The sequence below is a fragment of the Saimiri boliviensis genome, chromosome 5 (genome assembly GCF_048565385.1).
Source record: "Saimiri boliviensis isolate mSaiBol1 chromosome 5, mSaiBol1.pri, whole genome shotgun sequence".
In the NCBI taxonomy this organism is placed as follows: Eukaryota; Metazoa; Chordata; class Mammalia; order Primates; family Cebidae; genus Saimiri; species Saimiri boliviensis.
Genome location: NC_133453.1, coordinates 105,548,302 through 105,620,390, shown reverse-complemented (window position 1 = coordinate 105,620,390; position 72,089 = coordinate 105,548,302). Strand labels below are relative to the sequence as shown.

The window sequence follows — 72,089 nt, the reverse complement described above, 5'->3', positions numbered from 1 at the left end:
CCATTAAGACAGGCATCCCCAAACTTTTTGAATAGGGGGCCAGTTCCCTGTCCCTCAGACCGTTGGAGGGCTGCCACATACTGTGCTCCTCTCACTGACCACCAATGAAAGAGGTGCCCCTTCGTGAAGTGCAGCGGGGGACCAGATAAATGGCCTCAGGGGGCCACATGCTGCCCGTGGGCCAGGCCATAGTTTGGGGACGCCTGCAGTAAGTGATCAGGGACTTTGTTTTGCTCGTTGCTGTTTCCCTAGAGCCTCGAACCCTGCCGGGTATATGACAACCATGCAGTAGTTATTTATAGAATAAATGAATATTAAAATAAATGGCCAGGTGCTGTGGCTCATCTCAGCACTTTGGGAGGCCGAGGTGGGCGGATTGCTTGAGGTCAAGAGTTCGAGACCTGCCTGGACAACATGGTGAAACCCCATCTCTAATAAAAATAAAAAAGTAGGCTAGGAATGGTGATGCATGCCTGTAATCCCAGCTACTCAGGAGGCTGAGGCAGGAGAATTGCCTGCACCCGGGAGGTGGAGGTTGCAGTGAGTCGAGATCATGTCACTGCACTGCAGTTTGGCAGAAAGAGAGAGACTATCTCAGAAATAAATAAAAATAATTTACAAAAAGAATGAATGAAAGACAAGACGGCCTAGACAGAAGGAATAAGTTACAGTAATCGATAGTACACAAGGGAAATTACAGTGAATGAGAATTTATTTGAATATTTCAAGATAGATAGAAGAGAAGGATTTTCATGTTCCCAAAACACCAGAAAAATATTTGAGGTGATGACTGTCTCAGTTACCCTGATTTGATCATTATATATTGTCTACAGCTGGAGTCCCCAACCCTGCTGGCCATGGATCAGTACCAGTCTGTAGCCTGTTTTGTTTTTGTTTTTGTTTTTGTTTTGAGACAGGGTCTCAGTGTGTGCAGCGGTGCAATCTCAGGTAAATCTAGCCTAAACCTCCGAGGTTCAAGCAATTCTCCTGCCTCAGCCTCCTGAGTAGCTGGGATTACAGGCATGTACCGCCACACCTGGCTAATTTTTGTATTTTTAGTAGAGACAGGGTTTCACCATGTTGACCAGGCTGGTCCCAAACTCCTTATTTCGGGTGATTCACCCTCATGATTCTCCCAAAGTGCTGGGATTACAAGTGTGAGCCATTGTACCTGGCCTTTTTTTTTTTTTTTTTTTGATATGGAGTTTTGCTCTTGTTGCCCAGGCTGGAATGCAATGGCGTGATCTTGGCTCTCTGCAACCTCTGTCTCCCAGATTCAAGCGACTTTCCTTCCTCAGACTCCCAAGTAGCTGGGGTTACAGGTATGAGCCACCATGCCAGGCTAATTTTTGTATTTCTAGTAGGGACAGGGTATCTCTATGTTGGTCAGGTTGGTCTCGAACTTCCGACCTCAGGTCATCCACCTGCCTCAGTCTCCCAAAGTTCTGGGATTACAGGCATGAGCCATTGTGCCCGGCTCACCTTTTAGGAACTGGGCAGGCAGCACAGCAGGTGAGCAGCGGGTGTGTGAGGGAGGTTTCATCTGTGTTCACAGTCACTCCTTATTGCTGGCATCACCACCTGAGCTCCACCTCCAGTCAGATCGGTGGCGTTGTTAGAGTCTCATAAGAGCGCAAACCCTACTGTAAACAGCACATTAGAAGGAGCTGGACTGCGTGCTCCTTATGAGAATCCAATGCCTGTTGATCTGTCACTGTCTCCCATCACCCCCAGAAGGGACCATCTAGTTTCAGAAAAGCAAGCTCAGGGCTCCCACTGATTCTACGTTACGGTGAGTTGTGTAAGTATTTCATTATATATTACAATGTAATAATAATAGAAGTAGGCCGGGCACAGTGGTTCATGCCTGTTATCCTAACACTTTGAGAGGCTGAGGCAGGTGGATCACCTGTGGTCGGGAGCGCAAGACCAGCCTGGCCAACATGGTGAAACACCATCTCTACTAAAGGTACAAAAACTGGCCAGACATGGTTGCAGGACATGTAATCCCAGCTACTTGGGAGGTTGAGGCAGGAGAATTGCTTGAACCCAGGAGCTAGACGCTGCAGTGAGCCACGATCGTAGCATTTTGGGAGGCTGAAGTGGGCGAATCACCTGAAGTCAGCAGTTTGAGACCAGCCTGGCCCACTGGTGAAGCCCTGCCTGTAATATAAATACAAACATTAGCTGGGTGTAGTGGTAGGAGCCTATAAGCTGAGCTACTCGGGAGGCTGAGGCAAAAGAATTGCTTGAACCCAGGAGGTGGAGGTTGCAGTGAGCTGAGATCATGTCCGCACACTCCAGGCTGAGCAATAGAGCAAGATTCTGTCTTTAAAAAAAAAAAAAAAAAAAAAAAAAAAAAAAAAAAAAAAAGGCAAGCCAGTTACAATGGCTTATACCTATAATCCCAGAGCTCTTTGGGAGGCCAAGGTGGAAAGATCACTTGAGGCTAGGAGTTCCAGGTGTAAACCTGGGCAACATAGCAAGACCCCATCTCTACAAAACATTTTTTAAAAATTAGGCACAGTGGCATGTGCCTGTAGTCTCAGCTACTCAGGAGGCTGAGGCAAGAGGATTGCTACAGCCCAGAAGGTGGAGCCTGCAGTGAGCCGTGCCTGTGCTGCTGCACTCCGGCCTGGGTGACAGAGTGAGACCCTGTCTCTCAAAAAAAAGAATTCAGAGTAGAGAAAAGTATAAATTGTAAGTTCGGATATTGGCCTGAAGTTTTCTTTTCTTGCTGAGTCTCTGCCGGGTTTTGGTATCAGGATGATGTTTGTCTCATAAAATGATTTGGGAAAAATTCCCTCTTTTTGGATTGTCTGGAATAGTTTCAGAAGGAATGGTAGCAGCTCCTCTTTGTATGTCTGGTATAATTCGGCTGTGAACCCATCTGGACCTGGGCTTTTTTTTGGGTGGTAGGCTCTTAATTGCTGCCTCGACTTCAGACCTTGTTATTGGTCTATTCAGGGTTTCGGCTTCTTCCGGGTTTAGGCTTGGGAGGATGCAGGTGTCCAGGAATTTATCCATTTCTTCCAGGTTTACTAGGTTATGTGCATAGAGTTGTTTGTAATAATCTCTGATGATGGTTTGGATTTCTGTGGAATCTGTGGTGATATCCCCTTTATCGTTTTTTATTGCATCAATTTGGTTATTCTTACTTTTCTTTTTTATTAATCTGGCTAGTGGTCTGTCTATTTTGTTGATCTTTTTGAAAAACCAGCTCCTGGATTTATTGATTTTTTGAAGAGTTTTTTGTGTCTCTATTTCCTTCAGTTCTGCTCTGATCATGGTTACTTCATATGGAACCAAAAGAGAGCCCGCATAGCCAAGTCAATTCTAAACAAAAAGAACAAAGCAGGAGGCATCACACTACCGGACTTCAAACTATACTACAAGACTACAGTAATCAAAACAGCATGGTACTGGTACCAAAACAGAGATATAGACCAATGGAACAGAACAGAGGCCTCGGAGGCAACACCACACATCTACAACCATCTGATCTTTGACAAACTTGACAAAAACAAGCAATGAAGAAAGGATTTCCTCTTTAATAAATGGTGTTGGGAAAACTGGCTAGCCATGTGCAGAAAGCAGAAACAGGACCCTTTCCTGACACCTTACACCAAAATTAACTCCAGATGGATTAAAGACTTAAACATCAGACCTAACATCATAAAAACCCTAGAAGAAAATCTAGGCAAAACCATTCAGGACATAGGCATAGGCAAGGACTTCATGACCAAAATGCCAAAAGCAACGGCAACAAAAGCCAAAATAGACAAATGGGACCTAATCAAACTCCACAGCTTCTGCATGGCAAAATAAACAGTAGAGTGAAATGGCAACCAACAGAATGGGAAAAAATTTTTGCGGTCTACCCATCTGACAAAGGGCTATCGAGAATTTACAAAGAACTAAAACAGATCTACAAGAAAAAAACAAACAAGCCCATTCAAAAATGGGCGAAGGATATGAACAGACACTTTACAAAAGAAGACATTTATGCAGCCAACAAACATATGAAAAAATGCTCATCATCACTGGTCATTAGAGAAATACAAATCAAAACCACATTGAGATACCATCTCACACCAGTTAGAATGGCGATCATTAAAAAAGTCTGGAGACAACAGATGCTGGAGAGGATGTGGACAAATAGGAACACTTTTACACTGTTGGTGGGAGTGTAAATTAATTCAACCATTGTGGAAGACAGTGTGGTGATTCCTCAAGGACCTAAAAATAGAAATCCCATTTGACCCAGCAATCCCATTACTGGGTATATATCCAAAGGATTATAAATCATTCTACTATAAGGACACATGCACACGAATGTTCATTGCAGCACTGCTTACAATAGCAAAGACCTGGAACCAACCCAAATGCCCATCGACGATAGACTGGATAGGGAAAATGTGGTACATATACACCATGGAATATTATGCAGCCATCAAAAACTATGAGTTTGCATCCTTTGTAGGGACATGGATGAACCTGGAAACCATCATTCCCAGCAAACTGACAAAGGAGCAGAAAATCAAACACCGCATGTTCTCACTCATAGGTGGGTGTTGAACAATGAGAACACATGGACACAGTGAGGGGAGCACTACATGCTGGGGTCCATTGTCGGGAAATGGGGGAGGGATGGGGAGGTGGGGAGGTGGGAAGAGGTAGCATGGGGAGAAATGACAGATACAGGTGAGGGGAAGGAAGGCAGCAAACCACCCTGCCATGTGTGTACCCATGCAACAATCTTGCATGTTCTTCAAATGTACTCCCAAACCTAAAATGCAATAAAAAAAGAATATAAATAAAAATGACATGCTTAATAAGCTGCAGATATGTAACTGGCAGCAATCAATCCATTGCATAGGAATTTATGAACAAATTATGTGTGTCTATTTTTTCCTTGTGTACATAATTTTAATATCATCAGTACTACAAACTAGGTAATTGTAAGCGGGTATGAAAAACTTGGTGAGGCATAAGCATATGTTAATAAATTTGCACCTCTCGAGGTCATTTATTGATTTTTTTAAAAAAAGACTGCGTTTTAAACACAGAAAAAACGTTTCTCTCAAATTGCTCTGCTGTGAGTTCGTTCACCTTAGGAAGCTGCATCTATGTTTAGATTCAGTGAGTTAGTAACACGTTTCTTCTAAAAGCTGCATTTGGATATTCCAGAGGGAATGGGACTATAGGCTTTAATGAGAAATATCTGGCTCTAAAACAAAAACGGAGCTATCTAGCAGATTGGTTGTCAAAATGTACATTCAACTTACAGAGCTAAACTGATGTGTGTATGAAGCATTTCAGAAACCCTTTCTTTGGAGAATCAAGAAATAGAAGTTTCCAGCCATATACTGCCATATGAGAATTAGCAGTAAGACTGCGTTTTAAATACAGAAGAAACGTTTCCCTCAAATTGCTCTCCTGTGAGTTCATTCACCTTAGGAAGCTGCATCTATGTTTAGATTCAGTGAGTTAGTAACATGTTTCTTCTAAAAGCTGCATTTGGATATTCCAGAGTGAATGGGACTATAGGCTGTAATGAGAAATATCTGGCTCTAAAACAATAATGGAGCTACCTAGCAGATTGGTTGTCAAAATGTATATTCAACTTACAGAGCTAAACTGATGTGTGTATGAAGCGTTTCAGAAACCCATCTTTGGAGAATCTAGATAAAGAAGTTTCCAGCCATATACTGCCATATGAGAATTAGCAGTAAGACTGCATTTTAAACACAGAGGAAACGTTTCTCTCAAATTGCTCTCCTGTGAGTTCGTTCACCTTAGGAAGCTGCATCTATGTTTAGATTCAGCGAGTTAGATACATGTTTCTTCTAAAAGCTGCGTTTGGACATTCCAGAGTGAATGGGACTATAGGCTGTAATGAGAAATATCTGGCTCTAAAACAAAAACGGAGCTATCTAGCAGATTGGTTGTCAAAGTGTACATTCAACTTACAGAGTTAAACTGATGTGTGTTTGCAGCAGTTCAGAAACCCTTTCTTTGGAGAGTCTAGAAGTAGATGTTTCCAGCCGTATACTGCCATATCAGAATCAGCAGTAAGACTGCGTTTTAGTGAATGCTGGGAAGATGGCCGCCTAAAAACAGCTCAGGACTTCAGCTCCCAGTGAAAGTGCAGAGGGTGAGTGGACGCCACATTTCCAGATGAATTTTTATTGCCCACAGACCAGGAGATACCCAGGCAGAGGGGTCGCAAAAAGCGCCACTGTTCCGGCCGGTGTTGCTGTTTTGGCCCCCGTGGGGCTAATTCGGCCCGCACGGCTGCTGTGTCCATGCCCTGTCGCGGCGGTTCTCCGAACAAAAGCCACTGGTCTGGGAGCCCTCTTAGCTGGCGATCGAGCCCTGAGATGGCAGAGTTGCCCATTCACCTGAAATAATGAGCCAGGCCAGGGGATTCCTAGGCAAAAAATATGCCAGAAGCCGGCTCCGCTGTTTGCACCGACTCAGTGAGTCGCAGCACGGGAGATCTCGGTGATTTTTCAACAAGCGACTGGAAAGCTGGGTCGTTCAAGTTAAAAAATGTAAAAGAATCTGAGTCAGGGAGCCAGGTGATCAGGCTCGGTTGGTCCCACCCCCACCCCCACAACAAGGAAAACAAAAACAGTGATTGAAAATGCCCTGTGTTGAGTGTTTCACAGCAAGTACAGCTGAACCCGGGATGATCTGGCTCAGTGGGGGAGGTGCGTCCCCCATTACTGAGACTCTCCACCTCTACTGAGGCTGGCCACTGTCACCGAGGAAACCTGCCACAACAGAGAGAGTCCGCCATAACAGAGGTGGGGCCACCATTGCCAAGGCAAGTTCTGACTACGCCCATATAAACAGGACTGCAAGGAAGAGCACAGGGCAGCTGGGCAGAGCCCACAGCAGCCCAGCAAAGCCTCTGCAGGCAGACAGTGGCCAGGTGGGCTGATAACTGGGCGGGGCAGACCTGAAATTGAAAACAAAGGCAGCAGCACAACAGAAACTCATAAAGCCCTAACTTCCCGGGACAGAGCACCTGGGAATAAAAAGTGGTTTATGAATTCAGCTGCAGCAGACATAAACATACCTGCCGAGCAGCTCTGAATGAACAACGGAGCTCACAGCTCAGGAGTTAAGCTCCAATAAAAGATAGACTGTCTCCTCAAGTAGCTCCCTGACCCCCATAGATCCAAAGACTCACCTCATAAAGGAGAGAATGGACTGACAGTAGGCGAGCATCCTTCTGGGACAAATATAGCAGAAGAGGAAATTGGTAGCAACCCTTACAGTTCTGCAGCTGCTGCAGGTGATCCCCAGGCAAGCAGGGCCCAGAGAGGACCTCAGCAGTCCTACCGCAAAGGGGCCAGACTGTTAGAAGAAAAGCTTAAAAAAAAAAAAAAAAAAAAAGAAGTAACTTCAGCATCCATGAACTGGAAGCTCACTCAGAGGCCCAATCTGAAAGACAGTAACTACAAAGACAATAGGTGGATAAACCCACAAAAATGGGAAGAAACCAGTGCAAAAAGGATGAAAACTCCCAGAATCAGAACACCTCTCCTCCTAAAAGGGATCACAACACCTCACCAGCAAGGGAACCAGACCAGATGGAGAAGGAGGGTGATGAAATGACAGAATCAGACTTCAGAAGGTGGGTAGTAAGAAACTACAGTGAGCTAAAAGAACATGTTCTAACCCAACGCAAAGAAACTAGGAACCTTGAAAAAAGATTGGACGAAATGCTAACGAGAATGGACAGCATAGAGAGGAATATAAGTGAATTGATGGAGCTGAAAAACACAACACGAGAACTTCGTGAAGTATGCACAAGCTTCAACAGCCGAATTGACCAAGCAGAAGAAAGGATATCAGAGGTCGAAGATCAACTCAATGAAATAAAAAGAGAAGGCAAGAATAGGGAAAAAAGCGCAAAAAGGAATGAACAAAATCTTCAAGAAATGTGGGACTATGTGAAAAGACCTAATCTATGTCTGATAGGTGTACCTGAATGTGATGAAGAGAATGAATCCAAGCTGGAAAACACTCTTCAGGATATTATCCAGGAAAACTTCCCAAACCTAGCAAGGCAGGCCAATATTCAAATCCAGGAAATACAGAGAACACCATAAAGATATTCCTCAAGAAGAGCAACCCCAAGGCACATAATCGTCAGATTCGCTAGGGTTGAAATGAAAGAGAAAATGCTAAGGGCAGCCAGAGAGAAAGGTCGGGTTACCCACAAACGGAAGCCCATTAGACTCACAGCAGATTTCTCAGCAGAAACCCTACAAGCCAGAAGAGATTGGGGGCCAATATTCAATATCTTTAAAGAAAAGAACTTTCAACCCAGAATCTCCTATCCAGTCAAACTCAGCTTCATAAGTGAAGGAAAAATAAAATCCTTTGTGAACAAGCAAGTACTCAGAGATTTCATCACCACCAAACCTGCTCTACAAGAACTCCTGAAAGAGGCTCTACACATATAAAGGAACAACCAGTACCAGCCACCCCAAAAACATACCAAATGGTAAAAGAGCATCAACACAATCAAGAATCTGCATCAACTAACCAACAAAACAGCCAGGTAGCATCAAAATGATGGTATCAAATTCACACATAACAATACTATCCCTAAATGAAAATGGACTAAATGCCCCAATCAAAAGACACAGACTGGCAAATTGGATAAAAAGCCAAAACCCATCAGTGTGCTGTATCCAGGAAACTCATCTTACATGCAAGGATACACAAAGGCTCAAAATAAAGGGATGGAGGAAGATCTACCAAGCAAATGGAGAGCAAAAAAAAAGAGGAGTTGCAATTTTTATCTCTGAAAAAATAGACTTTAAAGCAACAAAGATTAAAAGAGACAAAGAAGGACATTACATAATGGTAAAAGGATCACTGCAACAAGAAGAGCTAACGATCCTAAATATATATGCACCCAATACAGGAGCACTCAGATACATAAGGCAAGTTCTTAATGACTTACAAAGAGACTTAGACTCCCACCCAATAATAGTGGAGACTTTAACACCCCATTGTCAATATTATACAGATCAACCAGACAGAAACTCAACAAGGATATCCAGGACCTGAACTCAGACCTGGAACAAGCAACCTAATAGACATTTACAGAACTCTCCACCCCAAATCCACAGAATATACATTCTTCTCAGCACCACATCACACCTACTCTAAAATCGACCACATAATTGGCAATAAATCACTCCCCAGCAAATGCAAAAGAACGGAAATCATAAGTCTCTCAGACCACAGTGCAATCGAGTTAGAACTCAGAATGCAGAAACTAACTCAGAACCACACAGCTTCATGGAAACTGAACAACTTGCTCTTGAACAATGAAATGAAGGCAGAAATAAAGATGTTCTTCGAAACCAACGAGAATGAAGACACAACATACCAGAATCTCTGGGACACATTTAAAGCAGTCTCTAGAGGAAAATATATAGCAATGAGTGCCCACATGAGAAGAAAGGAGACATCTAAAATTGACACCCTATCATCAAAATTGAAAGAGCTAGAGGAGCAAGATCAAAAAAACTCAAAACCTAGCAGAAGACAGGAAATAACCAAGATCAGAGCAGAACTGAAGGAAATAGAGACACAAAAAAACTCTTCAAAAAATCAATAAATCCAGGAGCTGATTTTTCAAAAAGATCAACAAAATAGACAGACCACTAGCCAGATTAATAAAAAAGAAAAGTGAGAATAACCAAATTGATGCAATAAAAAACTATTAAGGGGATATCACCACAGATTCCGCAGAAATCCAAACCATCATCAGAGATTATTACAAACAACTCTATGCACATAACCTAGTAAACCTGGAAGAAATGGATAAATTCCTGGACACCTGCCTCCTCCCAAGCCTAAACTCGGAAGAAGCCGAAACCCTGAATAGACCAATAACAAGGTCTGAAGTCGAGGCAGCAATTAAGAGCCTACCACCCAAAAAAAGCCCAGGTCCAGATGGGTTCACAGCCGAATTATACCAGACATACAAAGAGGAGCTGCTACCATTCCTTCTGAAACTATTCCAGACAATCCAAAAAGAGGGAATCCTTCCCAAATCATTTTATGAGACAAACATCATCCTGATACCAAAACCCGGCAGAGATTCAACAAGAAAAGAAAACTTCAGGCCAATATCCATGATGAACATAGGTACAAAAATCTTCAATAAAATAGTGGCAAGCCAATTGCAACAGCATGTCAAAAAGCTCATCCACCATGATCAAGTAGGATTCATCCAAGGGATGCAAGGCTGGTTCAACATACACAAGTCCATAAACGTAATTCACCACATAAACCGAACCAAAGACAAAAACCACATGATTATCTCAATTGATGCAGAGAATGCCTTTGACAAAATTCAACAGCCCTTTATGCTAAAAACCCTTAATAAACTAGGTATTGACGGAATGTATCTCAAAATAATAAAAGCTATTTATGACAAGCCAACAGCCAATATCATACTGAATGGGCAAAAACTGGAAGCATTCCCTTTGAAATCTGGCACTAGACAAGGATGCCCTCTCTCACCACTCCTATTCAATATAGTACTGGAAGTTCTAGCCAAAGCAATCAGGCAAGAAAAAGAAATGAAGGGTCTTCAATCAGAAAAGGAGAAATTCAAATTGTCTGTATTTGCAGACGACATCATTGTATATCTAGAAGACCCCATCGTCTCAGCCCAAAGTCTCCCGAAACTGATAAGCAACTTCAGCAAAGTCTCAGGATACAAAATCAACGTGCAAAAATCACAAGCATTCCTATAAACCAATAATAGACTTAAAGAGAGCCAAATCGAGAATGAACTGCCATTCACAATTGCTACAAAGAGAAATAAAATACCTAGGAATACAACTAACAAGGAACACAAAAGACCTCTTCAAGGAGAACTACAAGCCACTGCTCAACGAAATAAGAGAGGACACAAACAGATGGAGAAACATTCCATGTTCATGGTTAGGAAGAATCAATATTGTGAAAATGGCCATACTGCCCAAAGTAATTTACAGATTCAATGCTATCCCCATCAAGCTACCAATGACCTTCTTCACAGAACTGGGAAAAACACCTTAATCTTTATATGGAGCCAAAAGAGAGCTCTCATAGCCAAGTCAATTCTAAGCAAAAAGAACAAAGCAGGAGGCATCACACTACCGGACTTCAAACTATACTACAAGGCTACAGTAATCAAAACAGCATGGTACTGGTACCAAAACAGAGATATAGACTAATGGAACAGAAAAGAGGCCTTGGAGGCAACAAGACATATCTACAACCATCTGATCTTTGACAAATCAGACAAAAATAAGCAATGGGGAAAGGATTCCCTGTTTAATAAATGGTGTTGGGAAAACTGGCTAGCCATGTGCAGAAAACAGAAACTGGACACCTTCCTGACACCTTACACCAAAATTAACTCCAGATGGATTAAAGACTTAAATATAAGACCTAACACTGTGAAAACCCTAGAAGAAAAACTAGGCAACACCATTCAGGACATAGGCGTAGGCAAGGACTTCATGACCCAAACACCAAAAGCATTGGCAACAAAAGCCAAAATAGACAAATGAGACCTAATCAAACTCCACAGCTTCTGCACGGCAAAAGAAACAGTCATTAGAGTGAATTGGCAACCAACTGAACGGAAAAAATTTTTTTGCAGTTTACCCATCTGACAAAGGGCTGATATCCAGAATTTACAAAGAACTAAAAGAGATTTACAAGAGAAAAAACAAACCCATTGAAAAGCCATCAAAAACGATGAATTCGTGTCCTTGGTAGGAATATCGATGAACCTGGAAAGCATCATTCTCAGCAAACTGACACAAAAGCGCTCTGTGCATCCCAAGAAGCGTGGTCCTGCGAGTGGACCGGGGTGTGTATCCACATTAAGGTAGGGCCTTTCCTGGTCTTTGCACTGACCTACCTCAGAAAAGGACCCACAGGTGAGCCCACAACCCGCTCTCTGAGACTGACTCATTTGGGAGGGTGGATTTGGTTACTGAATACTCCATGTCCAGCAACCAAAGAGGAGCTGAGGGCTGAACTGCAGCCACAGCCTCCTGCCCAGCCAACCAGGCTCTTCATGCACTTTTCACCCCACGGCCCTTCCTGCATCAGGCCATGGTCCAGCTCTGGATGGACACCTGCATCAGAGGCTGCCTGGTAGTGCAGTTGTTAGAGTGTCCCCTTCCCCATTTTATTTTCTAGTCTTCCCCAGCTCCTCAGGAGGTGTCAGAGCAACCCGCCAGCCCAGCCTCTCCCCTCAACAGCCACCAGAGCTTCTGTGTACCAGAGGTGCCTACCGTGTCCCAGGGCCTGCTCAAGCTCTTCCAGATAAATTCATTCATGGAGGATCTTGGAGCCAGTCCTGGCCCTGTGCCTTCCCTCAGGACCCTGGGCTCACCACTGTGCAGTGCCCACCGTGCCCCAGCAGTGTGGGATAGAGCAGGCACTCTCTGGGGGGGCTCCACTGCCCTGCTCAGTGGTGCTTTTTCCCATGGGCTCTCAGCTTCTGAAGGGAAGGGCCCTCCTGCTGAGGAGCTGGTCTCATGAGCCTTGGAAAGTGTGACTCAGCACAGGCTGGTCTTTCCCGGGAATCGTGAGGGAGAACACACTTGTTCGCCAGCACTGTCTGGGGTATTCACAAGGCTTTTGGCATGGCCTGAGACTCAACACTCAGATGTGCTTCAGCCCCCCAGGCTCCCTGATTTGCTTTTCCCTCAGGCTAAAGAGAAGATGAAAGAGGAATCGTGGCGCATCCACTTCTTCGAGTATGGGTGGCATGTGTGCATGTACTGCACAGCCAAGACACGAGCACTGGTACTGAAGGGCATCCCTGAGAGCCTCTGGGGAGAGCTGTGGCTCCTCTTCTCTGGTGAGTGGGATGTACCCCCACTGCCCCTCCACCTCAGTTCAGCCAGTCACAGCCCCCCAAGCTCTCCCCATGTCAGCTTGTCTGGTCCTGAGCCAGCCTGGAGTTGGCCAGGCAGGAGCTCCCAACTCTTTCACACAGCGGGGAGCTGGAATCTGGGCTGTGGGCAGGGGCCTAACCAGGAGGAGCATGAGGGACAGAGGCGGGAGCCGGGCACTCTGCTGGCCGGGTGGTGCCCTCCCACTCACAGTGGGAGGGAAAAATGTCTTTAGAGATCTCCTTTCCTTGGGACAGACTCTGACATCATTCACACCCATGGTCCCTGAGAGAGACAAGTCAGCCAGCTGAACTTTTGGGTAGAGCAACCTCCCCAGGAGCACGAGGGAAACCTTGCCTTGCAACTTGTGCTTGACCCCAAGTCCTACCTCTGTGGGGCACTGGTGTCTCCACCTTGCCCTGTTACTGCCCCCAGAGTACCAGAAGGAGAGAGACAGCTGGTAGCCATGTCTCACCAGGGGCCTGGAATGAGATGGAGACTCACCCTGGCTGCTACACTGAGCTGGTGGAGAAGTCCACTGGGAAGTACAGCCTCACCATGGAGGAGATCAAGTGAGACCTACACTGTTACATGCCTGAGCACCGTGCCTTCCAGAATGGGCTCGGGATTGCCATCCTCCAGTGGGTGCTGACCACCTGTGCCTTCTGAAAGCCCACCATCAGCTACTGCCAGCTAAGGGGCCTGGCAAGGGCCCAGAGACAGCATCTGCCCCCAGAGGTTCACAGGAGCAGGTCCCTGTGGTCCCAGGTCTGTGCCGTGACCCTGCCTCATGTCTCGAGGAAGGAGCCCAGCTGCAGAAAAAGATAGAATTTAAAAACAGTGTTAATTGCTCATCTCATCCCCATGCCACATGATTCTAATGCAAGATATTTTTTTCTTTTTTATAGTGTGAAGCAGTATTGTGGAAAGTTTTTCTAAGACTAGTGAAGAACTGAAGGAGTCCTGCATCTTTTTTTTTTTATCTGCTTCTGTTTAAAAAGCCAACATCCCTCTGCTTCATAGGTGTTCTGCATTTGAGGTGTAGTGAAATCTTTGCTGTTCATCAGATGTAATGTTTTAGTTCCTTACAAACAGGGTTGAGGGGGAAGGGCGTGCAAAAACTAACATTTAAATTTTGAAACAGCAGCAGAGTGAGTGGATTTTATATTTTGTTATTGTTGGTGGTTTTAAAAAAAATTCCTGCATGTAATTATTGTGAACACCTTGCTTTGTGGTCACTGTAACATTTGGGGGGAGGGACAGGGAGGAAAAGTAACAATAGTCCACATGTCTCTGGCATCTGTTCAAAGCGGTGTGCAGAATGTAATGCTCTTTTGTAAGAAACGTTTTATGATTTTTAAAATAAATTTAGTGAACCTATTTTTGATGGTCATTTTTTTTAAGACAGTCATTTTAAAATGGTGGCTGAATTTCCCAACCGACCCCCAAACTAAACACTAAATTCGATTTTCAGCTCCTCTGTTGGATATATAAGTGGATCTCTTCTTGGGCATAGGCAAAATAACTTGGCAAACTTAGTTCTGGTGATTTCTTGATGGTTTGAAAGTCTATTGCTGGGAAGAAATTCCATCATACATATTCATGCTTATAATAAGCTGGGGATTCTTTGTTTTTGCAAATGCTTGCCCCTACTTTTCAACAATTTTCTACGTTAGTAGTTGTAAAGAACTAAGGTGAGGAGCAGTACTGCAAGTTGAGTAATGGTGTGCCTTTGTAACAGTATTCTGACTGGCAGCAAGTTTTATTATCAAAATAACACTTGGTTATGGAAGTGAGTGATGCTGAAAAAAATTGATTATTTTTATTAGATAATTTCTCACCTATAAACTTAAACTGTCAACTTGCTCTAGTGTCTTATTAGTTAAACTTTGTAAAAAAAAATATATATATATATATATATATATATATATATATATATACTCGTTTTTCCATTGTATGCAAATTGAAAGAAAAAGATGTACCATTTCCCTGTTGTATGTTGGATTATGTAGGAAATGTTTGTGTACAATTCAAAAAAAGATGAAAAAAGTTCCTGTGGATTTTTGTGTAGTTTCTTGGCATTTGTATTGATAGTTAAAATTCACTTCCAAATAAATAAAACACTGATGATGCTAAAAAAAAAAAAAAAAAAAAAAAAAAAAAAAAAAAAAAAAAAGTTGTCTTCTTTGTACTCTGGTCTAAGTCCCGGCAGCATTTGATTGTTTTCTGTTTGGTAAAATAAGTATACATAACATAAAATGTCCCACCGTCACCATTTTTAAGCATACAGCTCAGTGCTTTAAGCACATTCACACTGTTGTGCAACCATCACTGCCGTTCACCTCCAGACCGCTTTCATCTTGCAGAACCACAGTTCTGTGCTCATTAAACAGCCCCAGCCACCATCAGCAATCATTGTTCTGCTTTCCATCGCTATGAATTCGATGACTGTGTCTCATATAAGTGAAATAATGTAGTATTTGCCTTTCTGTGTCTGGGCTATTTCATTTAGCGTGATATCTTCAAGGATCATCCATGTCATATGAATGTGTCAGAATTTCCTTTCTTTCTAAGGCTGAATCATATGCTATTGTATGTATAGACCACATTTTCTTTTCCTTTTTTTTTTTTTCTTTTGGTGATGCAATTTCACTCTTGTTGCCCAGGCTGGAGTGCAATTGTTCAATTTTGGCTCACTGCAACTTCCGCCTCCTGGATTCAAGTGACTCTCCTGCCTCAGTCTCCTGAGTAGCTAGGATTACAGGCATGTGCCACTACACTTGGCTAATGTTTTGTATTTTTAGTAGAGGGGATTTTGCCATGTTTGCCAGGCTGGTCTTGAACTCCTGACCTTAGGTGATCCACTCACCTCACCTCCCAAAGTGCTGGTTTTATAGGCATGAGCCACTGCACCTGGCCAGTATTTCTATTTTAAATTTTATTTATTTATGTATTTATTTATTTTGGAGACAGGATCTTGCTATGTTGTCCAGGCTGGTCTCAAGCTCCTGGGACAAATGCATCCTCCTGCCTCAGCCTCCCAAGCTGCTGGGACTATAGGCATGTGCCACCACACCTGAATAATTTTTTTTTAGATGGGGTCTCACTATCTTGTCCAGGCTGGCCTCAAACCCCTAGGCTTATATGATCTTTCTGCCTCAGCCTCTCAAAGTGCTGGGATTACAGGCATGAGCCACCAGCCACCATATCTGGCCTTTTTTTTTTTTTTTTGAGCCTTAGAAAGAAAAAAAAAGGCCCAGACAGGATCTCCTTCTGTTGCCCACACTGAAGCTCAGTGGCATGATCATGGCTCACTGCAGCCTCCACCTACTGGGCTCAATCAATCCTCCCACCTCAGCCTCCTGGGTAGCTGGGACTACAGGTGCACACCACCACACCTAGCTATTTTTTGTATTTTTTGTAGAGAAAGGGTCTCACTGTGGGGCCCAGGCTGGGCTTGAACTCCTGAGCTCAAGTGAACCACCCCCCTCAGCCACCTAAAGTGCTGCGATTAGTGTTAGGTACCCAGAGCTCCTGTTTTGCTCCTTCACTGCCTTCACTGCACAGCTGCCACTTCATGGTCTAAGACAGCTGCTCAGGCTTCAGCCCTATGTTCATAGTACAGCCACCAGGAAACAGACAAAAAGGGGTACACCATTTCCCTACAGGTCCAGTCCCAAGGAGTTTTTTTTTGTTTTTTTTTTTTTTAGACAGAGCCTCACTCTATCACCAAGTTGGAGTGCAGTGACGGGATCTCGGCTCCTCCGCCTCCTGGGTTCAAGCAATTCTCCTGCCTCAGCCTCCCAAGTAGCTGGGACTACAGGCACACACCACACCTGGCTAATTTTTTGTACTTTTAGTAGAGATGGGGTTTCACCATGTTAGCCAGGATGGTCTCGATCTCTTGACCTCGTGATCTGCCCGCCTTGGCCTCCCAAAGTGCTGGGATTACAGGTGTAAGCCACTGCGCCTGGCCCCCAAGGAGTCTCTTATACCACTTCTGCTTACATCTCTGGCCAGAACTTAACCACATGATCATGCCTAGCAGCAAAGAAGGCTAGAAAATACAGCCTTATGACTGCCGCTTGGGAGGCTGAGGCTGAGGAATGGCTTGAACCCAGGAGGTGGAGATTGCAGTGAGCCAAGACTGCATCACTGTACTCCAGCCTAGGTGACAGAGTGAGACTTCATCTCAAAAATATATATATAATATAATATATATATAGATGTATATTATATATTTATATATAATTATATATGTTATATATATTTATTATATAGTATATATATTATATAGTATATCATATATGTTATATGCTATATAATATATATTATATACTATATAATATATGTTGTATGCTATATAATATATATTATATAGTATATTATATATTATATCTATATAATATATAATATATAATATATAATATATATATTTTAATATATATTATATATAATATATACAATATATAATATATTATATATATGCATATTATATAATATACATATATATATATAAAATATATATATATATATATATTGGGAGGCCTGGCTAAAAGTCATAGTTGCTTTTCCACATGAGAAGGAATAAAGGATAAAAGAAGGGAAACTGGCATATCCTACCTCGCACCAGTAGGAGGCAGATGAAAGAAAAAAGAAGTCAGTTCCCAGTACAGAAATGGCAGGGAAGCTGTGGCTGGAAGAAAGCAGTGCAGGACGGGTAACAGGCCGCAGAGAGGTGAGTGAGTCCTTCTGGCTGGGGGTCAGGAAGGGCTTGCAGGAAGTTTTATTGCTCACTGTCTCTTTCTCTCTTTTCTGTCTTTCCTTCTCTCTCTCTCTCTCTCTCTCTCACACACACACACACACACACACAGACACACAGACACACACACACACACACACACACACACACACACTCTGTCTTGCTGAGGGAGAATTCTGAGAAGGTGGAGTCCTCTGTAGGGAAAGAATATGCATTTCCTACTTGTCATGTTTTCCTGAAAATCGGGCTTCTATTAATAACAGAACTACTTCTCATGAACTACTCAGACTACTTCTCATGAACTCACCATTCCAAACGATTTGATTGGCTGCATAATCGGGCGTCAGGGCGCCAAAATCAATGAGATCCGTCAGATGTCTGGGGCGCAGATCAAAATTGCGAACCCAGTGGAAGGATCTACTGATAGGCAGGTTACCATCACTGGATCTGCTGCCAGCATTAGCCTGGCTCAATATCTAATCAATGTCAGGCTTTCCTCGGAGACGGGTGGCATGGGGAGCAGCTAGAACAATGAAGATTCATCCATAATCCCTTTCTGCTGTTCACCACCACCCATGATCCATCTGTGTAGTTTCTGAACAGTCAGCGATTCCAGGTTTTAAATAGTTTGTAAATTTTCAGTTTCTACACACTTTATCATCCACTCGTGATTTTTTAATTAAAGCGTTTTAATTCCTTTCTCGGTTCAGCTGTTGATGCTGAGATCCATATTTAGTTTTATAAGCTTCTCCCTGGTTTTTGTTTTTGTTCTTGGTTTTTTTTTTTTTGTTTTTTTTTGGTTTTTTTTTTTGGCTCATGAATTTTTCTGTTTGTCATGGAAATGTAAGAGTGGAATATTAATACATTTCAGTTTAGTTCTGTAATGTCAGGAATTTTTCAAAAAAATTAAAAGATGGACTGGAGCTTTTTCTTTGTGAATAGAAACTGGAAAAAAAAAAAAAAAAAAAAAAAAAAAAAAAAAACTCCTGGCCTTTCTCTACCTGGGGAAGAGGAAATGTCACTTACATGAGAGAAGCTGGGAAGAAAGAAGCAAGTATGCGTGGCTTAGTCCCCCTCCTCTTTAGAGCCCGCTGGTCCACCAGAAATGGGTGTTCTTCCTCTCCCTGCAGTGTGGAGGCCTGGGCTTTATGCCTATGCCAAGGACAGGTGAATACCTGTTACCAAGGGTACAAGCCCATTTTGTCTCCCAAATAAGTGCTGTTCTCCAACAAGCTTTTACCAGTAACAAAACACATTTTTATTCTCATCTGTCCCATGTCTGTTTTTCTTTTCTTTTTATTTCTTTTTTCTTTTTTCTTTTCTTTCTTTCTTTTTTTTTTTTTGAGACAGAGTCTCACTCTGCTCTCCAGGCTGGAGTGCAATGGCATGGTCTCTGATCACTGCAACCTCTGCCTCCTGGGTTCAAATGATTCTCCTGCCTCAGCCTCCCAAGTAGTTGGGACTACAGGTGCATGACAACACACCTAGCTAATTTTTGTATTTTTAGTAGAGCCGGATTTCACTATGTTGGCCAGGCTGGTCTTGTACTCCTGACCTTGTGATCTGTCCACCTCCGCCTCTCAAAGTACTGGACTACAGACATAAGCCACCGCACCAGGCCTACCCCCTGTCTATTTTTCAATTATTTAGATTTAAGCAGGAAAGACTGGGTTTCTTTTCTTTTCTTTTTTTTCATTCTTTCTTTTTTTTTTTTTTTTTTTTTTTGAGACAGAGTCTCAGTCACCCAGGCTGGAGTGCAGTGGTGCCATCAAAGTTCACTGCAGCCTTGACTTCAAGCAGTCCTCCCACCTCAGCCTCCTGAGTAACTAGGATCACAGGCATGCATCACTATGCCCACCTAATTTTTTTTCTAGACACAGTCTAACTATGTCACTCAGGCTGGTCTAGAACTCCTGACCTCAAGTAATCCTCCTGCCTTTGCCTCCCAAAGTGTAGGATTATAGGTGTGAGCCACCATACTTTCCCTTTTTTTTTTTTTGAGATGGAATCTGGCTCTGTCACCCAGGCTGGAGTGCAGTGGCACAATCTTGGCTCACTGCAACCTCCGCCTCCCGGGTTCAAGCAACTCTCCTGCCTCAGCCTTCCAAGTAGCTGGAATTATAGGCACGTGCTATCATGCCCGGCTAATTTTTCATTTTTAGTAGGATGAGGTTTCATCATGTTGACCAGCCTGGTCTCGAACTCTTGACCTGAAGTGATCTGCCCACCTCTGCCTCCCAAAGTGCTGGGATTACAGGTGTGAGCCACTGTGCCCGGCCCTTCTTTTCCTTTTTAAGATATGAGATCTCACTCTGTCGCCCAGGCTGGAGTGCAGTGGTGCAAATGTGGCTCAAACTCCTGGGCTTGAGCAATCCTCCCACCTTAGTTTCCTGAGTAGCTGGGACTACAGGTACATGCCACTGTGCCAGGCTAATATTTTTTGGAAATGGGGACTCCCTTTGTTGCCCAGGCTGGTCTCAACTCCTGGCCTTAAGCAATCCTGTGGCCTCAGCCGCAGAAAGTGATTTATTCCTAAAACTCCAACAGCCTCTTTCACCACCAGCCCCAGACTAGAGACCCCTGCTGCACCTTCCTATCCCCTGCAGATGAGGGGAATAATGGGCCACCTCTGTTGTAGTGAGAGTTCAGGTGCCCATGCGATCTCCAGACCTTTCCTCCCTGAGTCCCCAGGTCCCTTCTGAAGGCAGAAACCACACAGAGAACAGAGAATGCCAGAAGGTCAGCTCATTCCCTCCAAGGCATCAATACCTGACACTTGGTCCTACACTTGGGGAGGAGGACAAGAACAAGAGGTTCTTGAGAATGACAAGGTGAAGCAGCAGGCAGAGACAGGCCTGAGAGCTCTGCTGGCAAGCTTACACATCCCACAGATATTAGGACAAGTTTCTTCACGTTATTAAGCCCACCTGTCTCCCCTGCTCAGAAAACGTCAGGTCCAGGACATGGCTATGTTAATGTTGGGCTGACAGTCCCACAGTTTTGACTCCCAAACTGTCCCAGGCCTCTTTATAGCTGTGCTCTGGCATTGGGAAAAGGAGGTGATCAATGAGGTGAGGTGCTTCCAAAGCCTGCCAGAGCATGTGACAGGGCTGCCGTGAACTGGGTCTCGGGACCCAGTCAGTAAGCTGGGATGGTGACCTGGTCTGAGATGGAGTACGTGGCCCTAATTCACAGGCAGGTGACATTTATAGAAAAGATTAGGCACCTCCCAGGCTGAACACTCTGTCATTGAGCCCATCTGCCCTCACCCTCAGCCTCTACACTCCTCTCCAGAGCTGGGGAGCAGGGGTGGAAGGGTGACCTTCTGACATCCTCATCCATCTATAGAAGAAAGTAACTCAGGGAGCTGCTGGACCAGACAGCTCTCCTCAGCGCAGTGCTCCTGATGGGGGCTCCCGTCCCCAGCCCTGTCCCACTTCTGCCTTTGCCATGTCCCCCTGTTCCCTTCCTGTGGCCTCACCATCCTCTCCCCACCCCATCGTCACTCGCTCCAGGGAACTCTGGCCCAAGAGAGGCCAGCTGACCCAAAGCACCTGAAATGTTGGCAAGGGACAGAGTCCTTGGCAGAGTCCCTGTGGAGGGTCAGGCCGGGTCATGGCGGCTCCAAGTGCAGACAGAGGAGAGAGCCCTAGAGATTGAGGCTCCAAGCTGCCCCGTCGCCTGGCACACCAGCCTGGCTCCTGCCCAGTCCAACCTATATCCATGTTGAATACAGGCTGGCTTCTTGGGGGAAAGGACAAGAAAAAGGAAAAGAGAGGAGAGAATGGGAGAAAGAAGAAATTGGAGAGAAAGAGAGAGAGAAAAGGAAGGGCGAGAGAAGCTTGATCAAGGAAATTTTAAAACCCAACAGAGGTCTGGGTGCGATGGCTCACGCCTGTAATCCCAGCACTTTGGGAGCCGAGGCGGGCAGATCACCTGAGGTCAGGAGTTTAAACCAGCCTAACCAACACGGAGAAACCCCGTCTCTACTAAAAATACAAAAAAATTAGCCAGGTGTGGTGGTGGATGCCTGTAATTCCAGCTACGCCAGAGGCTGGGTCAGGAGAATTGCTTGAACCCAGGAGGTAGAGGTTGCAGTGAGCCGAGATAGAGTCATTGCCGTCCAGCCTGGACAACAAGAGCGAAACTCCATCTCAAAAAACAAACAAAAAAAACACCCAACAGAGATGAAAAGAACGGAGGAGGAAGGAAACACCAGTAAACAAACAAAGTTTTTTTTTTTTTTTTTTTTTTTTTTTTGAGACAGGGTCTTCCTCTGTTGCCCAGGCTGGAGTGCAGTGACTTAGTCTCAGCTCACTGCAGCCTCAACCTCGGGCTCAAGCAATCCTCCCACCTCAGCCTCCCCACCACACCTGACTATTTTTTTGAGGGGGGGCACAGATATGGGGTTTTGACATGTTGCCCAAGTTGGTCTCAAATTCCTGGGCTTAAGCGATCCACCCGCCTCGGCCTCCCAAAGTGGTGGGAGTACAGGCATATAATGCTCCCACACTGACAGAGTTTTTTGTTTTGGTTTTGTGTTTCTAGTTCTTTTTTTTTTTTTGGAGATGGAATCTTGATCTGTCATCCAGACTGTAGTGTAGTGACAAGATCTCAGTTCACTGCAACCTCTGCCTCCCAGGTTCAAGTGATTCTCCTGCCTCGGCCTCCCAAGTAACTGGGACTACAGGTGCACGTGGCCACACCTGGCAAATTTTTTGTATTTTAGTAGAGATGGGGTTCCACCATGTTGCCTAGGCTGGTCTCAAACTCCTGAGCTCAGGCAATCCACCCACCTCAGCCTCCCAAAGTGCTAGGATTACAGGTGTGAGCCACCTTGCCCAGCTTTGTTTTGCGGTTTTTTTGTTTGTTTGTTTTGGTTTGGTTTTGGTTTTGAGATGGAGTCTTGCTTGGTTGCCCAGGCTGGAGTGCAATGGTGCAATTTCGGCTCAGTGCAACCTCCACTTCCTGGGTTTGAGCAATTCTCCCTCCTCAGCCCCCCGAGGAGCTGGGATTACAGGCTTCCACCATCATTCCTGGCTAAGTTTTGTAGAGATGGGGTTTCAACATACTGGTCAGGCTGGTCTTGAACTCCTGGCCTCAGGTGATCGACCCATCTTGGCCTCCCAAAGTGCTGGGATTATCACGACCAGGCCCCGACAGAGTTCTAAGCATGTAGGAAGCATGCAAAGTCCACACAAGTCCCTGGGCTGGGCTGCTAGCCTCCCTGCTTGGTGCCTGGTGGCTGTTCCCCAGGAGGGCAAATAGACTCCCTGCTAGCTGCCCTCCTGGCATTGTGACCTCCCCAGCCCATCCCCAGGCTGCACTGCATTCCCAATCAGGGCAGTTCCTGGACCCTCCAAATACAGCCCATGCCACGGTCTCTCCCCCAGATCCTAGGGCAAACAGGGCATTGAGGCACTCAGCTCAGACCTCCTACTGTCCTGCCACTGACACTGAGAAGGGGCAGCTGGCACCAGGGAGTCTTTGAACAGAACCTCGGCCCATCCTGCAAGGTCCCTCCTGGGGAGACTGGCATGAGGTAAGAGCCTCAGCTCCTGAAGCCCCCAGACTCCCATAGGAGGGGAAGAAACTCTGGGGACAGGCAGAAGGAAGGTTTGTGGGGAGTCAGTCGCCCTCCAGAGCCCAGGCTTATGGGTGGGCTGAGCAGATGGAGCCACTGCCCAGTGCCATCTCCCCATGCCCTGACTCTGAGTGACACCACTGACTGCTGCCCTTGTGGCTCCAGCCATAGATGGGTCCCAGCCTTAGCCTGGCTGCACTTCATTGGTGTGATGGTTAATTTTCAGTATCAGCTTGACTGGATTAAGGGACACCTAGAGGCCGGGCGCAGTGGCTCACGCCTATAATCCCAGCACTTTGGGAGGCCGAGGCTGGTGGATCACGAGGTCAAGACCATCCTGGTCAACATGGTGAAACCCTGTCTCACTAAAAATACAAAAATTAGCTGGGCATGGTGGTGCATGCCTGTAGTCCCAGCTACTCAGGAGGCTGAGGCAGGAGAATTGCTTTAATCCAGGAGGCAGAGGTTGCGGTGAGCCGAGATCGCGCCATTGCACTCCAGCCTGGGTGACAAGAGCGAAACTCCATCTCAAAAAAAAAAAAAAAAAAGAAAGGGGGACACCTAGATAGCTGGTAAAGCATCCCTTCTGGGTGTGTCTGTGAGGCTGTTTCCACAGGATTACTTGCATGTGAGTTCATGGCTGAGTAGGAAGATGCCCCATCAATGTCAGAGGGTACCATGCAATCAGCTGGGAGCCCCAGTAGGACAAAAAGGCAGAGGAAGGGCAACTTTTCTGTCTCTCTCCTGGAGCTGAGACAGACTTCGTCTCCTGCCCTTGGGCATTAGAACGCTGAGGGTCTTGACCTTCATATGCTGTGACTTGCACCAGTAGCCCCCCAAGTTCTCAGGCCTTCAGGCTCAGACTCAGTCACACCTTCAGCTTCCTGGTTCAGAGGCTTTCAGACTTGAACTGAGCCATGTTCCCAGCAGCCCTGGGTCTCCAGGTGCCTGTGGTGGGACTTCTCAGGCATGGGAGCCAATTCGCCTACGAAATCCCCTCTCAAGGTCGTGTGCGGCTTGTTAGTGGTGTTGGCTGAGAGTTCTGGAAGGGCTCAGCTCGTGAGAGGATCAACAGGCCTTTGACTAGAAATTTACTACATCGATCCTTGGAAGAGGAAAAGAAAAAGCACAAAAAGAAACACCTTGTAAAAGTCCAATTTCTGACTTTATGGATGTAAAGCATCCAGGCTGCTACAAGATCACCACAGTTTTCAGCTGTGCTCAGACAGTGGCTTTTTGTGTGGGTTGTTTAACAGTGTTGTGCCAGCCAACAGGAGGGAAGGCCAGACTCACAGAATAGTGTTCACTTAGAAGAAAGCAACAGTAGGGCCAAGCGTGGTGGCTCACACCTATGATCCCAGCACTTGGGGAGGCCGAGGCTGGTGGGTCACAAGGTCAAGATCATCCTGGTCAACATGGTGAAACCCCGTCTCTACTAAAAATACAAAAATTAGCTGGGCGTGGTGGTGCACACCTGTAGTCTCAGCTACTTGGGAGGCTGAGGCAGGAGAATTGCTTGAACCCAGGAGGCAGAGGTTGTGGTGAGCCGAGATCGCACCATTGCACTCCAGCCTGGGTAACAAGAGCAAAACTCCATCTCAGAAAAAAAAAAAAAAAAAAAGCAAGCAACACTAATGATCCAAACAGCTTCCTGAATTTGTGTTAAGAAAGTCTTATCATAAGTTCCGTAATTCTAATTAGTCTACCAAGATAATGTAATTACATTTGGTTTTGTAAGATATACAACAGTGATTTCCTATTTTGGTGTCGGTTTTTCAATAAAGTTTTGGTTATGGGAAAAAAAAAAATCCCTTCTCATCTGTCTGTCTCCTATACCTCTATCTATGTAATCTATCTGTATGCTATACATTGTATTTCTCTGGAGAAACTGACTAATACAGTTAGGATGCAAATAGGAAGGGACACCCCCTGTTAAATGGTCCTGCTGAAAGAATCAATCCTAAATCTTAACAAGACTTGAGATCCAGGTAGGGCACAATGGCTCAGGTCTGTAATCCCAGCACTTTGGGAGGCCAATATGGGCAGATCACTTGAGGTCAGGAGTTCGAGACCAGCCTGGCCAACATGGTGAAACCCCATCTCTACTAAAAATACAAAGGTTACTGGGTGTGGTGGCTCGTGCCTGTAGTCCCAGCTACTCAGGAAGTGGAGACGGGAGAACTGCTTGAACCCAGGAGGTGGAGGTTGCAGTGAGCCAAGATTGTACCATTGCACTCCAGCTCTGAGCAACAGAGCAAGACTCCCTCCTGGAAAAAAAATTAATAATAATAATAATACAATAATTAGCCAGGTATGATAGTGTGCACCTGTGGTCCAGATGAGGCAGGAGAATCACCTGAACCCAGGAGCTGGAGGCTGCAGTGAGTTCAGATGTGCGACTGCACTCCAGCCGGGGTAACAGAGTAAGACTCTATCTCAAAAAAGAGCTCAGAACAGTATGGATACTGTGCTGTCTTTTATATCAGAGTGGGGAAAAGCAATATATATTTTCTTCTGTTTATTTTGCAAAAAGAAACACAAGAAACTAAGCCTGTGGAAGAATGGGTGGGATGGGAGAGAGGACAGTGGAAAATAGGGGTGGGCACAAGCCTTTCCAATGTATTCCTTTTCATAGTTTTGGAAATTTTGAAATGCGATTTATATAGATTCACGTTTTAATTCTAAATGTAATTAAAATTTAAAATTAATTATGGCACTACTCTCCCATCCTGTACTATGGGCTATACCCAGCCAGCCTCTTTTTTTGGGGGGTGGGGGTGGGGACAGAGTCTTGCTCAGTTGCCAGGCGCTAGGCTTGAGTGCAGTGGCGGGATCTCGGCTCACTGCAACCTCCACCTCCTGGGTTCAAGCTATTCTCCTGCCTCAGCCTCTGAGTAGCTGGGACTACAGGCACGCACCACATGCCCAGCTAATTTTTGTATTTTTAGTAGAGATGGGGTTTCACCATGTTGGCCAGGATGGTCTCGATCTCGTGATCCACCCGCCTCAGCCTCCTGAAGTGCTGGGATTACAGGCGTGAGCCACCGCACCCTGCTTGTTTTGTTTTGTTTTGCTTTGTTTTGTTTTGTTTTGTTTTGTTTTAAGAGACAGAGTCAGCTGTGTTCCCCAGGCTGGTCTAGAACTCCTGGGCCTGAGCCCCGCCTGGACCTCCCAGAGTGCTGGACTACAGGCGCCGCCACCACCCAGCCTGTCCTGTAAATGCATAGAGGCCAGGAAGGCCCAAGGTCACCAGGGGCCGTGCTGCCTGGCAGGGGGTTGAGGTCAGACAGGCGAGGCCAGGCGTGATCTGCAGGAATCGCGGCGGGGAACTCCGAGCCGTCCCGCGGCCCCACCCCACTCCGCCATGGGAAGCCGTAGCCTGGCGCTTCCCGCCGTGACGCGAAGGACGTGAGGGCACCCGGGCCGGGGCGGACACGGGGGTGGGGCCGGGCGCGGCCGGCAGGGGCAGCAGTGCGCATGCGCAGCTCCAGCGGCGCGCGGAGCTCGGGGCCAGCGCCTGCAGTCGGCGCCATCCTCAGCGAACCGTGGCCCCCATTCTGTCGCTTCCCCGCCGCCCCCGCCGGGGCTGGGGGGCCACAGCCGACTCCGGGTGCACAGCCGGGGATGCCAGACAAAGGGAGCCCCCGGGCGGGGCCTGGGCGCCTACGTCTTTGCTCCTCGGGAGGGAGGAGACAGGAAACTGAGGCTGTTTTCGGGCTGCCCCGGCGGGGAGAGCAGGGCCCGGGAGGATTGGCCAGGCCCCAGGGCGCCCCCGGAGACCGCTGCGCTCTGGCTCTGCACCCTGGAAGATTAGGGGTGGAGGCCACCCGAACCCACTCAGCCAGGACTACCCAAGCCCAGAGCTCACTGGGGGGCAGGTGTGTACCCCGGAAACCCACTCCAGACAAGCGAAGAAAACAGCTGTGTCCCAGGACCAGCACTGATAACCTGTTGTCACCCACTGTGCAACCTGGGAGAGTTACTGACCCTCACTGGGCCTTAATCAGTCATCTGAAACACAAGCCAAGTCGGTAGATAAGATGGTTTTTTTAAAAAAGATGCAATTTCACCGTGATGGCCAGGCTGGTTTTGAACTCCTGACCTCAGGTGATCCACCCACCTCAGCCTCCCAAAGTGCTAGGATTACAGGTGTGAGCCACCATGCCCGGCCCGATAAGGTGGTCTTTAGGCCTCTCCCAGCTCTGAGGTTCCGTGAATCTAAGAAACTCTAGTCCCTCCTCCGAGTCCCCACCCCAGGCTGGCTTAGCTTCAGGGAGGCCTGGCTGAGCTGGGGCCCTCACCCAAGGTCTCTGCTCCCCTGCTCAGAAAAAGGTCTTTTGGAAGGCTGGGTCCTACCCCTTCTCTACCGCAGAAGGTGGCGGAGGAAGAGGCCATTGGCTAAAAAACCTGGACAAATTAAAAACCAGCAGCTCTGCCCTGGTTTTTTCAGAGCACAGCCAAACCCAAATCACACCTCTGCACCCACCTTGCTCCAGCAGCATTTCCAGCCCCCAGATGTTATTTTTACACCCTTTCCACACAGGGAACCACTGAGGAGGGTAAGCTATTTTTAGAGTGCTATTTTAAGTAACATACTGGCCTGATGAGGTGGCTCAGGCCTGTCATCCAGTCCCTTGGGAGGCCCAGGCAAGAGAATCCCTTGAGGCCAGGAGTTCAATACCAGCCTGGGCAACAAAGAGACTCCCATCTCTATTAAATTAATAAATAAGTAAACAGCCGGGTGTGGTGGTGTGCCCGGTGGTCCCAACTACTTGAGAGGCTGAGGCAGGAGCGTTCCTTGAGCCTAGGAGTTCAAGATTACAGACCGCTACAATCACACCACTGCACTCCAGGCTGGGCAGTGAGACTCTGTCTTAAAACAATAAAACTAACCTGGATGATGTATGTGAAGGTAATATTTCCAACTCGAGCATGCTGACTTCATCTGAGCTTACAGATGCTTTTTCATACATTCCTCCCCAAGGGATTGATTCTCGTGAGAGGCGAGGATGGTCCCAGTCAGTGAAAATCCTGACTGGAGAGAGATCTAAGATGGCCAAATAGGGACAGCTCTGGAGTGCAGTTCCCAGCAGAAACCCCATCTCTACTAAAAATACGAAAATTAGCCAGGCATGGTGGTGGACGCCTATAGTCCCAGCTACTCAGGAGTCTGAGGCCGGAGAATCACTTGAACCCGGGAGGCAGAGGTTGCAGTGAGCCAAGATCGTGTCATTGCGCTCCAGCCTGAGGGAGAAGAGCAAAACTCCATCTAAAAAAAAAAAAAAAAAAAAAAAAAAAAAAAAAAAAAAAAATCTTATGAACAACATATCTATTAAATTCAACACAACATTTTCCACTAAATGTACCAGAAGTGAGGGTTCCAAGTTGCTAAATATGTCAGTTACATTTTATGGAGACTGAAAGGTAGACACCTCTTACCTGACGGGAGAATGCCACCAAACTGTGCAAGTGATCAGTTTTGATTTCTAAGGGGCAAATAAACAGATGGATAGAGTTTTCTTGCCTAGATCACTTGTCTTAGAGCACAGGACTTTCCAGAAGCCTGATTTTCAGAATGTGGCTGAGAGATGTCAGTGCCACTTTTCTCAGAGGTGAGTTCTTAGCGGAGATAGAAATTGTTCCTTTTCTTTTCCTTTTTTTTTTTTTTTTTTCTAGAGATGGGGTCTCACTGTGTTGTCCAGGCTGGAGTGCAGTGGCTATTCACAGGCAGGATCCCACTACTGATCAGCACGGGAGTTTTGACCTGCTCCGTTTCCAACCTGGGCTGGTTCACCTCTCCTTAGGCAACCTGGTGTTCCCCCTCTCCCAGGAGGTCACCATACTGATGCCGAACTTAGTGCAGACACCTGATCAGCATAGTGCACTATAGCCCAGAACTCCTGGGCTCAAGAGATCCTCCGGCCTCAGCCTCCCGAGTAGCTGGGACTACAGGCAGACACCACTGAGCCCGGCAAAATTGTTCCTTTTTCTATTTTTATTTCTAAGAGGATTTAGAGTTAGAGCCAGAGAGAGCTATTTAAAGAAAAGGATGGAGAGCCAGTCCGAGGAATGTTAAACTGAAGTTCATAGACAGAATCTAGGAAGTTTGTAAACACTTGGAAATCATTTGAAAAACGTTTATTTGAGTGTGCTTTTTCTCTGGAAAAGAGTTCATAAATCTCAGCAACTTTTTGAAAGAGTTTTGGCATTGACAAAACTAACCCTAACCACCACCACCACTCAGCCAAGCCACAACACTGAGACCCTGACAGAGAAATTATGTGACTGAGGTCATGCAGGTAGTTAGTGGCAGAGCCCAGGGTAAAGACAGCCAGACGATGTGCTTGGTAAAGAAGTTAGAAGTTTTTAGCTCTCAGGCTAGGGATGTTCCTGTTACATGAAGCCAGAGTGAGAATAATTACATGCAGGAATAGCAATTAAATTTATACACATATATATGTATTTTGAGACAGAATATTGCTCTGTCACCCAGAGTGGAGTGCAGTGGCATAATCTCGGATCACTGCAACCTCCGCCTCCTGGGTTCAAGTGATTCTCCTGCCTCAACTTCCCCAGTAGCTGGGATTACAGGCACCCACCACCACGCCCAGCTAATTTTTGTATTTTTAGTAGAGATAGGGTTTCACCATGTTTACCAGGCTGATCATGAACTCCTGACCTCATGATCTGTCCACTTCGGTCTCCCAAAATGCTGGGATTACAGGCATGAGCCACCACACCTGGCCTAAATGTATATATTTTTAAAAGGGTACGTTGGTCAGGTATGGTGACTCACACCTGTAATCCCAGCACTTTGGGAGGTTGAGGTGGACAGATCACTGAGATCAGGAGTTCAAGACCAGCCAGGCCAAAATGGCAAAAGCCTGTCTCTACTAAAAATACAGAAATTAGCCAGGCTTAGTGGTGGGCACCTGTAATCCCAGCTACTCGGCAGGCTGACACAGGAGAATCGCTTGAACCCAGGAAAGGTTGCAGTGAGCTGAGATTGTACCACTATTCTCCAGCCTGGGCAACAGAGTGAGACTCCATCTCAAAACAAAAATAAAGAAAAAAGAAAAAAAAGAAAAAGTACATTGAGATTTGAAGAAAAAGAAAAGAAGACTGTAGATGATGGACTAGAAATAATGTTGGGAGAAATAATGTGAGATGAGTCCATAGAATGAGAGGCTGAGAATTTTCATTCCTATTTACGGGAGGAAGAGAGAATGAGGTGGTGGGGGGTACAGAACTATGAGAAAGTCTTTGTCAATCACATGGCTAGAGACTAATGATCACTGAGAAGGAAGTAACATATACAATCATATGCAGAGTATTTCTCAATCAAAATTCCACTAGGGTGCTGCGGAAGTAAGCTGGCTTTACTTCCCCAGCGGAAAACCAGAAAGAAACACATGGCCCTAAGATCCTCAGCAGCCTTGTCCCAGAACTCAGATATGAGGATGAGACAGTCCCTGGGGTCACAGATGAAAAAACTTCAGAAGATGTCAAGAGAATCACACTTAAAGAAGTTTTTGTTTGTTTGTTTGTTTGTTTGTTTCCCCAGACGGAGTCTTGGTCTGTTGCTAGGCTAGAGTGCAGTGGTGCAATCTCAGCTCGCTGCAACCTCTGCCTCCCAGCTTCAAGCCATTCTTTTTCCTCAGCCTCCTGAGTAGCTGGGACTACAGGTGCCCACACCACACTTGGCTAACTTTTGTATTTTCAGTAAAGACAGGGTTTCACCACATTGGCCAGGATGATCTCCATATCTCTTGACCTTGTGATCCACTCTCTTTGGCCTCCCAAAATGCTGGGTTTACAGGTGGAAGCCACCGCGCCTGGCCATTTGTTGTTGTTGTTGTTGTTGTTGTTGTTGTTGTTGTGTTTTGTTTTGTTCATTTTGTTTTGAGACAGAGTCATCTTGCTCTATCACCCAGGCTGGAGTGCAATGGCTCATTGCAACCTGTGCTTCCCTGGTTCAAGCGATTCTCCTGCCTCAGCCTCCTGAGTAGTTGAGATTACAAGTGCACCCTACCACACCTGGGTACTTTTTGTATTTTTAGTAGAGAGAGGGTTTCACCATATTGGCAAGGCTGGTCTCAAACTCTTGATCTCAAGTGTTCCACCCACCAAAGCCTCCCAAAGTGCTGGGATTACAGGCGTGAGCCACTGCTCGTGGTTGAGACTCAGACTTCTATCTCCATGATCCCCCTCCCTCACATCTGCCCCACTCAAGCGTGCAGAATACTCCCTGACTCATGCATTCTGCACTGGAAAAATGAGATCAAGATGGCCAACCAGCTTCTCCACCATTATGGGTTCACTGAAAGGAGACCTGTCCCTGACTCAACCCACAGAAAGCATCTACTGTGCCTGAAAGGATAAATAATATCACAGAGGACAGCCAGAGACAGAGGGGAAGGCAGGATCATCTCTAGCCCTGGACCCTCTGCTCGAACTTGGCGAAGGAGACACTGGATCAGGGTGGCTATTCAGCAGCAGCACGTGGTAGGTTTGTTTCAGAGGTCCCTGGGCACACCTCCTAACCATCCTTCCCACACTCCTGAATGTCCCCTTTGAGACCTCTCTCATCCCAATGGGTGGCACTCACCTGCTTTCTACACCAAGACAAACCTGGCTTATGCAGCCATCTAGTGTCAAAAAGGAGGCGGTGACCTAGCTGGAAAAAAAGAAAAAAAAAATTAACAGGTAAATTAAAAATAAAAACTCCATGGCCAAATTCCTTCCCTGCGGCAGCTGTGGACGGCCTGGAGTCCGGCTGGATGGAGAGCCCTGGTCCAGGGCGCCGGGGTGGCACTCGGCTGTGCCCTGATGGGGTGGTGACCCCTGGGGCTGTGAGCCCCGTGCATGCCATCTGAGTCTCCCATGCCGCCGCAGGCAGCTTCCCAGGGGCAGCGCCCCCGCCCCGGGCACCCGGCATGCGGGCGGCCAACTCGGGCTGGTGGGAGCGCTTCCGTCAGCTGGCAGCGCAGGGTGAGCCCACGCCTTCCTGCGGAGTGGGGGCCGGTCCCACGCGCCCCTCCCCCCGGACCTGCAGACTGCGAGCCGTGCGTGGACGTGACGGGGCCTGGTGATCGGCCCATGTCGGGGTGCCCTGGGTCCCAGCCGATGGTGATTGTAGCCAGCCGGTGCTCCTGCAGGAAGAGGGGTCGTGGCCCAGGAGGAAGTTCACCTTCTCTGGCAGATGAAGGAGATGTTGGCAAAGGACCTGGAGGAGTCACAGGGCGGCAAGTCCTCCGAGGTCACCGAGCTCAGGGTCCAGCTGGCCCAGAAGGAGCAGGAGCTAGCCAGAGCCAAAGAAGCCTTGCAGGCTGGGCAGTCCCAGATGGAAACGCATCTGCAGAAGCAGCCCCTCCTCTGGAAAGGGTGGAAGGAAAGGAGGCCTGGGTATTGTCAGGGGCTGAGTCCACCCAGGCCTGGGCTCCTCTCCTCATGCTCCTTGCTCACTGCACAGGTCGGGGCAGGCCTTGGAGATCAGGTTTCAGTTCCCAGCTTGTGTCAGCTTCTGCGCCTTACGCTAGTGAGCCTTACACTAGTGAGCACCCACACTCACCCGTCTGCACCTGCAGGCTACCTCTCCTGGCCTGTGCTGACTCGGCCACTCCCCACATGTGCATCCCTGGGGGCATCAGCTCACCTGCTCCCTGGGCTGACTTGGCCACTCCCCACCTGTGCATCCCCAGGAGTATCTCAGTCTCACCTGCACCCTGTGCTGACTCAGCCACTACCCACCTGTGCATCCCTGGGGATGTCTCAGGCTCAGCTGCACCCTGTGCTGATGCGGCTGCTCCCCACCTGTGCATCCCTGAGGGTGTCTCAGGCTCACCTGCACCCTGTGCTGATGGAGCCGCTCCCCGCCTGTGCGTCCCTGGGGCATCTGCTCACCTGCACCCTGAGCAGCGGCTTCCGTGCTGGCAACTATATGACATGCTGGGACATATCCCTGGTTTCTCTTGAGATATGACCCAGACTCAGGCACACACCAGGGCTCTGGCTGAGTTTGATTTTCACTGCGCTACTGCTCTTGGTGGAAGGTGCTTTAGCTCCTCACCGTGTTCAGATAAAAAGTGTGTAAGACAAAACCCCTGGCCCTGAAGAGGGAGACCCAGGCATCTCAGATCAACTTCCAATTAACTCTCACACTGTAGTTCAATAGAAGAAAAGGCTGACTGACTGGCACCTCCTGTTTCACCTTCCTGTAGGTGGCAGGCTGGGTCTTGCGGAAACTCTCCGGAAGACACTATTTTTACTTAAGATCAAACCACAATTTTTTTCACGTGTGAGTCCTAACACTGTAAACCAGAATCCTTTCATATGTTATTCCTGAAGCTGTAAACCTAGACCCCTCTCATATGTGATTTCTAAACCTAAGATTCTTCCATGTGTAATATCTAAAGTATAAGCCTATATAAAGGCAGAACTTTCCTTTGTCAGACGAACTGAATTTGGACCCCTGGCTGTAATAAAAACGCTTTCCTTTTCCGTTCGGTGTTTGGGAGCTCTGTTTCTCATGGCTGATCCTGTTACAGGTCCAGAGACCTTGGCTGTGGGTGTCTTTCCACTGAGGAGCTTCTGTGGAGCCCCTGAGGAGCCGCCTGCCTCAGTGAGACATGCCCACAATCAGGAGAGAGACAGGCAAACAGGTGGTACCTTATCACAAGGCAGCCTTGGGCATCTGAGGAACGCACAGACGGATGAGGCAATGCAGCCCAATGCCCAGACCCCTAGGATCTGTACTAAACTAGTAGGAGTCAACACTGTTTTCTGTGCCTGGAAATCCTGGTCAGTACAGCCACATCCATCTGCACATGCGCTTCAGCATCTGATTTCGCACAGGGAGCCTGGTGTGTCCAGTGATGCATCCAGGGCTGACGCATCGGCACTCACCCTGCACATGGACACGCTCTCCTCTGTCCCAGCCAGATGACATGTGAGGAGGACATGGCCACTAACCGCCCTCACTGCTAACAGCCCTGGACTCTCCCTCTTCTTCTCTCCATGGCCGCTGCCTTCCTCGGGCCTCTTGCTCTCTCCTAGGAGCTCTCAGGTCTTAACCCAGCTCCACATGACCCTGTTCCTGCTGTGGGTTCCCTTCTCCAGGGACTCCTCTCTAAGGAGGACAATCTCCAGACATCAGAGCAGCACATGGCCCTTCACAGCCTGACTCCCCCTCCCAGTCCCGTGGCCAGGCTCTCTGCTCCACACCTTGATCAATCTCTTTAATAAGACAGTAAATTCTTGCTGTTTTCCTAAAACTGCTGTGTTCCTCCAGACCGAGACTGTTTGCAAATGGAGGCTGTTGATGCATTTCTTCTTTATTATTTTTCTTTTTTCTTTCTTTTTGTCTCCTTTCCAATGAACTAACCTCCCTGGGAGTTGCCTCAGGCTCTGCACAAGGTAAGAAGTGAAGTTTCAGCAGATGGAGGGTGGGCAGCGTCTCTCACTGCAGGGTGCTGTTACGTTTTAGCTCCATAATTAGTTTTCCTAGAATTCCCAGGACAGCACCTCAGCCACACAAACCATTTGGCACAGGCCCCTGAAGTCCCTTGCATGAGTCCTTTTAAAATATAAAAGTAGAGACTGCTGGGAAGATGGCCGACTAAGAACAGCTCAGGACTTCAGCTCCAAGTGAAAGTGCAGAGGGTGAGTGGACACCGCATTTCCAGACAAATTTTTATTGCCCACAGACCAGGAGATTCCCAGGCAGAGGGGTCGCCAGCACCACTGTTTTGGCCGGTGCGGCTGTTTTGGCTGGTGCGGCTGTTTTGGCCCTCGCTGGGCTGATTTTGCCTGCACGGCTGCTTTGACCACGCCCTGTTGCGGCGGTTCTCCTTACAAAAGACACTGGTCTGGGAGCCCTCTTAGCTGGCGATTGGAGCCCTGAGACGGCAGAGTTGCCCATTTATCTGAAATAGCAATCCAGGCCAGGAGATTCCTAGGCCAAAAAACCACCAGAAACCTTGGCACTGCTGTTTCAGTCAGCTCAGTGAATCGCAGCATGGGCGATCCCAGCACCTATTCAACAGGCGACTGGAACACTGGGTCGTTCAACTTAAAAAATAAAAAAAAGACTCTGAGTCAGAGATCCAGGTGATCAGGCTCAGTTAGTCCCACTGCCCCACCTCAACAACAACAACAACAACAAAAACAGTAATTGAAAATGCTCTGGGTTGAGCGTTTCACAGCAAGTACAGCTGAACCCAGGACGGTCCAGCTCTGTGGTGGGGGGTGTCCGCCATTACTGAGACTCTCCACCACTATGGAGGCAGCCCGCCATTGCTGAGGCAACCCACTGTTGCCGAGGCAACCTGCCACAACAGAGAGAGTATGCCATAACAGAGGTGGGGCCACCATTGCAGTTCTAACTACGCCCATATAAACAGGACTACAGGGAAGAGCACATGGCACCTGGGCGGAGCCCACAGCAGCTCAGCAAAGCCTCTGCAGGCAGGCAGTGGCTAGGCAGGTTGTTAGCTGGGCAGGGAAGCCCTGAAAGAAAAAACAAAAAGGGCAGCAGCACAACAGAAACTCATAAAGCCCCAACTCCCCGAGACACAACACCTGGGAACAAAAAGCAGTTTATGAGTTCAGCTGCAGCAGACATAAACGTACCTGCCCAGCAGCTCTGAATGAACAACAGAGCTCACAGCTCAAGAATTAAGCCCCAATAAAAGACAGACGGTCTCCTCAAGCAGCTATATGACCCCCATAGATCCAAAGAGTCACCTCATAAAGGAGAGAACGGACTGACACTTGGCGAGCATCCTTCTGGGACAAAGATAGCAGAAGAGGAAATTGGTAGCAACCCTTACTGTTCTGCAGCTGCTGCAGATGATTCCCCAGGCAAGCAGGGCCTGGAGAGGACCTCAGCAGTCCTACAGTAGAGGGGCCAGACTGTTAGAAAGAAAGCTTAAAAAGAAAAAAAAGAAGTAACTTCAGCATCCACAAACTGGAAGCTCACTCAGAGACCCAATCTGAAAGACAGGAACTACAAAGACAACAGGTGGATAAACCCACAAAGATGGGGAGAAACCAGCACAAAAAGGATGAAAACTCCCGAAACTAGAACACCTCTGCTCCTAAAAGGGATCACAACACCTCACCAGCAAGGGAACAAGACCAGATGGAGAAGGAGTATGATGAAATGACAGAATCAGACTTCAGAAGGTGGGTAGTAAGAAACTACAGTGAGCTAAAAGAACATGTTCTAACCCAATGCAAAGAAACTAAGAACCTTGAAAAAAGACTTGATAAAATGCTAATGAGAATGGACAACATAGAGAGGAATATAAGTGAACTGATGGAGCTGAAAAACACAACAAGAGAACTTCATGAAGCATGTACAAGTTTCAACAGCCAAATTGACCAAGCAGAAGAAAGGATGTCAGAGGTCCAAGATCAACTCAATGATATAAAAGAAGGCAAGAACAGAGAAAAAAGGACAAAAAGGAATGAACAAAATCTTCAAGAAATGTGGGACTTTGTGAAAAGACTTAATCTACATTTGATAGGTGTACCTGAATGTGATGAAGAGAATGAATCCAAGCTGGAAAACACTCTTCAGGATATTATCCGGGAAAACTTCCCAAACCTAGCAAGGCAGGCCAATATTCAAGTCCAGGAAATACAGAGAACACTACAAAGATATTCCCCAAGAGGAGCAACCCCAAGGCACATAATCATCAGATTCATCAGGGTTGAAATGAGAGAGAAAATGCTAAGGGCAGCCAGAGAGAAAGGTCAGGTTACCCACAAAGGGAAGCCCATTAGACTCACAGCAGATCTCTCAGCAGAAACCCTACAAGCCAGAAGAGATTGGGGGCCAATATTTAACATCCTTAAAGAAAAGAACTTTCAACCGAGAATCTCCTATCCAGTCAAAGTAAGCTTAATAAGTGAAGGAAAAATAAAATCCTTTGTGAACAAGCAAGTACTCAGAGAATTAATCACCACCAATCCTGCTCTACAAGAACTCCTGAAAGAGGCTCTACACATATAAAAGAACAACCAGTACCAGCCACTCCAAAAACAGACCAAATGGTAAAGAGCATCAACACAATCAAGAATCTGCGTCAACTAACCAACAAAACAGCCAGGTAGCATCAAAATGACAGTATCAAATTCACACATGACAATACTATCCCTAAATGTAAATGGACTAAATGCCCCAATCAAAAGACACAGACTGGCAAATTGGATAACAACCCAAAACCCAGCAGTGTGCTGTATCCAGGAAACCCATCTTACATGCAAGGATGCACAAGGCTCAAAATAAAGGGATGGAGGAAGATCTACCAAGCAAATGAAGAGCAAAAAAAAAAGCAGGAGTTGCAATTCTCATCTCTGATAAAATAGACTTTAAAGCAACAAAGATCAAAAGAGACAAAGAAGGACATTACATAATGGTAAAAGGATCACTGCAACAAGAAGAGCTAACGATTCTAAATAAATACGCACCCAATACAGGAGCACCCATATACATAAGGCAAGTTCTTAATGACTTGCAAAGAGACTTAGACTCCCACGCAATAATAGTGGGAGACTTTAACACCCCATTGTCAATATTAGAGAGATCAAACAGACAGAAAATTAACAAGGATATTGAGGACCTGAACTCAGACCTGGAACAAGCAAACCTAATAGACATTTACAGAACTCTCCACCCCAAATCCGCAGAATATACATTCTTCTCAGTAACACATCACTAAAATGGACCACATAATTGGCAATAAATCACTCCTCAGCAAATGCATAAGAACGAAAATCATAACAAACGGTCTCTCAGACCACAGTGCAATTGAATTAGAACTCAGAATGCAGAAACTAACTCAGAACCGCACAGCTTCATGGAAACTGAACAACTTGCTCTTGAATGTTGACTGGATAAACAATGCAATGAATGCAGAAATAAAGATGTTCTTCAAAACCAATGAGAATGAAGACACAACATACGTGAATCTCTGGGACACATTTAAAGCAGTCTCTAGAGGAAAATATATAGCAATGAGTGCCCACATGAGAAGAAAGGAGAGATCTAAAATTGACACCCTATCATCAAAATTGAAAGAGCTAGAGGAGCAAGATCAAAAAAACACAAAACGTAGCAGAAGACAGGAAATAACTGAGATCAGAGCAGAACTGAAGGAAATAGAGATACAAAAAACTCTTCAAAAAATCAATAAACGCAGGAGCTGGTTTTTCAAAAAGATCAACAAAATAGACAGACCACTAGCCAGGTTAATAAAAAAGAGAGAATAATCAAATTGATGCAATAAAAAACGATAAAGGGGATATCACCACAGATTCCGCAGAAATCCAAACCATCACCAGAGATTATTACAAACAACTCTATGCACATAAACTAGTAAACCTGGAAGAAATGGATAAAATCCTGGACACCTGCATCCTCCCAAGCCTAAACCAGGAAGAAATTGAAACCCTGAATAGACCAATAACAAGGTCTGAAGTTGAGGCAGCAATTAAGAGCCTATCACCCAAAAAATGTCCAGGTACAGATGGGTTCCCAGCCAAATTCTACCAGACATACAAAGAGGAACTGATACCATTCCTTCTTAAACTATTCCAGAAATCCAAAAAGAGGGAATCCTTCCCAAATCATTTTATGAGACCAACATCATCCTGATACCAAAACCCAGCAGACACTCAATAAGAAAAGAAAACTTCAGGCCAATATCCATGATGAACATAGATGCAAAAATCTTCAATAAAATACTGGCAAGCCGACTGCAACAGCACATCAAAAAGCTTATCCACCATGATCAAGTAGGATTCATCCCAGGGATGCAAGGCTGGTTCAACAAAGGCAAGTCCATAAACGTAATTCACCACATAAACAGAACCAAAGACAAAAACCACACGATTATCTCAATTGATGCAGAGAAGGCCTTTGACAAAATCAACACCCCTTTATGCTAAAAACCCTCAATAAACTAGGTATTGACGGAACGTATCTCAAAATAATAAAAGCTACTTATGACAAACCAACAGCCAATATCATACTGATTAGGCAAAAACTGGAAGCATTCCCTTTGAAATGTGGCACTAGACAAGGATGCCCTCTCTCACCACTCCTATTCAATATAGTACTGGAAGTTCTAGCCAGAAAAATCAGGCAAGAAAAAGAAATAAAAGATATTCAAATAGGAAAGGAGGAAATCACATTGTCTCTATTTGCAGATGACATGATTGTATGTCTAGAAGACCCCATCGTCTCAGCCCAAAATCTCCTGAAACATAAACAACTTCAGCAAAGTTTCAGGATACAAAATCAACGTGCAAAAATCACAAGCAGTCCTATACACCAGTAACAGACTTAAAGAGAGCCAAATCAAGAACAAACTGCCATTCACAATTGCCACAAAGAGAATAAAATACCTAGGAATTCAACTAACAAGGAATGTAAAGGACCTCTTCAAGGAGAACTACAAGCCACTGCTCGATGAAGTAAGAGAGGACACAAACAGATGGAGAAACATTCCATGTTCATGGTTAGAAAGAATCAACATCGTGAAAATGGCCATACTGCCCAAAGTAATTTACAAATTCAATGCTATTCCCATCAAGCTACCAATGACATTCTTTACAGAACTGGAAAAAAACACCTTAAACTTCATATGGAACCCAAAGAGAGCCCACATAGCCAAGTCAATTCTAAGCAAAAAGAACAAAGCAAGAGGCATCACACTACCAGACTTCAAACTATACTACAAGGCTACAGTAATCAAAACAGCATGGTACTGGTACCAAAATAGAGATATAGACCAATGGAACAGAGCAGAGGCCTCGGCGGCAACACAACATATCTACAACCATCCTATCTTTGACAAACCTGACAAAAACAAGCAATGGGGAAAGGATTCCCTGTTTAATAAATGGTGTTGGGAAAATTGGCTAGCCATGTGCAGAAAGCAGAAACTGGACCCCTTCCTGACACCTTACACTAAAATTAACTCCAGATGGATTAAAGACTTAAACATGAGATGTAACACCATAAAAACCCTAGAATAAAATCAGGCAAAAGCATTCAGGACATAAGCATAGGCAAGGACTTCATGAGCAAAACACCAAAAGCATTGGCAACAAAAGCCAAAATAGACAAATGGGACCTAATCAAACTCCACAGCTTCTGCACGGCAAAAGAAACAGTCATTAGAGTGAATCGGCAACCAACAGAATGGGAAAAAATTTTTGCAGTCTACCTATCTGACAAGGGGCTGATATCCAGAATTTACAAAGAACTAAAACAGATCTGCAAGAAAAAAGCAAACAAGCCCATTCAAAAGTGGGTGGAGGATATGAACACACACTTTACAAAAGAAGACATACAGGAGGCCAGCAAACATATGAAGAAATGCTCATCATCACTGGTCATTAGAGAAATGCAAATCAAAACTACATTGAGATACCATCTCATGCCAGTTAGAATGGCAATCATTAAAAAATCTGGAGACAACAGATGCTGGAGAGGGTATGGAGAAATAGGAACACTTTTACACTGTTGGTGGCTTTGTGGACACACATTCAGTGTCCAGCGGGGGCAGCTGGAAGGGCAGTGGAGGAGGAGGACAGCCAGCCTCAGTTACCGCTGGAGACCAGCAGGTTCTATGGCTCCTTCCACTGATAACCTCTTGACATTATTTTTCTGGGAAAAAAAGGCCAAACGAATTCCTGGAGAAACTGCCCCATGAAATAAGCATGTCTAAATAGTGCATGGGGTGGACATGAGTGGACCTGATGGTGTCCATCACGATGCCTCTTCAGGGCTGCCTGTGCTTTCCCAAATGCCTGAATATTACTGGTCAACCAGTGTCATTGGAGATGCCTATGGGTCTTGCAATAGGATAAGGGGTCACTCAATTGCACTTCCAGGGACTGCTGGCACTCCATGACTAAGTTATGTGCAGTGATGAGGCCCTGGCTACTCACCCACGTCAGGACTTGGAGGGGCCGTCCCAGCTCCAGAGGTCATCACAGAAGGGGCTGAGTTTGCTACAACTGCTCCACACTGAGGCCGATACATGAAGTTCCACAACCACAGGAGTGTCATTAAACCAGGAGTATGCAGAGCGGCAGAAATGCCAAGTTGCTGCTACTAGACCTGGGAGTGCAGTGCAGACGGGATAGGTCCACTCCCAACCCCACCTGACACTCTCTGGGAGAGCTGGGTCCCAGGTTCTAGCGTCTGGGTGAGAGCTGTGCCCGTGGATGTCCTGCAGTGCAGGCCAGCACCAGCACCCAGCCCAGTCGCTCTATGCTCAGTTCTCAAGAGATGATAACCAACAAAACCCAAGTGTCTGATATTTGGTGGTGGCAGAGGTAGAAAAGATCAGGTCATGTGGCGAAGATAATCTTTGAGGAGCAAAGCAAGAAGGTGACAAACATGACACTCCATGGCCATAGACATAATTGCTTTTTAAATTGTATCATTAACATTTTACAAATTACATGTATTTCCTTTTTTTTTTTTTCCTGGTTTTATCCCCCTCCCCCTTCCTCATCTCTGAAGCAGCAGGCCTGGCTGGGCTGCCCCTGGGAAGCATCTGTTGGAATTCACTTGGGGTGGCTGGCAAAATATTAGGGAAATATTAGGGAAAGTTATAGATTAGTCTCAAGCCTTTTAGAAGGCTGAGAGGTTTTATTGGGACAGGCTGAAGGCAGCCGGTCCATTACATTAGGGAAAAGACAATTAAGAGGCTTTTCCAGTTAAGTGTCTCGATCCCACATCCCTTTGTCTCTAGTCTTTTTCCTCATGTAAACTTTGTGCTGGATGGTCCAGTCAGGGAGAGGTGAAACGGGAATTACCCGTTAATGGTGTTTGCTCTGGGCCACTCTTTTCACCATGTTAATTATCCACAGGTATTTTGGCTTAGAACCTCTGTTACAGAATTCATACTGAATAAACGTGAGGATGGACAGGGGTCTGGTCCATTGGCTGCAGTCACCCTCTGAAAGCAGTCAATGACCATCCTGAACCCACTTGAATCACTGAAGCAGGTGTGAGAGTGCATTTATTCACCCATCATTGAGTCAGGGACTGCAGGACAGACCCCTGCTGGTGGCCTCTTCTGAGGTGCCCTCTCTCCAGTGTGTGCATCTACCTGGAGTGTCTTCATTGTCACTGCTGGAACCATGTCTCCTGTGGCCAATCAAGCTCTGGAGACACAAATACCAGCAAGAAAGGCGTTACCGGAGGGCTGACCCATCCTGCCTGCCACAGGGGAGGCCACACCACCTCCCACAGCAACTCCCTGCTCTGTCCTCTGCCTTCTTAGGACTGATCTGGGCTCTGGCATCAGAGGCCTTCATCAAGTCACTGCTCACATTTGCAAACTTTCCCATCAAGAGAGGACCCCCTTTCAACCTGCCACTCCCCTGTCCTCTAGGTCATTACGGCTCTCACCACCAGCCTTAGCAATGTGGGGCCCCAACTGCTACGGGCAGGCTTCAGGTCAATGATCCAACAAGCAGACCCTGTACCTGGTCAGAGCCGCTGCTGCAAGACTATCCTGTGCAGACGGGAACGTTCTCTGCATTGTGTGCAGGGCTGCTGGGTGCTGGAAACGTGCCCAGCATGATGAGGGACTAGATAGTACATTAAAAAAAATTTTAATTAAAATAGACACCCCTGGCTAATGGCTGCCACCCTGGAGACCATAGTGCTGTGGATCAGACACGTGGGGGACATCACCCCGCCTCCCTGGGTTTTTCCTTGCAGAGCAGCTATCAATGGACAAATGCTATCTTTCATCTAGTGGGTACTTCCTGCACACAGCCACAAGTACTGGCCACTCTGTGAGGCTCTGGGGTTGCTAAACAGTGGGTCGTATCCAGGTCCTAGAGGGGTTCACAGCTGGGGGCAAATTGTAAGCAGAGTGAAGAGCATGGCCCTGCAAACCTGTGCTGGAAAATCAGGGAGACGGCAGCAGAGGGGAGGGAACACCTCACTGTCCCCAGCAGCCCACCCTCATCTCCCCTGGCCCTGGCCACAGCCTGGAGTGTCATGAACTACACACATACAAAGCATAAATTTGATAATATTTAAATAAATAAATAAATATGCAATCATGGAGATGCGAGTTTTTCATTTGGAAACTGACCATAGTGGCTGTGCTGCCGAGGGGACACGAATGCAGGGCCTCGCAGACAGCTGCACTCAGAGAGCAGCGGGCGCATCCACACGCAGGGTACCCACCCTGTACGCCAGCCTCCCACCCTCTGAAGGGGAGTACACCTGCTCCTTGAAACGTGCCCATTACTCTTTATCTGGAAAGTCAGCTTCCATCACCACTTCCCTGATCCTCCCCCCTCACAGGAACCCAGAATCAAGGCGCCTCCCCAACCAAAGCCGGAACGAAAGTTCCACTTTCCACGTCACCTCCACTTCTTCTCAGCAAGTGCGTGATTCCAGATCACGCACCACTTTTACTCACTCTTGGGATGATCTGTGATTGAAACGGGAAACGTTCCCTTGTTCCCCCCACAGGGCGTGCGATGGGGGTGCGGCCCACTTCTGCGGACGGGCAGGCCGTGGGGCTCTGGCCCCACGGCGGTGTCTAGGGGTGAGTTTGCATCTGAAGCACCAGTGGGCGTGTGTCACAGGGTGTCTTCTAGCTTGCTGTCTACAGGTGGCGCCTGTTAATCCGCTCAGTTAGACCCTCTACCTTGTCACAGGGACACAGGGCTTTCTCAGTCCCAGGGCTTCCTGCCTTGGTGTAGGGAAGAATCGGATCACATGTGGGCTTGGAGAATGAGTGCAAGGTTTTACTGAGTGGGAGAAGCTCCCAGCAGATCGGGAAGCCAGCAGGGAGATGGCTTTCCCCTGGAGGTGAGACAGTGGCGGCCCAGCCCTTCCCCAGCGGTGGGACTCTTCTTCGACCACTCTGGCCAAACGCCACGTCATTCTGCCTCTGCCCGTGGCCTGCCCACGTGCTGGCACCTCACAGGGTATCCCTCTCAGTGTCCAGCCGCCTCGGTGTTACTCCACTGATACGCTTCTCTCAACGTGGTGAGCCAGGGTGGTCGTGGGAAATGCAACATTTGGGCATGAAGGCAGAAGTGCTTGTCCTCACCTAGGTCCGTGGGGGTGGAGCTCTACCAGGGACCTCACCCTCCTCTACCCAGCCCTTCCCTTCCCCTGTTTCGTATCATTTAAAGGGACCACGCTCTTCCCTTCCCAGCACTTCTGTATCATAATTACAGAATAGGCTTTAGAAAAACAGAGGGGAAACTGCAGTCCAGTCAAAGCCCCACAGGGAGGGTGAGGACACGGGACATACAGGAGCTTTCCCTGGAGGGTGGGTCTCCCGAGTCTATTTTGGCTGGCAATTGGGAAATTCTTAGTCCCAGAAGGAGGAAGTACAGGTGCTGAGGGCAGCCCCTCTCCCGGTTTGTTTATGAGCTGAGGTTGCCATTAGTGACTGACACTGTCTTGCCAGGAAACAGTATGTATCACATGTTATGTAAATTGCCAGATTTTCATACATGAACCAATTTGAAAGGAAATAAATCAACAAAGCGTTGCCCCAGTTTTGGACAAAGACAGGCACTCCTTCCTTGCTGTGAGGTGGGACTTCCCCAAGCAGCCTCTCAGGGAGGCTAGGAGGACAGAGGGGCTGCCTGGGAGTGCATCGGCGGTGTTGCCTGTGGATGGCTCGGGGCCCTGGCTTGAGATGGATGCAGCCCTGCCGTGCATGGGTGTGGTGGGTTTGCCGCATGGGCTCTGCTGCTGCTGGGTCATCCTCCTGGGTGGAAGAGGCTTGGAAAAGAGAAGCAGGACTGGGATGAGGCTCAGAGTCCTCAGCTGTGGAGCGAGAGGCCACCTAAATTATCAGGAAGTGCTCAGTGTCCCCATGTACCCAACTCTACACTGTGATGCAACAAGAAAGTCCCCTGGCCTCTCCTGCCATGTTTAACTGCCACGAAACTGCCAGTGTCTTCCTGCCATCTCCCTGGATCTGCTCACACAGCCCGGAAGGGCGGCTCCTTACAGGGGGAGGTGTGGGCCGGGAGCCGGTGCTCTAACTCTGCCGTCCTGGGGCGCTTCAGCCAGGCTGAGGGGCCCCATTGATCACCAGGGGTCCTGCTGGTTCTAATTCATCACTTCCAGGATGTGTAGCTCACAGAACATTTCTGAGGATATTTTCCTGGCTTTATTGAGACAGTATTGAACAATTAAAAAATATATATATTATACAATGTGAAGTTTTGATATATGCAAACAACGTGAAATGGTGACCACCATCAAGCTCATAAACATTCCCATCCCTTCACATGGTTGCCATTTGTGTGTGTGTGGTGAGAATATTCCAGGTGTGCTTTCTCAGCAGATTCGGAGTGTGCCGTTTGTCACTATCAACCACGGCCACCATGCTGTGTGCCAGGTCTCCAGAATGTACTCATCGCATAACTGAAACTTGGTGCCCTTCACCAGCTCTCCATGTTCTTCACTCTCCGACACCACCCTTCTACGCAGTTTCCATGACTTGGACTTTTTAGGCTAATGGCTGGGTGAAACTCTGTGACATATGCACAGATGACCTGGGCTATGTGAGCCCAGGGCTGGATCACCCCTGCCCCGTGACCCAGGAGCCTGCTGCTGAGGGAGGAATGCCACCCAGTTGTCCTGAGCTTCCACACAGGGCCCCACCCCTCACTCACCTGCATCTCTTTCACAGAAAAGCTCAGGAACATGGGTCATTTTCCGAGGCACAGGGCTAGAAAGTGAGCCCCTGGGCAAGGCTGTGGTGAGCCATGAATGTGTCAATGTGTGGAAAGCACACAGTGGCAGAGGGGTTCCCCTAGAGAACATTGATGTGGCACCTGTGCTGTGTAGGTGGGACACGTCTCCTGAGGAGACATACTCCCACCCACACACTCCCACACACACTCAGTCACACTGCATGACACCGATGAAGACCCCCCCCAGAGTCCCATGCACACAAACCCACCCACCTAGAGGGACATGGCTCCTCCAGGGACTGTACAATGAGGCCAGGGTTCTTCACCTGCAAAAACCTCTCCTTCCACCACCCCGCCTTGTGCCCAGTGGGAAGCTGGAATCAGATGTCCAGATTGAAGGCAGCAGGAAAGCCCTGCCTTTCTTTCCATCTGGATTTTTCATCAGCGAGTCAGTGATTGCAGAATCCAGGCTGTTTTCCTGAGCTCACCTACAATTACAGGAGAGAAGAGACCACAAGGACCAGTCACACTGTGTGGAGTTTCTCAGGCCTTTTGCCCCCCACCCCCCTGTGAACACAGAGCCCCAGATGGAAAGCAGTGATCAGAGGCCCCAGAAGCCAGCACAGACACTCTGGGGGAGGTGCAGGCTTTCCCTGGAGAACGCGTCTCTAGTTCACGTGGCGCCAATCACCACACTCTTAATCCAGAGAGAATTTGCTGCTAGGCAAAACTTCCCCTTTCACACAGCTCAAAGCCTGATACTGCCTCTCCCTACTGCCCTTTCCAACCAGTGTCATCTGGAAGAGTTGGCCAGGGTCAGTGCAGGCTGCTAGAACAAGGCTGGCTGGGCAAGGAGGCTCCCGCCTCTTACCCCAGCACCTTGGGAGGCCGAGGCAGGTGGATTGCTTTGAGACGTTGATCCCCACCTGCGGGGACCTGTCCTGCAAATCCTGAGCCTGTGGCAGATGAATAAATACCCTCCACACACAAAGTACCGTGAACAAGTCAGCTGCTCTCAGAGGGCCACTGGGCTACCCAACCCTTCAATAGCTGTACCTCCTCGCATTGATTCAGTTTAGATTTAATGACAGAAGTTCTAGGTCAACATGCTCGTGGATAATTAACAGGTTAAAGGTTTGGTTCCAGGGCCCAGAGCAAACACCATTAAGGGGTAATCTCCCTTTGACTTTCCCCAGATGGCCATGGGCTCAAAGGTTAGTTTTCAGACCATGTGAGTAAACAAGGGACTTAGAGGCAAAGGAACATGGGGTGAACAGACCTAACTGGGGAAGCTTCTATTACCCCCAGTTTGTACTCGTGACCTCATACTCTAAGGTAAGAGCCGGCTGCCTTCAGCCTGTTCCATTATTACAAGTTATGAAAACCTTCTGGCCTTCCAAAAGGTTTGAGACTATATCTTATAATTTGCCCTGATATTTCCCTTAATATCTTGCCAGCCACCCTGAGTGAATCCCAACATTGCTTGAGGCCAGGAGATCAAGACCTGCCTAGGCAACATAGTGCGACCCCCCATATCTACAAAAATATAAAGAAAATTTGTCTGGCATGGTGGTGTGTGGCTGTGGTCCAAGCTGAGATGGGAGGATCACTTGAGCCCAGAAGGTCAAGGCTGCAATGAACTCAGATCGCACCACTGCACTCCAGCCTAGGCAACACAGAGATCCTGTCCCCAGAAAAGAAAAGATAACCCAAATACCATGGGCTGGGTGGTATAAACACAGTTTTTTCATTCTCACAGTTCTGGAGGCTGGGATGTTTCAGAGCAAGGTGCTGGCACCATGGACCAACATGGCATGATCCTTAATGTCTATTGAAGAAGCTACGTATTCTATGATTCAAGCTAGGTGTCATTTTGTAAAAAGGCAAACTCTAGAGACAATTTAAAAAATCAGCTGTTTCCAGCTGGGTGTGGTGGCTCATGCCTGTAATCCCAGCACTCTGGGAGGCCGAGGTGGGCACATCACTCGAGGTTAGGAGTCAGAGACCAGCTGGGCCAACATGGGGAAACCCCGTCTCTACTAAAAGTGTGGTGGTGAGTGCCTGTAATCCCAGCCACTCAAGAGGCTGAGGCACGAGAATCACTTGAACCTGGGAGGCGGAGGTTACAGGGAGCCGAGATTGCGCCACTGCACTCCAGCCTGGATAACAGAGTGAGATTGGTCTTAAAAAAAAAAAAAAAAAAAAAAAAAAAAAAAAAAAAAAAGCTGTTTCCAAGGAACAGGTAGAAAGAATAACAGGTGAAGCCCAGGGGGTTGTCAGCAGAGAACAATGAGTGCACATGCAAGGTGGAGCCAGACATTGCAAATTAAAAAAACACACACACATGAAAATGCAAAATAGAAAGTAATCCGTAATGCTAAGACATAAGACAATATTTAATAGTGTGTAAATATTGGTTCATTAACCATGACAAATGCACCATTCTGATACGTCAATTACAGGGGAAATGGAGGAAAGGGGCCTGTGCTAACTTCAGTATCTAACTTTTGCTAAAGTTATCCAAATAATAACGTCTATTAATTAAAGAGTCATTTTCCAACACTGTTTTGGGAGCTGATCTACCGCAGCAAATGTTTAACAATCAGTTAATGTCTAATCAGGAGCTTCAGATGTGTTTCGCTGTTAAATGTGAACCAAAGCTGAGCTGTGAGTGTATCTTCCTATGGTTGAAACACTAGTGATTGAATAGTAAATTAAAATTTTCTCACATGAATAGCAATATGGCTTAGCATTTTTATTGATTTATTTTAAATATGCAACTTTGGAACAAACCTGCAATCGTTATTCTTGAATCGACATAAGGGCTGAGTCTCCGCAGTGCGGTCAGCTCACCGTCTGCAGCTGCGCCTGTGCTTGGTCGGGGGCTCCTTCTTGACTTGCTGCTGGTCTGGGGCTGTATAGATTCTTGAAGGAAGAAAATGCTTTTCTCCTCAAATTCATCAGCTAAGAACCTGGGAAATGCACTCACAGTAAAGAGAGCTGCTGACATCTTGTTGGCAGAAGACCAGAGGAAACGGACCATACTTTATGCAGAGCTCAAATGGTGGATCCCACTGCACTGACTCCCTGACAGCCTCTGAGCCAATGCTGGGCTTTCAGAAGATCTTGGGTTTTCACGTGCAGTTGAAACACCTAAGAGAAGGGTTGTGTGGAAAATGCCTTTATGATGAGATGGTCCAGAAAGGCAGCTGAACAGAATGACTGAGCATGGTGGCTGGGGGCTTAGGGCCTGGGCTCAGTCCCACTTAGAGCCACAAGAACTGGGGAACGTCATGCAACCCCTCAGCCTCCAGTTCTCTGCACTGCCATCTAAACACTTTAATAGGGCTGACTGGTTAGCACGATGAGGCCAAAGATCACTGAACAGAGTTAAAGCTTTAGAAAAAGCAGCTGATTCTTCAATGCTCCACGATTCCTCCATCATTAAATGCCTGGGAGAAGAAGCTACACACTTGACAGTGGGTGACCAGAGAGGGGACATGGATGCTCCAGGGCAGGGAGGGTGGAGGTTGGCTTTTCTTCATTTGCCTGTGTGGGAGACTTTACAGCGCACAGACAGTACATGCGATCATCTCCTGTGATGCCCATGTCAGCCCTGAGGGTGGGCAGAGCAGGAGCTGTGGCCTGCACTTCACAGTTGGAAGAAATTCTCTTAAAGGCATGTGACCTTCCAGTCACCACACTGCTGTGTGATGCACCTGGGGCAGAAATGTACCTGAGGCCTTGGGGCCGGAGATGTCTTCACACTCCAGACCTCCAGATCGTGCTCTAGACCCCCCAAAACACAAACTCCCCTGACTCTCAAGACGTCCTGACCCAGGGTTTCTGTGGGAGGGCTGATGTCCTGGAATAGATGCCTGAGCCCTGAAAAGAGCTTGGACACAAGACCCAGCCTCTGTCTCTTCCTTTCCATCCCAGACCCCAAACAGAATGTGGGTTTATCTCAAATGAAGCCCCTTGGAAAGGCGAGGGTGATTCAAAACGGCAATCTTTTCATAGCAGCGTCACAGTCAGCTGCCATGGGCTACACGTTTCCAATGATAAGTTGGTTACAAGGGACCCCTGCAGCCAACTGACCCCTAACTGTATTAGGCTTTGTAACACCCAGCTGTATTAGAAAGCAACATTCTAAACTGTCACATGACCGCTTTGATTCCCTCCACTTGACCAGCCCTGGGTGAGCAGCTAATGCCCTTGTCTGATAAGGGGCACCTGGGCTGGAGTGTCAGTGGCTTGATGAACTCGGTTTATAAAGCTTCCCGCCTGACTTACTATTGCTCTGAGCCAGTGTCTGTGCAGCCGGACTAAGGCCTGGCTGAGGACAGGCAGTGGCTGCACCAGCACAGAGTGGACCTTTCTTCCTGTTCATTTCTTCCAAACCAAAGTCAGCGTCTTCAGACTCTTATTGCATCCCAAGCCCTGCAGGGACAATGCACAGAATCCCTTCTCCTCTTAGAGAGAACCCTTCACAGCTACAGCCTGGACTCCCCACCCCAGGACTGTCCCTGAGGACCACCCAGGTCCTATTTCTAACCAAATGTCCATTCCTTTAACCTGAGGGCCCTGTCTCTTCTCACCACTCTCCCCAGCAGCGCCCTAAACAGTAGGGATCCTGTCCTCATCCCACCACATTTATATCCATATCAAAACCCCAATCTTTCCTTTACAAAACCAAAATGTGGCACACATACACCATGGAATACTGTGCGGCCATAAAAAAGAGTGAGCTCATGTCCTTTGCAGGGACATAGATAAAGCTGGAAGCCATAGTCCTCAGCAAACTAACACAGGAACAGAAAACCAAACACCGCATGTTGTCACTCATAAGTGGGAGTTGAACAATAAGAAAACATGGACAAAGGGAGGGGAACATCAGACACTGGGGCCTGTCAGGGGTAGGGGGAAAGGGGAGGGACAGCATTAGGACAAATACTTAATGCGTGTGGACCTAAAACCTAGATGAGAGGTTGATAGGTGCCCCAAACCACCATGGCGCATGTGTACCTGTGTAACTAACCTGCACATTCAGCCCGTGTATCCCAAACTTAAAGGAATATTAAAAAAACAAACCTCAAAATCAAGATTGCTAATGTACTGTGTGATATTTTGGCAACAGTATTCGAAAGAGTTTGAGGTTTAATTCACCTTTCTTGTCATGTCTTTTACAGAATTTGCTATCATGATTTTCCCAGTTAAAAGAGAGCAGTGTGAGCGTGTTCTTGTACATACAAAATTGAAGTTACTTCTATTTAAAATATAGATAGACTCACAGGGAGACAATAAGGATGGACGTTTGCATGATGGAAAGATATTACTTGCATTAGTTTTTGGGTGATGGTTGTTTACCTGTGGCGCAGTGCACACATGTGATATGCGCAGATGGCTGCCTTCTTACAAACAGTTACCACCACCCAGATGTAAATCCCTGGCAGTCCCTCTGCAGCTAATTTCTGGGCAGTAACCCCAGGACATACCTATGCTGATCATGATCAACACATTTTAACTTTATTTTTAAACATCATATAAATGCAAACCTACAGTATGTACTCTTTTGTTTCTGGTTGAAAATTACATGTGAATACGTGAATTTCACCCATGTTCCACGTGATTAAGCATTTGTCATTTTGTTCTGCTGAGTCAGTATATAACATTGTAGAAAGTTGGCGCAACTAGTTTACACCTCCGTGTTTTTTACATTCACTCTGCTGTTTCTCATGATGGTTGCTTGAAACAAGGCTTCTGTGAAGTCCCCCAGGTGGACACCAACATCCTGGGCTCATACATGTCTCTTGGACATAGATGGCAGGAGTGAGATTGTAGGGTCACAGGTGCTGATGACTGTAGTACACACTAGAAAGCCATTTATCAAAATGGTTGAAACTAAGTATGGTCCCAGAGTAACCTGACAGTTCAAGTTCCTCCATATCCTCACCACTCTTTGCATTTTTGTCTCTGATAACATGCCTATTCTGGTGGGTGTAAGAGTGAGAAACTAGTTTCAATGTGGACTCTGCTAATGACTTGGGATTGAGTGCACTTTCATGTGTTGAACTTGCTGAGGTTTCTAGAATTTTGATATGTCATATAACCTTCTGAGTTCCTGAATGACTACTTAAGGTGCTTTGTTAGAAGAAGGATCCAACAGGCAAAATTGCAGAGGGATATGGAACAATGGAAAGATATTAGCGAGGACAATCTAGATTTCAGAAAAAAAAAAATAGAAAAGACAGATAAAATGGACATGTCACTAAAAACGCACAAATATCACAACAAAGCAATTTAGAGAAGGCAAAATGTGGGGAATAAAAGTCACATGAACACATGTTCTGATCCACCTGAGGTGAAAGAAATCCCTGGGGAGCCCAGCACGTCTGTGTGGGAGAGCTGCCTGGAAGAGCAGAGGGCAAAGCAAAAGGGCTTGTGGGGATGGGAGTGGCAGGAGCTGCCAGATCCCCCTCAGTGGGAAGCCAGGGAGAGGGTTTGGAGACCAGCCAGCCAGGGGCAGGGGCAGGCAAAACCTATAGGTTCCTGTGGATGCCCTAGGATTGTGCAGTTACCTCTGAGTGAGGCATGAAACCAGTGAGTGTTGAGCAGACAATGTTGCAATTTAAAAAACAAAAATAAATTTCCAGCCAGGCTGTGGAGCTTCAGAAGCTCTCACTCACAACTGGGATAACGAGGTCAGCCATCTGGCAGGACATCCGTCAGCACATAGTAACATTAAGTGTGCACCCTCCATGCAGCTAATCCACTGTGGTTCAGAGATGGAGAGAAATGTGCAGGGGCAAGTCCTCAGTGGTCATGTGGTATCGGCAGCAACCTGGCTGCTCAGCACAAGGGTTTATAACCAAAGTGTAGTTTACACAATGCTAACCCGGGAAGTAATGGAAATGGTTCATATGCACACGTGGATGAAATTAAATGTTTAATTCTGAGTTTAAATCTTAGAAAAAATAACAAATGAACCAGATGAGGCCTAAAGAGGAAAAATTATTTGCTTAAGAAATGGAAACACACTATGAATTCTTTAAGTATCTGTAGAGATGATTTGGAAATCGGAGTGGAACCACATGATTTACACTTGAGTTGGTGACTCAAAAGATGGAGGAAAACATGATTTGAAATGGTGATAAAGAAAAATATGAAAGAGAGGCCTTTAGGTGGCTGATGATGAGTGTTAATAGCGTGAGTAAACTCTGTGCTTCTGGGTCCCAGGAAGCACCGACAGAAAGTGCCACACATGCTCTGCTGGCACAGCTGGCAGGAACAAGTGACCTCCCTTCAACCCACGCCCCCTTTATTTAGGATTCCCGGCTGCCCTGGCCCCTCTCTGACATCGTGAGCAGCTTCAGAAAGGAGGATCAGGACAGCCAAGGCTCCCCACGTGAGATGCTCCGGTGTGTCACAGGCAGGAAGGCTTTGGGGTCTGAGGGCAGTGTGGGACACTCCTGAGATGGCCTCTCCCAGCTGGAAAATGACTCAGAGCCTTCAGGGGAGTTTGGTCATCAGGGAGCCCACTGGGTAGGTTTGGGTGGCAACACTGACCTGCTAGGACACACCTTCACCCCACTGGGTCAGCTGTGAGAACTCAGGGCAGAGGGGCCCAGGAACAGGTAGGTCACAGCTCTTATATCAATGCAGTGGCTCTGCTCCCATGAAAGTTTTGGGAGATGTAAGGTGGCTTCAGAAAGCTCAGGCTCCACAGCAGAGTGTCAGGAAGTGGAGTCACATCTGAACCATACCCGGGGCTCCTGTCTTTACCCTCCTCATTCACTGTACAGAGGAGGGGGCACCTCACCTGGGGACAGGGGATCCACAGTCGGCTCTGCTCCACACACCCACCCTCCTCACTATGATGATTCTGACCCACAGTCCCTCCCCTCTGTCCAATTTAGGGTCTGTGGCCCAGGCAGAGCCGGCTCAGCCACCTTCAGCATCCGAACGTTCTGAACAAATGCCACAGCTGTCTGCACTGAGCACAGCAGCAACACTGGCAATGTTGACAGCTGGGGCCAACATCACATTCTTCACATATACACACCGTGAGCATTTTCTGTCACTCTGCACTTTTTAAGTCATTTCCTTAAAGGGGACTTTCGCTATGCCAGATAGTTTCAGTATTTATATAGACCAATGCTTTTCTCTCAAGATCAGTATTTTTGTGTCCTAAAACAACTATATATATATGTGTGTGTGTATGTGTATATATACACACACTATATATAACTGTATACATGTATGTGCATATATATACAACTATGTGTATATATACATACACATATAGTTGTATATATACACATACACACATATATGTTCATATAAAAAACATTAAATTATATCTCAAAGTTCTGTTAAAAAATGGCCTGATATTCTAGTGCTAAGGGATGGCTTTATTTAAAACATAGTTTCTAGTAAATTCCTTTAAAAATATTATAGCAGGGATTTCCAGACCCCCCCCTCACTCTCACCTTTCTATAATTTTTGACTATTTTCCAGAGTCTTGAATTCAATGAGGTGAAGGTGGAAGAAAGCATTTCAAAAGCCAGTAGGTACAAGAGAGCTGGTGTCGGGAGAGGCACAGTGGGGATAGATGCTCCTTTAAATGGAAGCCTCTGGAACCCACAGAAAGCAAGGGTGAGGTTGGCAATCATCCTGCAGAGCTACCAGAGAAAGCCTTTAGACCCAACACTCCTGTTCACAAACACAGACAGAGGCACCTGTTTTCTTAAAACAACTCTTTCTTAAACAGGGAGTCCTTTCCCCATTGCTTGTTTTAGTCAGGTTTGTCGAAGATCGGATGGTTGTATATATGTTGTATTTCCTCTGAGGCCTCTGTTCTGTTCCATTGGTCTGTATCTCTGTTTTGGTACCAGTACCCTGCTGTTTTGATTACTGTAGCCTTGTAGTATAGTTTGAAGTCTGGTAGTGTGATGCCTCCTGGCTTTGTTCTTTTTGCTTAGAATTGACTTGGCTATGCGGGCTCTCTTTTGGTACCATATGAAGTTTAAGGTGGTTTTTTCCAGTTCTGTGAAGAAGGTCATTGGTAGCTTGATGGGAATAGCGTTGAATTTGTAAATTACCTTGGGCAGTATGGCCATTTTCACGATGTTGATTCTTCCTAACCATGAACGTGGAATGTTTCTCCATCTGTTTGTGTCCTCTCTTATTTCATTGAGCAGTGGCTTGTAGTTCTCCTTGAAGAGGTCCTTTACATTCCTTGTTAGTTGTATTCCTAGGTATTTTACTCTCTTTGTAGCAATTGTGAATGGCAGTTCGTTCTTGATTTGGCTCTCTTTAAGTCTGTTACTGGTGTATAGGAATGCTTGTGATTTTTGCACGTTGATTTTGTATGCTGAAACTTTGCTGAAGTTGTTTATGTTTCAGGAGATTTTGGGCTGAGACGATGGGGTCTTCTAGATATACAATCATGTCATCTGCAAATAGAGACAATGTGATTTCCTCCTTTCCTATTTGAATATCTTTTATTTCTTTTTCTTGCCTGATTTTTCTGGCTAGAACTTCCAGTACTATATTGAATAGGAGTGGTGAGAGAGGGCATCATTTTTGCAGTCTACCCATCTGACAAGGGGATAATATCCAGAATTTACAAAGAACTAAAACAGATCTACAAGAAAAAAACAAACAAGCCCATTCAAAAATGGGCGAAGGATATGAACAGACACTTTACAAAAGACGACATACAGGAGGCCAACAAACATATGAAAAAATGCTCATCATCACTGGTCATTAGAGAAACGCAAATCAAAACCACATTGAGATACCTTCTCACACCAGCCAGAATGGCGATCATTAAAAAATCTGGAGACAACAGATGCTGGAGAGGATGTGGAGAAATGGGAACACTTTTACACTGTTGGTGGGAGTGTAAAGTAGTTCAACCATTGTGGAAGACAGTGTGGTGATTCCTCAATGACCTAAAAATAGAAATAATTGACCCAGCAATCCCATTACTGGGTATATATCCAAAGGATTCTAAATCATTCTACTATAAGGACACATGCACACGAATGTTCACTGCAGCACTGTTTACAATAGCAAAGACCTGGAACCAACCCAAATGCCCATCAATGATAGACTGGATAGGGAAAATGTGGTACATATACACCATGGAATATTATGCAGCCATCAAAAACAATGAGTTCGTGTCCTTTGGAGGGACATGGATGAACCTGGAAACCATCATTCTCAGCAAACTGACACAAGACCAGAAAATCAAACACTGCATGTTCTCACTCATAGGTGGGTGTTGAACAATGAGAACACACGGACATGGGGAGGGGAGCACTACACATTGGGGTCCGTTGGGGGGAAATGGGGGAGGGACAGGGGGTGGGGAGGTGGGAAGAGATAGCATGGGGAGAAATGACAGATACTGGTGAGGCGAAGGAAGGCAGCAAACCACACTGCCATGTGTGTATCTATGCAACAATCTTGCATGTCCTTCACATGTACCCCAAAACATAAAATGCAATTAAAAAAAAAACAACTCTTTCTATATAGAAATAGAAATAATTAAAAGGGGAAAATTCTGGTTTAGTTATTTCATTCAATTACTAACGAATAACTTAACGAAACAAAAACTGTAAAAGTGGAACTCAAATTATTGTTTAATAATCTGGATCTATGGCTCAGATACAGATTGAGCAAAACAGCCATAGATGATGCCCCAGCCGTGGAAGATGTCCCAGCCATGGAAGATGCCCCCAGGTGTGGAAGATGCCCCAGCCGTGGAAGATGCCCCAGCCGTGGATGATGCCCCCAGCAGTGGATGATGCCCCCAGCTGTGGATGATGCACCCAGCAATGGATGATGCACCCAGTCGTGGATGATGCCCCATCGGCAGATGACACCCCATCGGTGTATGATGACCCATCAGTGGATGATGCCCCAGCAGTGGACGTGGAAGATGCCCCAGCCGTGGAAGATGCCCCAGCCGTGGATGATGCCCCCAGCCGTGGATGATGCCCCCAGCCGTGGATGATGCACCCAGTTGTGGATGACGCACCCAGGTGTGGATGACGCCCCCAGGTGTAGATGACACTCCCAGGTGTGGATGACGCCTCCGGCTGTGTCTCATTGGTGGATGATGACCCATCGGTGGATGATGTTCCATTGGTTGATGATGCCCCATTGGTGTATGATGTCCCATCGGTGTATGATGACCCATCGGTGGACGATGACCCATCAGTTGATGATGACCCATTAGTTGATGATGTCCCGTCAGTGGATGATCCCCCATTGGTTGATGATGTCCCATCGGTGGATCATGTCCCAGCAGTTGATGATGACCCATCGGTGGATGACAACCCATCGGTGGATGACGACCCATAGGTGGATGATGTCCCATCGGTGGATGATGTCCCAGTGGTTGATGATGTCCCAGCGGTTGATGATGTCCCATCAGTGGGTGATGTCCCATTGGTGGATGATGACCCATTGGTGGATGATGACCCATCGGTGGTTGATGTCCCAGCAGTGGATGATGTCCCATCGGTGGATGATGACCCATTGATGGATGATGCCCCAGCAGTTGACGATGTCCCATCGGTGGATGATGTCCCATTGGTGGATGATGACCCACTGATGGATGATGCCCCAGCAGTTGATGATGCCCCATCGGTGGATGATGCCCCAACAGTTGATGATGCCCCATCGGTGGATGATCCCATCAGTGGATGATGTCCCAGCAGTTGATGATGTCCCATCAGTGGATGATGCCCCATCAGTGGATGATGTCCCATCGGTGGATGATGTCCCATTGGTGGATGATGTCCCATCGGTGGATGTCCCAGCAGTTGATGTCCCATTGGTGGATGGTGTCCCATAGGTGGATGATGCCCCAGCTGTTGATGATGCCCCATCGGTGGATGATGCCCCATCGGTGGATGATGACCCATCGGTGGATGATGCCCCAGCAGTTGATGATGCCCCATTGGTGGATGATGCCCCACTGGTGGATGATGCCCCACCGGTGGATGATGCCCCATCAGTGGATGATGCCCCATCGGTGGATGATGACCCATCAGTGGATGACGCCCCAGCAGTTGATAATGTCCCATCAGTGGATGATGCCCTATCAGTGTATGATGACCCCTCAGTGGATGATGTCCCAGCAGTGGGTGGATGATGTCCCATTGGTGGATGATGACCCCTTGGTGGATGATGTTCCATCAGTGGATGATGACCCTGATGCCCCAGCTGTGGATGATGACTCAGCTCTGGATGAAAGCCAACAGTTGTTTTCAAGAAAAGTCTAGTGACACAAGTTATTAGTGAGATTTACCAAGAAAAAAGGGAAATCACAAAATTAATATCAGAAATTAATAGGAAGACATAACCACAGAGAGCAGAGATAACAAAACAATGAGTGGACATTATGAATACATAACTTGTTTTAAAGCAACGTTTTGTTTCACTTAGGCTGGTGGACATACACTGCAGTAGCCGGCCAACAGTGAGAGTCTCCTCATGGAGGAGGCTTGGGTTGAAGTGGAGGGTCTTCAACCTGCATGCACAAGTGAGTTGCCACGAGGGGATGGAAACCAGGCTACTAATCAAGTGCTGCACAGAGTTCCTGCCTGTCCCTCTCCTCACCATTTTCAGCTGGCAGGGCTTCAGCATTTTAGAGCTTGGGAAGATACTACTACTAAATCCACTAAAAGACATCACCGATCCTTATGTGCTTCGGCCAGCTGCTGAGCAAATTAACTTCACAACTGAAGTGGGCCACACTGGCCTGTGTGGTCCCCCACTCCTCTTAGAATTTGTGAGCTTGGGGCCTACTGGACAGTGGATGGTGTGAGGAGGGGGAGGATCAGGGAAATAACTGATATTAGGCTTATTATGTGGATGATGAAGTAACCTGTGCCACAAACCCTCATGACACATGTTTACGTATGTACCAAACTTGCTCATCCTGCACAGGTTCCCCTGAACTTAAAAATTAAACAGAAAAGGATCTGTGAGCTGATCCAAACACCTGGGGATCTTTGTGTTTTCCACACTGATGACTACACTGGTCTGTGGGGAGATGTGCCTGTAACTGCCCTGGGTTGTGTGACCACGGACACCACTTTATAACGATGGGCAGTGTCTGGGACCTCCTTAGGGCTTATACACAAATGCTGGACTCCCTGTGTGGTGGCAAACACCCCCTGACTAAGAGCATGCCAGTAATTGCCAGTGTCAGCACAGGCCCACACTCCTGGGTTTGTTTTCACTTTTTCATTCAGGAACTCGGGAGCTGGGATCACCCACTGGCCCTTCAGGTTCTCCACCTGAGCAGTGAGGATAATAAACCAGACCCAGGGATGGCTCTGGTGAGGGCGGAGGAGTCACTGTACAGACAGAGTAGAGTAGGGCTGGATTTTCGTTTTTAGAAGTGGACATGGCAAATGGGCTGTGTAAACGGGAACTCTCTCCTGAGAACACACACAGCCTTGCCTGCACAGAAGCTCCACATTCACATCACATGATGCAGCCTCACAGGAGACACCGCCAATCCTCATGCACCCAATTCAGTGCCACCCAAAAGGGAGCACAGCTGCTGCCTCAAAATGTGGCCATGATTTTTCCCTGGGGAACTCAGGTTTTTAGAAAACACTTTCACTATGCTTATACCTATCACAATCCCAGAATCAGGGTGGCACTTCACATTGAAACCAGCTTTTTTTCCTTGACAATAATTCCAGAATACTTACCAGAATCACACTTCAGAGGGAACACCGGCACTACCTGCAACACAGAAACAAAGCTTTATGAGGGGCACGTCGTGCTGTGGATTGTCTGCACAACGTTCTGTTTCTCTCAATGAATACTGAAAACCTGATCAGAAACAGTCAACTGCTACAGTAATCAAAACAGCATGGTACTGCTACCGAAACAGAGATGTAGACCAATGGAACAGAACAGAGCTTCATTGGACAGGACAGAACGGGCAGCCACAGAGGCCTGGGATAGATGTTTTGTCCCCACAACACAGCAGGGAGCACACTTCATGGCGTGCTGATGCTTACTGAATGGTACAACTGAGGACTGTGTGATTCTGTTTGATATGGCAAGTCTACTTCGCCACGACAGGCAGTGCAGCATGTTAGTTTATAGATTAGCCTTTGGTGTTAGAGAGATCCAGCTGTGGGTGTGTCTCATGAATAATTTACTTAATTGAGACTCACATTCCTCATCTGTATAATGAATAGAACCAAACTACTAATGCCTCAAAGTGATTGTGATGCTTCAAGGAGGCAACATAGAGAAGCGATCATGTAGTATCCAAGACTCAAATGTGTATCAGTCATCCTTTTCATTTTAATAACTTAAGCAGCTGTTATTAAGGACAGTCATGTGGCATAGTGACATTTTGATCAATGATTACTTACAGGGCTGGGGTCAGATGGGTGTACATAAACCTACTGGCCTGAATCATTGTATTAAAACAAAATTTTTGGTTAAACATTTTAAGTAAGACGCTATACAAATGAAAGACTAACCACAGTGATGGAATTTTTAGGGAGAGATGAAACTAAGTTCACAAGGATTTGGAGAAATGTCTCCTCATATATGCTGCTACAGGAGCATGAATTAGCATCACCATTTTGAAAAATATTTGGCAGCATTCATGACAATAAAAGATATGTTCCCTTCTAACAATCTACTTCACAGAAATGAGTGCCAGTATTATTCCAAAACCATTGACAAAAGTACTCAAAGCAACATTACTTCTCACAGCCATAATTATTTAAAAACAGAAAAAGAAAATTCTACGTCGATCAACAGTAGGGTGGATAAACTGTAATATGTGACTACGGTGGAATGGTATGCAACAAGGAAATGGAAGAACTACAGTTACACTTACAAACATGAATGAATTTCAAATCATAATGTGAGCAAAAAAGCCAGACACAGAGAAATACATATTGACTTATTCTATGTATAATAGTACAGACCTGGAGAGGTCTAAACAAGTCATTAGCAGTCAGAGCAGGTCCCTTAAGGGAGAAGATTAAAGGAGGAGGGAAATTTCAGGGAGGAACAGGGATGTCTGCACTTGTGCCATCTCACCCTCTCAGATGTCGGGTGCTGGTAATATTTAGGTGGTTCAAAGGTTTCATGAAGAAAAGCAAATGACGGACAGCAGCAAACTCACGTCTTTAATGAAGTGCCCCAGACTGGATAGAGGGTGCCCACTTAGTTTTGTATCTTATTATTTAAAATGAGGATCCTCCAAAGATAAAAATGTCATCTGTAGCATGGACAGAATTATGTGCTATCAGCACATTTTATCAGAGGAGTTTCCTGCACAACTTTTAGCAATCTGTGAATAAAAGGTCCAGATCTTAACTTATAAATATCAACTTAGAGAACAACAGAAGCCTAATTTGAAGACAGGAAATAGTGTAATGCCATCTTCTGTGGGAAGGAACTCTAGGTTTCCCAAAAAATTAGAGAACTGGAGAGAAAGAAGCCTCATCTCAGAATCTGTGGTAGGGGTGGGAAGTGGAGGCTACAAATGTGATCAAGGTCAGACTTCTCCCCTGCCTTCCCAGGAGACTGGAGATGTGCCAGTGGGCCCAGAGTGAACATTCACTCTGCCACCCAGCCCTGGGAGACCCCTTTAAACCCACAGAGAGGACAGAAATATAAATGTGCTATAACAAATCTTAAAAGTTTAGAGGGTGATTATCAATTTTCCCTTATCACACAGCAGAACTTTTTCTCTAAGTTCAAGTAAATGCCTGTGAGAGAGATGTTCCCACAGATTCCTTCCTTCCTTTACAGATGACACTCAATGCCCAGCCCTACAACCCTTGTGCATAATCCCAAGGAGTGCTGATTAATCCAAAGCAAAGGTTTTGCTGTTTCCCTGGGCAGAAAAGAGCGGGCGTAGGAGCAAAGATCATCTCTAATGAACACAGCACCCTAACAGCCCAGAGAAACAGTTCCTACCTTTATGACAACAAACTTTGAAAAGAACAAACCCAACCTCACACACATTTTCATTTTCTTTCTGATTTCATACTCCCTTCTTCAGCCCCTCAAGCAGCGGGGATAACCTGAAGCTCTTAGGAACCCTTTCCCATCAGGTCCTACCTGGAAAGTAGTTCCCTACCTTGGGGGTCGTCTTCAGTGAGCCTGAAGATGTTCCCCAGAATCCAACTTTTAGAAACAAAAACATCAGGACAAGTCATTAGAAAGGGTGACTTGCCCATGCCTCTTCCTCCAGCTGAAGCCACGCTGCCTCACACACCATTCCCTGGTCTTTGCTCTGGGTAGACAAACCTTCCTACAGCCTCTCTGGCTGGAGTTCTATACTGGCCAAATCACTTTCTCTCAGGAGACCACCAATCCTCCTTCCCAGTGGGATCCCAGAATCAGTTTTCTATACACTCAAGCAGCAAGTTGGTCCCTCATGAAGTGAGTTACTTCAAGGTACTTACTTCTCACTCTCTCCTGGGATAGTTTCTGCAATTAAACAAGAGGACACATTATGAGGACAAGATTCTGCGGTGCCCTTCACATAGAGCTGTTATTCCCTTGGCAAGGGTAGAAAACCAGAAGCGGTACATTGGCTGAGTCATAGGTCAACAGCCCCAAAACCATGAGGATGCTTATGGAAAGATAAGATCTTTACTCACAGAACTCACCTTTAAAGTGGATTTAATGGGCAAACACACAATGTTTAATCCAAGGAGGAAAACATGTTGATGACAGTGCCTCTGCATTACAGCCCATAATGGATGCTGCCATTTGAAAACCTCCCAGTTTATTGCATGTTAGTTGCGAAGACACTCCCACTGAACTTCACCCTGACAAAGAGAATTGCATACACTGTACATAATGTACAATTTCAGATTTTCATATCAAAATTAATTGAGAATAAATCACAAAAGCAAAATGTCTTTAGAAGACAAAGAAAAGGAGTCTTACGTAGAGGCTTTGCTCCTCCAGGTCTTCTTCCTCTTCCCAGGATCTGAGTCCGACAGTGCTCGCCTGGTCATCTGAAGACACTGGAAGGACACAGAGGAAAGCTCAGCACCCTGGTGGTTGGTGGCTGTGAGTTACTCAGGGAGCTTTGCTGGATGTGGGGTATGGAGGTGGGTGATTATCAAGCACAGGCTGAGTTGCTGCTGGGCTGTCCCACTGGGTGGAAGAGGGCTGGCCAGGGAGGGCAGCAGGAAGGAGATGAGACATGGAGGTCTTCGCCTCGTACTGGAGGTATCATGCAGCAACACAAGAGTCAACCGAAAATGAAACTCAAAGGCACACTAAGGTTCAATGGAAGAGTGCCCTTCTGCCTCTCACACGTTTTGAAGCTCTTTTAAATAAACAGCATATTCAAGACTATGTCAGTACTCTAGGACCCAATCATGCTGGTGCCAGATTTAGCATCAGTTTTAAAGATGCATAAAAACCTGGGTCTACCCGGCCCCTTACCTGAACCCAGATACTTTTTAAAAACCCAGGTTTTAAAACTCTTTCAACCAATTGACAACCAGAAAATCTTGAAATCCTTCTTATGACCTGGATCCCCGACCTTCTCCCACTTTCTGTGGTCCTGTCTTTCTAAATGGAAGAAATTTACATCTTGCATGTATTAATTGATGTCTTATGTCTCCCTAAAACATGTAAAAACCAAACTGTAGCCTGATCACCTTGGACATACGTACTCAGGACCTCCTCAGGCTGTGTCACCAGCCTGTCCCTAACCTTGGCAAATTAAACTTCTAAACTGATTGAGACCAGTTTTAGATAACTTTTTGGTTTGCAATGTGTAATCACGGTGGGGTTTACTTTTTAGAAGAGGACACTAGGGATTTATTGTGTCAAAAAGAAATAACAATATTTATTTATATGATTTACATCCCAAGAATATTTTTCCATTTATGGATTCACATACAGGGAAATGACTGTCACATAAATGGATGTCACTGCAGTTCTGTTTTTTAGACTTTTCAAACCTTGAATAAAAGCTAAGTTGAACAGACGGATTCAATTCTAGGCACAATAGTCTATTGTAGTTATGTACTAAACTTTTGTTACAGTAGATGATGGAAGAATTGGAAATACTGAAATTATATTCTATAAAACAGCCAGTGTTAATCATGCGTGAGTTCCTTCTTCAGTCCACCTTTCCTTTGTCATGCATGTGTAGTAATCGCCTAGGGAGGATCCTATCTTTGTACTCGCCAGTCCATTGAGCATAGTGTATTTCAGGAAGGGAGACATGGGCTGGATGCTGATGTGTTTTAACTCTGCAGTGTGGAGCCGCACTGAGTGTGGTGAACTAGTAACCCAATGCTTTTTTGCTTTTTTTTATTTTTATTTTTTTTTGAGACGGAGTTTCGCTCTTGTTACCCAGGCTGGAGTGCAATGGCACGATCTCGGCTCACCGCAACCTCCACCTCCTGGGTTCAGGCAATTCTCCTGTCTCAGCCTCCTGAGTAGCTGGGATTACAGGCATACGCCACGATGCCCAGCTAATTTTTTGTATTTTTAATAGAGACAGGGTTTCACCATGTTGACCAGGATGGTCTCGATCTCTTGACCTCGTGATCCACCCGCCTCGGCCTCCCAAAGTGCTGGGATTACAGGCTTGAGCCACCACGCCCAGCCACTTTTTTGCTGTCTTAATTGTCATTGTGTCTAATGAATGTAGTTTGCAGGATTTGATCATTTCTCGGTCTTGTGGTGATAAGAGTTTTCAACTATCAAAAAATATCTCATTCATCTTATTTGTTTGGGGCCAACTGCTGAATAATGTCCCCAGCATTGAAAGGAGTTTCTCAATATTTCTAAGTACTGCTTCCTAATATTCAGAACTTACATTTGACCCTGTTGTAAGAGGTGTCTGGGGCAGCTCTGTATTATTCACACCAATGGCTGTGCAATATCCTGCAGTTACATTCACTGTGGTCTGCCCTAAGCCACGTGACTGCTGCAGCCCTCCTGGAATCATAGACAGTGTTTGGGATCTCTGTAGACTCATGTAAATCTAGGACTAGCATGCGTGAGGGATCCAACCTATGGCTACCCGTGATGGCAGGGTTGAGAGCCATCCTCCTCAGGGTCATAACCGCAGTTCAACAATTCATTATCAATTCAGCTTTAGAGCTATATCCCTAGGTTCATATCTTGCCTCCTTCCTCTAGGGGCTTAGAAGCATGGGCACATTCATTAGCCCTTCGGTTTCTCCATTCAAGGACTGTGTGGATAGTAAATAATCACTGTTTAGGTGAGGTCTGTAGTGAGGATTGAATGGGTGTATTAAAATAAACTGAGTACTGTAGATCTTCAGAATGGTAAATTAAAGAAGAACTGCCTTGCTTGATATCTCAAAGCTTAACATGTTCCAGAGCTGTATGCAAACCCAAGAGATAAGCTCCCAAGTCAGGCGCGATGCCATAATGCACAACTGCTCTGTCCAAAAACAGTCATTTCAACTTCACTCTAACCTTGGGACAAAAGAATGAGATGCGAGTGTCAAAAATGCTTTTGGTGACATCCTGATTCCACACGGTAGCTACTTCTGAAAAAAAGAAACAATTTAAGTGCATGTTGTCTACAAAATGAGCCAGTGACCTGAAGAAAGATCAACAGATACCTGTTCAAATGGAATGACCACCAGTTTACTTGGGGAGGAGAATTATCTACCATAATGGAAGGTTCTAAGCATGTGATATCATATCCTGTATGATTTCTTTCTCTTAAATGAAAAGTGGCTCCAACTGATGCTGCTGCCAAGTTATGGAGATGACCGTAGCTTAGCCTTAGAAAGTGCTCTGGATAGTGTCACGGGAGACCTGATTTGTGCATTCCTTCCTTCTGAGGAGGGTAATAGGTTGGGTGAAAGCGTATTATTCATATCTCTGTACATAGGGAATTTTTAATAATCCACAAAAGTATGTTTAAAACTATGTTTTGGTAAGTAACCTGGCCTAGACATAGATATTATCAGTATGTATTTGGGAAAACTTGTGATATGAGTAGAAACAACACACTCTCAAATACTGTGAACTAAACATACATTCAGGCTGATGTAAGGAGGGAAGCCATGGGAATAGCAACATTAGGTTTCTTTCTTGTGCATTTTCCTTCACACTTCCACATTCCAGATTCACTTCAGATTGCGAAGTCTAGAGTTTAAAAGATAATTGATGGTGGAAAGACAGAAGCACAAGAGATGTTCCTATATTCTTCCAGTCAACATGAAGAGGGAAGTTAGGTATGCAGAATCTAACCAGAAATACTGCATTTTACTCTATGGAAAAATAATAAATACAATAGCATGAACAAAGAATTAAAACTATAAATTATGGAATAAGTAGGCAAAGTATTTCTTGAACAACCTTACTACGCCAACTGGAAGGACACCATCAGTAAGTGAATATGAACAGACCTTCACAGTAACAATACACTTGAGAAGAGAGGTATGAAGCTGAGAACTTCTTTAACATTCTGCATATGAAAAATCGGAGATAGTCTACAAGAATGCTATTCATGCTAATAAATTCATCAAAATTGCAGAGTACAAGGTTAACACTCAAACGGCAGTTGTGTTAATATGCACTCAATATAAACAATCCAATAGTAAGATTACAAATGTAATTCCATGGATAACCTTTGAAATCATTAGATACTTAGAAACAAATCTAACCAATGAGATGAAATACTCGTAACCTGCTAAGAACAGAATGTGACTGAAAGGAAGTAGAGAGGCTACAAATAAATGAAAAGGCATCCTGTATTCACAGACAGGAAGACAAAACCTGGCTAATACACAATACTACAAAATGATCCAAAGACGCACAACAACTACTATCAAACTGAGAACAGCCATCTGTGCAGAAATGGAAAAGACAACCCAAAATTTCTTATGAATTCTTATATGTCTCAAATAATCATAATAATGTTGAAAAAGAATAGCGTTGGAAGATATGCATTCATGAGACTGAAATCTACGAGAGGAAAAGAGACAGAAATTCCAACAGCAGGGTCCTGGCATGGGGGCACCCGTAAGTATTGGAGATACGGAACAGAGAGCCCAAAATTCAATGCATGCATACACAGTCAACCGATCTTCAACAAAGGTGCCGAGAATACACAACGGGAAAAATAAGGTCTCTTTAGCAAATGATGGTAAAACTCCATATTCTCATTTAAATAACGAAGTTGAGCAGTGTGCTCAAGGCTGTGCTTCTTCCTCTGTTTACAAGACACTGGAGCTCTGCAGTGAGCCCAGAGTGAATCTTCATCCTGTCCCCCACACCCAGAGAGAGCCCTTGATATCAGGAGTAAACAGCAAGGACAGACAAATGAATGTGCTGCCATGAAACCTAACCGTTCAGAAGGTGAGGATCAGTTTCTCCCAAGCATCTGGGCACACTGTGGAAGAACTGTTGTCTCCAGGAATAAGTAACTGCCATGACATAACTGTGTCCCAAACCAAAGGCTTTAGCATTTTGCAGTGGCAGAGGCAGAAAAGAGGGGTCCTCAGAAAGACCACCTTTAAATAATAAAGCAAGAAGAGGTGATCACAGACAGGGTACTGACACTTCTCATCACTATGACCTTAAACACTGACAAGAACAAACCTCGTCCATGTTTTCTTTCTCTTCTCTTTCTACATGTACACTAAGCCTCCCAAGCAGAAGGCGAAGCTGAAGGCTCCTGGGAACCTGCTTTATTAGATTCCACCTATAATCTTGTTGCCTACCTGGAAAGGCATCTTCTTCACTGCTGCGATTTTCCAGAGTCCATTCTTTAGAACCACGAACATCAGAGTAAGTCAGAGAGGTGCACTCACTTCTACTCCAGCTGATGCCATGTCGGCTCACACATCCCCTGGCTGGTCCTCTGCGTTCACATGCATTCATTCATACAGCCCTTCTGATCAGTTATACACTTGCACAATTATTTGCTCTCACTGGATCCCCAATATTCTTTAACCGGAACCCAGAATCAGGTTTCTATATATTAAAACCAGCAAGTTTGTTCCTCAGCAAGTGAGCTACTTCAGGGTACATACCATAACCAGGGAGTGATGAACTCTGCCATTAGACAAAAGAAGACGCTATGAGGATCAGATTAATTCTTCTGCGCATCTCCCGACACACATATCTGTTAGTCTCTCGATGACCTCAGAAAACTAGTTGTAAGACAATGGTTGAGTCAAAGGCCAAGAATCAAACATGCTAGTATAGAGGACACCTGTGGAAAAGACAAGACCCTTTCCCACAGAATTTATCTATGAAGTTGATTTACATTAGCAAATACACAGTGCCTAAACCAAAGAGGAAAACTGGTGTTGAGGAAAATTCCTCTGCTTTACAGTTGATAATGGATGCTGTCATTTAAAAACATTCCAATATATCACATATCTGATCGGAAGACACTCCTACTGAATTCCACCCCCACAAAGAGAACTGGACATGCCGTGCATAATGTGCCTTCTCAGATTATCACAATTAACAGAAGGAAAGAAATCAGGAAAGAAACAATTCTTTTTTAATTTTGTTTTCTTTTGAGTTTAAGTCCCAGGATGCGTGTGCAGGACTGTGCAGGTTTATTACATCTGTGAACATGTGCTATGGTGCTTTGCTGCATGTATCAACCCATCACCTAGGTGTACGCCCCACGTCCATTAGCTATTTATCCTGATGCTCTCCCTCCCTGATCCCCGCCTGACAGGGCATTCTTTAGAGGACAAAAAAAGGGGTTCTCACTTCGTCATCATCCTTAGAGGTGGTGCTCCTGCAATCCTCAGGAGGAGCTGGAGGGAGACAGAGTAAAAGTCAGTGCCCTGGTGGCTGGAGACTGTGAGTAACTCAGGGAGCTTTGCTGGGTGTGGCATATGGAGTGTGGGACTGAAGATTCTGAGACCGTTTCAGAGAAACAATTATGTTCCAATAGTACTGTGAGGAAGTCTCACCAGATATCTTTTTTTTTTTTTTTTGAGACGGAGTTTCGCTCGTTACCCAGGCTGGAGTGCAATGGCGCGATCTCGGCTCACTGCAACCTCCGCCTCCTGGGTTCAGGCAATTCTCCTGTCTCAGCCTCCCGAGAAGCTGGGACTACAGGCATGCACCACCATGCCCAGCTAATTTTTGTATTTTTTTAAGTAGAGACGGGGTTTCACTATGTTGACCAGGATGGTCTCGATCTCTTGACCTCGTGATCCACCCGTCTCGGCCTCCCAAAATGCTGGGATTACAGGCTTGAGCCACCGCGCCCAGCCACCAGATATCTTTTATCTCAGACAATGCCAATACCTAATAATACTCTTGCATTTCCAATTCCCAAAAGATATTAACCAATCAAAAAGCAAGGCTTAGATGTTTGCTGTGACATAGGCAGGAAAAACTGGTCTCCTGGGAAAAGTAATCATTAAATACCACAGCAAGAAATGATGGTTACAAACACAGCCCACAAAGCCCACGGACACACATCCTCTCACCTCCATCTTATTAAAATACAACAGGTACACGTCAGACCTCTACAGCTTCTTTTTTTTTTTTGGTTCTGGCTTCACAGCCAAACAGGTGTAACCCAACTGCTCCCAGAAATACTCCTAGGGTATCACTTTCATTTGTTTGTTTGTTTGAGACACAGTCTTGCTCTGTCACCAGGCACCAGGCTGGAGTGCAGTGGCGGCATCTCAGTTCACTGCAACATCTGCCTCCCGGTTTCAAGCAATTCTCCTGCCTCAGCCTCCTGAGTAGCTGGGACTATAGGCATACACTACCATGCCCTGCAAATTTTTGTATTTTCAGTAGAGACAGGGTGTAGCCTTACTTTTATAATAGAACAGGCTTTAACAGGACATGGATCACAAAAGGAAAGGAACATACATTGAGAGCTGACTATATGCAAGGCATTGTTTTAGACACCAAAGCTGTCTTCTCTGTAATCGCTGTGTGAAACAGGCACTATTCCTGACTTATTTTGACAGAGGCTCAGAGCAATCCACAAAACAAATGACAATGTTGGTAGCCCCAGTAATTGTCCTTGTTTTTTTTGTCCCCTGGTCAGTATCATAAGCATCTACACTTCAGGAAGAAGAAAAGGCATAAAAACAATACAACAGTAAAAGAAATAAAAATTTCAACAAAGAATAAAAGGAAAAATAGCCATCCTCTTACCTCTCTGGATGAGCATGAACTTCACCAGACTGCGAGAGCTGTCTCTTTGCTTCTAAGTCCTCACTCAACTGACTCTGTTCATCTACTAGTCCTTCTAGTAGATCATCAGCAGCAACTGAGAAAAGAACAGAGAAGAAGCAATACAAAAATGGCACAGTGAGACATGAAGCCACAGTTCATCCTGAGAAACAAGAAAATGCATTAGCACGTACTATGACATATAAAGCCCGCTATCTTAGTACTTAAGCTTTTGATAGTATTCTACAGTTTTCCCAAAAAGCAAGAAAATGCATTAGCATGTACTATGACTTAAAAAGTCCACTACCTTAGTACTTAAGCTTTTGACAGTATTGTATAGTTTTCAAATCAATGTCATATTCACTATTTTTTTAAATCTTTAAAACCCTGTAAGGTGAATTCAAACATGGGAGCAAAAAGGTGAAAAAGGAGAGAGAAGCTAGAAGCACAGGAAAGCAGCTAAGAGAAAGGAGTAAGAGGGAAATGGGACAGGCAAGAGGGAAACATATATAATAGGAGTTACCAGTATTCTTCATTCATTCAATAAATATTTTTTGAGCACCTTCTATGGAAAGACTCTGTTCCATGTTCTAAGGGAAAGCCTACTATCTAGTGGAGGAAAAAGACATTCATTAATCATAGACGTGTGCCATTATGAGTGTAATAGTGCTACAAAGATAACGAGCTATGATTATGTATAACCAACAGAGAGCTGTTTAAGGTAGAGTTGAGAGCCAGAATGGAGTGGGGTGAGTAGTTAGTGAGAGAGATGCTGATGGAGACAGGGAGTTCAGGCAAGCGCATCTGTTGGAAAAGAAAGGTTAAACAGGGCTGGAGCTACAAAGAAAGCTGGGGCAAAGGCAGGTGTTTCTCTTTTTTTAACCTGGGAGAGATTTTAACATGGTAAAAGGAAGATAGAGGAGAAAGATTTATTTGAGAGGGAGATGACATATGTATGAGTGTGAAGGATAACCATCGGTATGTGTCCAGAAGAACTGCTGCTCTTTACAGAACCACACGTCAGAAAGAGGCATCTATAGCTGCTACCGATCAAAGTAGGAAACTTTAGAGGTTTCCTGATGAAATACCATTTATGGAAAACCAATACCACGGTTTATTTCACAGTAGAAAAACAAGGTTTGTGCTGGGTGTGGTGGTATGCACCTGCAGCTCCAGCTACTCAGGAGGCTGAAGCAGGAAGATGCTTTGAGCCCCAGAGTTTGAGGCTGCAGTGAGCCATGGTCGTACCACTGCACTCGAGCTTGGGTGACACAGTGAGACTCCGTGTGTGTGTGTATGTGTTTGTGTGTGTGTGTGTGTGTAGAGAGAGAGAGAGAGACATTGAGAGAGACAGAGAGAGAGTGTGTGTCTATATTCCAATGACTTACCTGTTGTCTTTGTTTTCCTGAAATTTCTTGACCCTGGGATTCTACTGAAGCAACTTTTCCCCTAAGAAGTAATACTTTCTGGCTCAGGCATTCCACAGCTGGTGCGTCTTCAGGATAACCAGTTGTATTTGCAGGTCCTAGGAGTCAAAAAGTAAGTGTAAACATGAAAATAGTAATAAAAGTATTATTCAGCTGAGGAGCAGAGGAACAAATGTTCTTGAGACAGTCTGCCTGTACTTCCAAGTGGGATACTGATAAGCACCGGGCAAGGGATTCAATGTGTGCATAGTGTCTGAAGATGCCCTACAGGTAATCTGAGATGTGAACATTTCCATTGATCTTTAAAAAGTTTTGAAGGACCTTTATGAGGTCTTCTTTAATTTGTATTTTCCTGGTCAGAGGCTCCATATCAGCAGCCTGCACCTGCAGCTCTTCTTCCCGCACCTGGGGCTCTTCTTCCCATACCTGGGGCTCTTCTTGCAAAGCTATCATGGCCTG

At 46.0% G+C, this 72,089-nt stretch overlaps 1 protein-coding gene across 3 annotated transcripts; it reads right to left on the bottom strand.

Annotated features, from left to right (window-relative positions):
- Positions 1-45,477: 45,477 nt before the first annotated feature.
- On the bottom strand, positions 45,478-66,407 carry LOC141584622 (uncharacterized). Of its 3 annotated transcripts, XR_012517783.1 has the most exons (7): positions 62,975-66,407; positions 62,692-62,853; positions 62,485-62,509; positions 59,749-59,782; positions 54,496-55,461; positions 48,800-49,159; positions 45,478-46,494 (listed from the first exon to the last, which is right to left on the bottom strand). XR_012517783.1 is itself a non-coding variant. In XM_074399772.1 (4 exons), exon 1 carries the CDS (start codon positions 58,217-58,219, stop codon positions 57,449-57,451), a length of 771 nt encoding a protein of 256 aa, XP_074255873.1. In that variant the 5' UTR covers positions 58,220-58,304; the 3' UTR covers positions 45,478-46,494; positions 48,800-49,159; positions 54,496-55,461; positions 57,054-57,448. The 3 variants fall into 3 exon arrangements, 1 of the variants encoding a protein (XP_074255873.1); XM_074399772.1 differs by lacking the exons at positions 59,749-59,782; positions 62,485-62,509; positions 62,692-62,853; positions 62,975-66,407 and adding an exon at positions 57,054-58,304; XR_012517784.1 differs by lacking the exons at positions 45,478-46,494; positions 48,800-49,159; positions 54,496-55,461; positions 59,749-59,782 and adding an exon at positions 61,645-62,203.
- Positions 66,408-72,089: the final 5,682 nt, after the last annotated feature.

Bases quoted from the DNA above. Each gene is read 5' to 3' on its own strand.
- LOC141584622 (XM_074399772.1), bottom strand. From the start codon at position 58,219: ATGGAACATCATCCACCAAGGGGTCATCATCCACCAATGGGACATCAT.